Here is a 72,089-nt window from a genome sequence, read left to right on the forward strand (position 1 = left end):
TTGCAGGTCATTATTGTATCAGGTATCTTATTCTACCACCAACATATATTTTAACACGAACATCCTACATACACTACGCCCCCTATCGTATTACAATTTATTCGACTTGACTAACAACTACTTTTTAAATAGTTATTTGGATAGCCAAGCCTGCATCTCGCATCAATTGCACAGAAGGGCCACTTCAACAAGTTTCAGTTTCAAAAAAAAAAAAAAAACTCATGTGCCTTTTGCCAATAAGACACCTCTACTATCATGAATCATATGCCCCTGTCCATTATTTTTAACTCATTTGGTTGCTATATAAAAAACATTCAGCGACACTTGCATTGATGTCCACTCTTAGCTTTTATTATTGTTTAAATCATAGAATATCAGCTCACCATGTATTGACAATGTACACTCAATGACATGCAACGCGCTGTACCGACAATGAACGCTCTATGACGTGCAACGCACGGGCATTACACACTAGTATATTTATAAAATACACTTCACTTGTTAAACCATTTATAACTTTAAAATCTGAGAATTTGGGATGTTACATAATCTGATTATGATATGTACATATTTGAATTTCTCTCGAAAAATAGTAAATTTTTCATATAGATTAGGCGTGATTTCGATAAATGGATCAAAAGTTATGCATGAGTAGATTTCGGTATAACATTCGTGTTTGTTCTTGCTATTCTGAAGATGTATGATTTAGAACCAGGTCATAATATGTTTATAATGTATTCCTTTCAAAAAGAAAATAGTTTTTGATTTAGATATTGCACGATTTCGTTTTACAGATCATAAGTTATGGTTATAACATGTGATTTGAAAAACTGATTTGACCTTTGCTCATTTGTTTTGTGATTGTGGAAAGTTGATAAGTTAGAATTGTATGATCTTATGGGAATTGTTTTATAACATATTTAGGAAGGTACTCTAATTGACGGTAACATGATTTGAGTTGTTATGTGCAACGTGATTCTCCATTGTTGTCAAAACTGCTACTTTCAACTTTAACGAATAAATTGTACAAACTGTCTAAACCAATTCTTTTCAAATCTATACCAAAGGTAGCTTAACTTGTTATTAAATCCTCTAACTGAATTGGTATTGTTTTGAATTTTTATGATTCAATTATAAATATTTTTCTTTGACTATGCGTACAGAAAACAACGTCGGGAAACTTGACTATAACTTGAGTTTTGTGAATGGTTAGATACTATTATAGGACTTTTTAGAAAGCTTATTGTATGATGCTTTGATCAGGAACTTTACATGATGCCATGATTATTGTGATATGAGATATGACTAATTGTTTGTATGATCATGATATGTTTAGTGAATAATTGGTGAAACTTTGTATGATACTATGTAGCGGTTAAAATTTTGTTATTTTGCAAGTGTGTAATGTTTGACTTTATTTTAGATGTGTTGACTTTGGTCAAATATATGTATGTTGGGTAGTGGTTAGTTGTTTGAACACTAGTGATCATGATATGTATGTATGTTCTCGTTGGCAAGCGTCGATTTATTGGCGATTTGACTGACTCTTAGAGGCTAAATTAAATTTCATGCATGATTTAAAACCCATGAAAACTTGACTTTACCATTTTAATGGCGTCTCATTTTTATTTTTAATTTAATTTGTTTAAAAATATTTTCCTACTTATTGGCCGGAGGTCCACTCGGAAACAATATTTCTATCCGTCGAATAGAGAGAGGGATGACTTTCTCAACTTTTGAGAGTGTTTTCACTCTGGGTGGAGAAATGACTTTTCTTTATTCTCGAATATGGGAAGAATTGTCTACATTTTGAAAGGACTCGTTCATACTGATTATAAACGATTCACAATAGTTGATTTCATTGCGAGGTATTTGACCTCTACATGATACATTTTACAAACATTGCATTCGTTTTTAAAAGACAAACTTTCATTACATCGAAAGTTGACAGACATGCATACCATTTCATAATATCTAAACTGTAAATGACCTAATCTGCCATTTACTTAATAATAATCTTTATTGAATTCAACGACTTGAATGCAACGTCTTTTGAAATATGCCATGAATGACTCCAAGTAATATCTTTAAAATGAGCAAATGCACAGCGGAAGATTTCTTTAATACCTAAGAATAAACATGCTTTCAAGTGTCAACCAAAAGGTTGGTGAGTTCATTAGTTTATCATAAATAATCATTTCCATTAATTTAATAGACCACAAGATTTTCATTTCATTTCTCATAAACATCATGCATCTGCATAAAAATCATTCATATGGATTGAACACCTAGTAACCGACCTTAACAGGATGCATATAGAATATCCCCATCATTCCGGGACTCTCATCGGACATGATAAATCGAAGTACTAAAGCATCAGTAACTCGGATGAGGCTTGTTGGGACAAATAGATCTATCTTCGCGTCAATTGGTGGCAATTATAATAAACACCAATTCTTAGGTTACAAAGCTAAAAACGGGCATATTCGGTTCGATAATGCAACCATAGAATGTAGTTTCGATTACTTGTGTCTATTTCGTAAAACATTCGTAAAAGCGCATGTATTCTCAGTCCCAAAAATATATATTGAAAAAGCATTTAAAAATGGAGCAAATGAAACTCACAATACAATATTTTTTTAGTAAAAATATTCATACGACGATACTGAACATTGCTAGGTTGGCCTCGGATTCACGAACCTTTATAGGCTCAAAAAATATAATAAACCGTCCAAGCTGGGACTCGAACCCACGACCACTCGATAACCCGTCAACACCCTTTACCAACCATCTGTCTCAACTTTTCTATTATGACACAGTTTTAATTTCTTTTATACATTATCAATTTGCTTCCTCTTTTTCATACCATAATCGAATGGAATGTAAACCAGACATGACCATCAATTAACTAATGATTTAGGTTCGTTTATTGAAATAGGAATGACAAATACTGAGTAACATAATCTTACAGACACAAAAAAAAAAATTAAAATGACAGTTGCTGTGTTCGTAAAAAAATAAAAATATAAACTCAATTATTGATTTCAAAATTAGGACATTTTGACACCCTAATCCCTTCATGAAATATCTTTTAAAATATCATTAGAATACATTAGAATCATCAACTGATCCTGAAATATTGACTAGAACTCGAATTTCATGAAGAACAATTCGGTAGACTTTTTCAAATCAAACTTTGACTTCAAAATTGGAATTTGTTAGGAAGAATTGGAAGCTCAAACTTTCCAGATAGTTTAAGTGGACACGATTTCATTTTTAGATTTTGAAAATTTATTCAATTTCAAACTATTGTTAATCCCAGTCAAGAACAATATGAACTTCAAATCGAAATTTGAATTTAAGACTGTTTTGGGTAGTAATTCCTACATGAAATATATTCTAAATTGATTTTGGAAACTTTCTGTATCCTCAATTGCACCTGAAACATTAAATTGAGTTCAAATTTTACGATGAACACTATCTTTGACTTTTGAATTTGAAACTTTGACTCGGAAATTTGAATTCGATATCAAGATTTGGAAACAAAGATTTTGTAGATAGATTAAGTAAAGAAATTCTAACAAAACTGCATTATTAGATTTTGAAAAACAATACTAAATCGGGATTTGGAATAAATGAGCCAAGAACAGGGGACTACCTGGGTTTTCTTATAATTTCAGTTTTAATTCATCAAATAAAAAGCTAAAGGGTTTGTAATTGATTATGATGATGAAAGACTTGAATCATTTTTATCAGAAACATACTTTGATCGTTTATATAATGCCATTCTGGCTCGACATGACTCAGACAGGAAGAAAAAGAAAGAAAATTAAATCAGTAAAAGTTGATGTCGATTGCAACTGATTTTTTTACTTATATGATCGATCGTACCAATTAGTAGACAGAAACAAAAATTAAACACAGTATTGATCGAGATGGGAAATTGATTTGATTCCATTTTTGTATTAATCCGTATATATATTATAAATTAATAATTATATTATTAATCATATTAATAATAATACAAATACTAATAATAATAATAATAATAATAATAATAATAATAATAATAATAATAATAATAATAATAATAATAATAATAATAATAATAATAATATTGGAAATAATAATAATTATCACTAATACTAATAATAATTATATTAATAATAATAATAATAATAATTAATAATGATACTAATAATAACCAAATGATAATAATAATATTACTAATGTTAATGATAATAAAATGTATTATTTTCTAATAATAATAATGATCATAATTATAATTATAAATATAAAAAAATACTAATACTAATAATAATAGAATTAATTATATCATTAATAATAATAATATCAAATGATACAGTGTAAAAGAAAATATTGATATAATAATATTAATAATGAAAATTTTTAATTAAAAGATAAGTTTAATAATCTTTAATAATAATGACAAGCATAATAGAAATGATAATAATAATATTATTAATGATACTCATAATAATGCTAATTAAAATAGTATTAATGTTATTAATAATAATGATAATTTTTATATATCAAATTTCATATCTATATGTTAAATATAATAATATTATTAATATTGATTTTTCTAACAATATTTAATTTAATAAAAGTAATAACATTAATAGTATTTTAACTTGCAGTTATAATTAATATATTAACACTACATATTATTAATCATATAATATTTATACTCTTTTTATGTTTATATTCTAATATACATATCATAATAATCATATATATATATATATATATATATATATATATATATATATATATATATATATATATAGCTTTACTTTAATAACCACATTATTATTTTGTATATTATTTTACATATTTAATTCTAATAATTAATTTGTGTTTTATTATTTCAATTTATTATATATACATACATTTATATATATATTTTTATTTACTAACAAATGTTCGTGAATCGTCGAAAGTAGTCAAAGGTCAATTGGATTCATAAAATAGTTCAAAAAATTTTTGAGACTCAATATTATAGACTTTGCTTATCATGTCGAGATCATAATAAGATTAAGTTTAAATTTGATCGAAAATTTCCGGGTCGTCACAGTACCTACCCGTTAGAGAAATTTCGTCCAGAAATTTCATTGTGGTTGTCATGGTTAACAATAAGAATGTCTTCATGACGAATATGAGTTGATAAATAGAGTTTTATCATTATTGATTAATATAGATAAAACGATTCGATTATGTGATGCTTACGAGTGAAGTTGTCACAAAAGATTGAGATAGAGATCTAACTTTTGACGTAGTCACGGTGGATTTTCGGAATTCAAGAAATTTAGAGAAAATCTTTAGAAATCTATAAGATCCGATTCTTCGGGATTTAAGGAAATTAGAATCCTTTTTAATTAAATGCGATAATTTGTTTTGATTGCTCTGTCGGATATTTCGCTATAAATCAACCTCTTCCATTCCCTTCATTTTCATCACTCTTATAACTTCTTTCTTAATCTATTCTTCCAAGAATTGTGTAAATGCGTACTCCAGTTTTAATTCTGAGCATTATTCTGGTCATTTCAATAATAATTCTTCTCTTTCAATTGCCTCCAGAGGAATCTGTTTTCTTCTATTATGCCTTAGGGATTATTGTCTTTCCAATCTCTCGTGTCTTTATCTTGCTATTCACATTAATATCCATGGTTTGTAAACTTCGTGTTATTGTCGGGCTTCATACTTTCTCTTATAATTCGGAGCTCTTTGCCTTTTTATTCTCTTCTCGACTTAAAGTCAAGCGAATAATGGGCCAGAATTTATAGATATGAAATTCGGAATGAACATAGTTAATGTTCTAAGAAGGAAATTGTAATGACACGATCTTGATTTGTCAAATTACCAGAATATCCTGAAAAAATATATTTATCAAGAAGATATGATCTTAATATGTTTGGAGATTAGTTAGAATGTAAGAGTCATGTAACATGGCACATGATGACGTTATAATCTATGAATCATCACATTCCATTAGAAACTCAGCATGACTTACTGTAATATAATCACGTTGATCAAGTGTCATTATATTATACTAACTCATGCATCAATTTCCAACACTACTTCAAACACATTCATACTTTAAATTTGAATTTTTCAGAATCTAAAAACTAAAATAGTTTCCTTTCTGATGTAACACTGATATCGTGAAGAGATAAATGATTTCAGCTAAGAATAGTTATGAAAATATCTTCAGAAATATCGAGGATATTTATAACGAAAAATTCGATGATATTTTATAATTTTACAATCAAAATGTGATGAAGAATTTCATTCACAATGATTTAGAACAATTATGGAACAAGGTATTCGCTAAAGATTTCATCAGAAATAGAATCATCTGAATTCTTTATGTACAAGTTTAGTCCTTGTGATTTTTTGATAGTCTCCTTCATGGTTTGCTCAATTTATTTTTCAGTATTCCAACTTTTCTGAGCTTTACCAATATACTGTTCTTTATCATCAAACTTTGTACGATTGTCTGCAGTTTCTGCTGCTTCATTCAACTTTATCAAACTTTGAAGTATTGGTTCGTAGCCTGGGTGCTTTTCGGAATTTCAGAATGAAAGATCATAATTCTAAGAGATAAATGTTATATGTATACATATAACTGTTGATGTAGACCTGCTGCGAAATTTCTATAACGACCCTCAAATTTCCAACATTTATATATCTTTTCATCATTTATTTTGCCCAAACGAATAATTAAAACTTAATGAGTTAACTTTGATCCTTAATTATCAACTTTAAAAAAAAAAAACGCACTAAAAAACTTTGCGCAACAAATGAAAACTAATAAAAGATGTAATAAAAAAATGTTCTTACAAATATGGGGTACAAAAAGTAATAACTCAAAACCTAAGGTGTTTAAATAATTAATTTGGAACAATTAAGGAGCCATTTTAAACAATCAAAAGTACAAGGACTAAAGTGAAAAAGGTTCCACCTCTTTTCCCTAAACCCTAGCCAAAAATTGAAGGGGGTAAAATGCCCATTATACCCTTCTAAAATTAGCCCATATCACTCCTCCCTAAACCCTAACTTGTTCCCTAAGTTCCTTTAACCTAAACCCTAATTCTAGAATTTTCTAACCTCAACTATAAATAGAGGCCTAAGCTAATGCATTCTATGTACCAAAACATTCTACAAATCTCTCTCTCAAATCTCTCTCTCTCCTATTTTCGGCCAAGAAACCGAAACCCACCACCAAGATCTTCAAGTGATCTTCAAGATCTTCAAGTGATCTTCAAGATCTTCAAGTGATCTTCAAGTTGTTCATCGTGTTCTTCGCGTTCTTCAAGGATCTTCAAAGGTGTTCTTGATTTTTGGAGAGCTTTAATCTTCATCTTCAAGTTTTCTTCAACTTTTCTTGTAAATCTTCATCATTGTTCATCAAGGTAAAACCCTAGATCTAAACTTCTAAGTTTTATCTTTTTGATTCATGTTATATTCATTCATACTAGATCATGTACATTCATATTGCTCATATATAAAAAAATATAAAATATATACATATACATGCATATACACGAATAAAAAAAAGGAAGTGATTTGATCTTAAAACCCTAGAGATTTGCAAGAAGATATGTTAGTGTTTAAAAAGGAAACAAATATATACATACTATATATACATATACGGTTTACATATATATGTATGTACAAAAAAATATATTTTTTTTTACTATATATAAACATATATATACGGTATATATATATATATATAAAATAAATAAATAAAAACTATATATATATATACATATACAGCATATATATATATATATATATATATATATATATATATATATATATATATATATATATATATATATATATATATATATATATATATATATATATATATATATATTATACTTAAACCCTAATTAAACCTAACCCTAATTATTAAACCCTAATTTATTAAAACCCTAATACTACCTAAACCCTAAACATTAATTATTAAACCCTAATAATCATTACCTAATCATTTAACCTAATCATTACTTTACTAAACCCTAAACACTATTAAATAATACTAAATCCTAATCATTTATTAAACCCTAAATATATAATACTACTCTAATTAATTAAAACCCTAATACTACTTATACTACATACTACTTAACACTTATACGCTTATACTACTACTTAACACTTACACTATTACTAACACTTATAATATACTACTTATAGTATAACATACGATTACAATAGTCATTCACGATAACGTGTGATTACTCGAACGTCAACGCTACTTAAGGCCTAGGGTGATCCTTGGTACCACTATGGGACGCTTGTGGATTACGAATGCCAAACTTAGATTTTGGTCAAGAAATCCTGGGCCAACCGGTATCAACTGGTCATTCTGGTGACTCGGCGGTGGAATAGATATTTGGGTATGATGCACAATGTCAAACCCGACTATAGTAATCTTACACTTAGTTATCTTCACACTTAATAGGTGTTAGACTTATTAAGGACAACTCACTAGTGTTCGACACTAACTTACTAAAAGTGGAAACTTACTAAAAGTGGAAACATACTAAGAATGGAAACTTAGTAAAACGAATTATACTTAAAACAATTGCATACTTAAACTTAAATTTGGGCAAAACACTTAACTACTCTTAAATGTCATTAGGTTGACTTTCTGCTCATCCATCCAAACTTCCTATTCCGAGGAATAACGATCTTTCTCCTACTTACTAAGGTAAACTCATAGCCCCTCTCTTTATTGCTAGCAAACTTATTTAACTTTTTGGGGTGAGACACATGCTACTTTTACTATTTACAATTTAGACACAAGTACCAACTGCTAAACTATGCTATACCCGGCTATGTCCGGCTAAGTCCCTACAGTGATATTTTTAATTGCTCGTTGAACGCATTCTTAATTATTGGGGGTAGGCCTATCGAGAGTAACGTTCCCGATACATTTGACCAAGTCATTGTATTACTTAATAAAGAAATTAAACCGACAAGTATAGACACAACTTTTCATTGGGGCAAACTTGAACGTTTAGTCTAAATATCACGAATTGGCATAATTTTTTATCCCTGCGAGATCAACTTTTAAGATCTTTATGATCTTCTTTTACAACTAAAGATCTGTGTGATCTACTTATGAAAACAAATATTGTGGTCTAAAAACAACGACAACTACTTTTGTTAAACCAGTGATTTCACTCAACCTTTTTTATTGACACTTTAGCATGCTTTGTCTCAGGTGTCGATTGATCAAGCTTACTTATTTACTGCTTATGTGATGCTACTTGGACTTAGGATCAAGAGATATTGCATTTATTATTCTTGCATTTGAAACAATTACTTTATTGTAATTTCCATTCTTGTAACGACATTTCATTTTCCACTGCGTACTCAATAAAATCTGTTTTTATCATTTAGTATTGTTCTCGTAATTATAATATGTTGGTTTATTTGATATTAGTGATGTTTTCTTCCAGACCCTATCTGGAGGATGTCATAATTTCAAAATACTGATTGGTAATTCACGGTAATTAATGTGGTAATTCTCGTTATAAGATGTGGATGAGTATATGAATAGGTTTTAATGAACAATTATAATAGTTTTTCAGAGTGACTTACGTCCACGAGTAATGAAGTTGCTGGTAAGTTTACTGCTAATGTGATAGGATATAAACGGTTCTCCGGTAACGATGACGAAAAGGTAATCGTATATATCGAGGATATAATAGAGTTACTCTGGAGGAAAAGTCGATTTTGTCTTGTTGGATCTGTGAAAAAATTTGCTACTTTGTTATTTTCGGTAATAACAACGCCAGAGAAACTAATACAGATACGTGTTAAACGTTTACTCAAGTTCTGAGAGTTTTTCAGGTGCATGATCATTACTTAAATCTTTCTTCTTGTAGATGAAGTGCGGTTGGTTCATCCTCTCAATTGAGGTGTTTTCAAGAATCGTGAAAGGTTTGAACGCATATTGTAATCGTCAAGATACAAATGAGGTTTAAGATGAAATCAAGTGGCAAACTTGAAGAAATGTTTAGTTTCATATGTTATAATCAATATTTTAATTGTCCAATGTTAGTAGTCCACAGTTAATAGTCCACAGTTAGAAATTCAATAATTCATATGTAGTTTAATATATATATAATACTCGAATTAATTAATACGTATCGTGACCCATTGTATACATGTCTCAAACTCGATCACAACTCAAAGTATATATATTATTTTATAATCAACCTCAACCCTGTATAGCTAACTCGATCATTACCGCATATAGAGTGTCTATGGTTATTCCAAATAATATATATATAGATGACGTCGATATGATATGTCAAAACATTGTATATGTGTCCCGATATTTAAAATGCGTAAATAATAGTATTTAAATGATGATAAATAAAGTGCGTAAAATAAATAACAGAAATTAAATGACGATAAATAAAATTGCGAGAATTAAAATTGCGATAAATAAATTGCGATAAATAAATGTAATCAGGAATTAACAGTTAGCTAGGAACAGTTAGCTAAGATTTTGTTAGCATGGATTCTTAACAGAATTTCTCATAGTTAATTTATTTGTTTCTAACAAATTTTATTTTGTCCAATGTTTTCTTCATTATGCCACTTGTTGGATTCTGATAGGTCAAAATCTAATTATAAAATTGAATGAAAATGATTATTCTGTGGTGAACGGATTTGTATATCTGTGGATGTAAGTAGGATAGTAAATGACTGTTGAATCAGATTCGAAGAATGTACAGTGTAACTTATTAATGTGAAATCTAAATATTTCTCGGGTATTACCTACCCGTTAAAATATTTTCACCATTAATAGTTTGTACAAAAGAATTTTTAATTACAATCTTTATGAAAACATATATACATATATATTTTCTTCAGATGTAATCATGGATTTATGATTTAATATGATATTAGACTCATTTGATTTACCGTTAGAACAAGAATATATAATCTCTAAAATATTAGAGATTACATAATCGCTATGTCGAACGAAGATAAATGTTGTAGAACGATTCGTAGAATGATGATTATGCTCGAGGTACATAATGAGATGTTGAGGCGTGTGATGTTGAAACTTGGGTTGTTGGTGGTACTGGTATTGATGTTAGTGGTACTGTTAGTGCCGGTGATGTTGCTGAAGCTGGTACATTTTGCACCATATTTTCCAAGGCTACAACTCGGGCACGAAGCTCGTTGACTTTTGCTATTACTCCGGGATGATTGTCGGTCGGAACAAGCGGGTGAATAAGGTTTAGAATTGTAGATATGATATAGTTGTGGCGAGATACTCTGGAATGAAAGTGAAGATGGTGTTTCGAACTGGTTCGCCGGTAAGTGCTTCAGGTTCATCGCCAAGAGGGAAATTTGGTTGGTGGAAAGTATCGCCTTCTTCGCATCTCCATTGATTAAGTCGACTACGAACTCATCCCCAATTCATCCAGAATTGATGATGGCTATTTGGTTGATCTACTTCGGTTACACTACTTTCGGAGTTTGAGTGGAAATCCATATCGAAATAGTTGTCGGAATTCGAGGAGTTTGAACTAGTTGAGGGATCCATCTCGTATGATCAGATGAAAGATTTTCGATGTGAAATAGATTATAAGATGTAGATTAGTACCCTGCAATACATGATTTACATATGCATATATAATACTAAAATTCCATAAGTTACGGAGGAATCTATGGAAGCTGTCAGGAAAAGTCTACAGTAACAGATACGCTAAGATATGAATTTTGTCTATACACTATCGATGCACTGAATGCAATAAGATGTGTCTAGACTAAGAATGATAGGCAGTAATTTTTGACACGAAACGATAAGCAAAACTTTTGACATGCAGACACGGTCGAAGTCCAGACTCACTAATGCATCTAAACAACTATCAGTTAGACATACTAATGCAAGACCTGGTTCGCTAAGTCCACCGCTCTGATACCAACTGAAAGGACCTGTTCATACCGATTATAAACGATTCACAATAGTTGATCATTGCGAGGTATTTGACCTCTATATGATACATTTTACAAACATTGCATTCGTTTTTATAAGACAAACTTTCATTACATCGAAAGTTGACAGGCATGCATACTATTTCATAATATCTAAACTGTAAATGACCTAATCTGCCATTTACTTAATAATAATCTTTATTGAATTCAACGACTTGAATGCAACGTCTTTTGAAATATGTCATGAATGACTCCAAGTAATATCTTTAAAATGAGCAAATGCACAGCGGAAGATTTCTTTAATACCTGAGAATAAATATGCTTTCAAGTGTCAACCAAAAGATTGGTGAGTTCATTAGTTTATCATAAATAATCATTTCCATTAATTTAATAGACCACAAGATTTTCATTTCATTTCTCATAAACATCATGCATCTGCATAAAAATCATTCATATGGATTGAACACCTGATAACCGACCTTAACAGGATGCATATAGAATATCCCCATCATTCCGGGACTCTCATCGGACATGATAAATCGAAGTACTAAAGCATCCGTCACTCGGATGAGGCTTGTTGGGCCAAATAGATCTATATTTAGGATTCGCGTCAATTGGTGGCAATTATAATAAACACCAATTCTTAGGCTACCAAGCTAAAAAGGGGCATATTCGGTTCGATAATCCAACCATAGAATGTAATTTCGATTACTTGTGTCTATTTCGTAAAACATTCGTAAAAGCGCATGTATTCTCAGTCCCAAAAATATATATTGAAAAAGCATTTAAAAGGGAGCAAATGAAACTCACAATACAATATTTTGTAGTAAAAATATTCATACGACGATACTGAACAATGCTGGGTTGGCCTCGGATTCACGAACCTTTATAGGCTCAAAAAATATAATAAACCGTCCAAGCTGGGACTCGAACCTACGACCACTCGATAACCCGTCGACACCCTTTACCAACCATCTGTCTCAACTTTTCTGTTATGACACAGTTTTAATTTCTTTTATACATTATCAATTTCCTTCCTCTTTTTCATACCATAATCGAATGGAATGTAAACCAGACATGACCATGAATTAACTAATGATTTAGGTTCGTTTATTGAAATAGGAATGACAAATACTAAGTAACATAATCTTACAGACATGAAAAAAAAAATTAAAATGACAGTTGCTGTGTTTGTAAATAAAAAAAAATATAAACTCAATTATTGATTTCAAAATTAGGACGTTTTAAGACCCTAATCCCTTTATGAAATATCTTTTAAATCATCATTAGAATACATTAGAATCATCAACTGATCCTGAAACATTGACTAGAACTCGAATTTCATGAAGAACAATTCGGCTGACTTTTTCAAATCAAACTTTAACTTCAAAATTGGAATTTGTTAGGAAGAATTGGAAGCTCAAACTTTCCAGATAGTTAAAGTGGACACGATTGCATTTTTAGATTTTGAAAATTTATTCGATTTCAAACTATTGTTAATCCCAGTCAAGAACAATATGAACTTCAAATCGAAATTTGAATTTAAGACTGTTTTGGGTAGTAATTCCTACAAGAAATATATTCTAAATTGATTTTGGAAACTTTCTGTATCCTCAATTGCACCTAAAACATTAAATTGAGTTCAAATTTTACGATGAACACTATCTTTGACTTTTGAATTTGAAACTTTGACTCAGAAATTTGAATTCGATATCAAGAATTGGAAACAAAGATTTTGCAGATAGATTAAGTAAAGAAATTCTAACAAAACTGCATTATTAGATTTTGAAAAACAATACTAAATCGGGATTTGGAATAAATGAGCCAAGAACAGGGGACTACCTGGGTTTTCTTAATATTTGCGCGAACGAGCAATTTTGACCCCGAGAAATGATGATGCAGATGAGATTAACAAACATATGCTTAAAAGGATAAAAGGTGACGCAATGACATTTAAAAGTTCAGACGAGATTTGCAAGGGATCAACTGATGCACTAGAACAACATCAAACCTACCCAGTTGAGTTCTTGAATAAACTGAATTTCCCAGGTGTTCCTCCTCACAAGCTGAAACTCAAAATAGGACAACCCATAATGTTGTTACGAAATGTATCTCCAAGTGCGGGACTGTGTAACGGAACTCGGCTGATTATAACTGATTTCCAGAAATTTGTTATCCATGCTCGAATTATCACCGGATCACATATTGGAAATATGGTCATAATACCTAGGATAGTACTAACTTCTACACAAACAAAGTAGCCGTTTGTAATGCAAAGAATACAATTCCCTGTAAAACCATGCTATGCAATGACCATCAACAAAAGCCAAGGCCAATCTCTCCAATTCGTAGGTCTATATTTGCCTAAGCCCGTTTTCAGCCATGGGCAACTATACGTTGCCCTTTCACGAGTTACGAACCCGACTGGTCTTAAAATTGCCATCATAAATGACACTGATGATGAGTTCAAGCACCACACACGAAATGTTGTTTACAAGGAGACCTTCAGCAACCTATTTTAGCTAATATAGTGCAGGTACAAAGCTGCCCCTGTAACAAATAAGTAAACCTCTTATTTTCATCTTATATTTCACCAGATTAGTTACACTGCATTTGCTTATCCTTTGAAAACCAACAGGTTAATGATACAGGGTGCCTGGTCACTGTACATTTGTTTCGGTTCATCACTCCATTTGCAGGTCATTATTGTATCAGGTATCTTATTCTACCACCAACATATATTTTAACACGAACATCCTACATACACTACGCCCCCTATCATATTACAATTTATTCGACTTGACTAACAACTACTTTTTAAATAGTTATTTGGATAGCCAAGCCTGCATCTCGCATCAATTGCACAGAAGGGCCACTTCAACAAGTTTCAGTTTCAAAAAAAAAAAAAAACTCATGTGCCTTTTGCCAATAAGACACCTCTACTATCATGAATCATATGCCCCTGTCCATTATTTTTAACTCATTTGGTTGCTATATAAAAAACATTCAGCGACACTTGCATTGATGTCCACTCTTAGCTTTTATTATTGTTTAAATCATAGAATATCAGCTCACCATGTATTGACAATGTACACTCAATGACATGCAACGCGCTGTACCGACAATGAACGCTCTATGACGTGCAACGCACGAGCATTACACACTAGTATATTTATAAAATACACTTCACTTGTTAAACCATTTATAACTTTAAAATCTGAGAATTTGGGATGCTACATAATCTGATTATGATATGTACATATTTGAATTTCTCTCGAAAAATAGTAAATTTTTCATATAGATTAGGCGTGATTTCGATAAATGGATCAAAAGTTATGCATGAGTAGATTTCGGTATAACATTCGTGTTTGTTCTTGCTATTCTGAAGATGTATGATTTAGAACCAGGTCATAATATGTTTATAATGTATTCCTTTCAAAAAGAAAATAGTTTTTGATTTAGATATTGCACGATTTCGTTTTACAGATCATAAGTTATGGTTATAACATGTGATTTGAAAAACTGATTTGACCTTTGCTCATTTGTTTTGTGATTGTGGAAAGTTGATAAGTTAGAATTGTATGATCTTATGGGAATTGTTTTATAACATATTTAGGAAGGTACTCTAATTGACGGTAACATGATTTGAGTTGTTATGTGCAACGTGATTCTCCATTGTTGTCAAAACTGCTACTTTCAACTTTAACGAATAAATTGTACAAACTGTCTAAACCAATTCTTTTCAAATCTATACCAAAGGTAGCTTAACTTGTTATTAAATCCTCTAACTGAATTGGTATTGTTTTGAATTTTTATGATTCAATTATAAATATTTTTCTTTGACTATGCGTACAGAAAACAACGTCGGGAAACTTGACTATAACTTGAGTTTTGTGAATGGTTAGATACTATTATAGGACTTTTTAGAAAGCTTATTGTATGATGCTTTGATCAGGAACTTTACATGATGCCATGATTATTGTGATATGAGATATGACTAATTGTTTGTATGATCATGATATGTTTAGTGAATAATTGGTGAAACTTTGTATGATACTATGTAGCGGTTAAAATTTTGTTATTTTGCAAGTGTGTAATGTTTGACTTTATTTTAGATGTGTTGACTTTGGTCAAATATATGTATGTTGGGTAGTGGTTAGTTGTTTGAACACTAGTGATCATGATATGTATGTATGTTCTCGTTGGCAAGCGTCGATTTATTGGCGATTTGACTGACTCTTAGAGGCTAAATTAAATTTCATGCATGATTTAAAACCCATGAAAACTTGACTTTACCATTTTAATGGCGTCTCATTTTTATTTTTAATTTAATTTGTTTAAAAATATTTTCCTACTTATTGGCCGGAGGTCCACTCGGAAACAATATTTCTATCCGTCGAATAGAGAGAGGGATGACTTTCTCAACTTTTGAGAGTGTTTTCACTCTGGGTGGAGAAATGACTTTTCTTTATTCTCGAATATGGGAAGAATTGTCTACATTTTGAAAGGACTCGTTCATACTGATTATAAACGATTCACAATAGTTGATTTCATTGCGAGGTATTTGACCTCTACATGATACATTTTACAAACATTGCATTCGTTTTTAAAAGACAAACTTTCATTACATCGAAAGTTGACAGACATGCATACCATTTCATAATATCTAAACTGTAAATGACCTAATCTGCCATTTACTTAATAATAATCTTTATTGAATTCAACGACTTGAATGCAACGTCTTTTGAAATATGCCATGAATGACTCCAAGTAATATCTTTAAAATGAGCAAATGCACAGCGGAAGATTTCTTTAATACCTAAGAATAAACATGCTTTCAAGTGTCAACCAAAAGGTTGGTGAGTTCATTAGTTTATCATAAATAATCATTTCCATTAATTTAATAGACCACAAGATTTTCATTTCATTTCTCATAAACATCATGCATCTGCATAAAAATCATTCATATGGATTGAACACCTAGTAACCGACCTTAACAGGATGCATATAGAATATCCCCATCATTCCGGGACTCTCATCGGACATGATAAATCGAAGTACTAAAGCATCAGTAACTCGGATGAGGCTTGTTGGGCCAAATAGATCTATCTTCGCGTCAATTGGTGGCAATTATAATAAACACCAATTCTTAGGTTACAAAGCTAAAAACGGGCATATTCGGTTCGATAATGCAACCATAGAATGTAGTTTCGATTACTTGTGTCTATTTCGTAAAACATTCGTAAAAGCGCATGTATTCTCAGTCCCAAAAATATATATTGAAAAAGCATTTAAAAATGGAGCAAATGAAACTCACAATACAATATTTTTTTAGTAAAAATATTCATACGACGATACTGAACATTGCTAGGTTGGCCTCGGATTCACGAACCTTTATAGGCTCAAAAAATATAATAAACCGTCCAAGCTGGGACTCGAACCCACGACCACTCGATAACCCGTCAACACCCTTTACCAACCATCTGTCTCAACTTTTCTATTATGACACAGTTTTAATTTCTTTTATACATTATCAATTTGCTTCCTCTTTTTCATACCATAATCGAATGGAATGTAAACCAGACATGACCATCAATTAACTAATGATTTAGGTTCGTTTATTGAAATAGGAATGACAAATACTGAGTAACATAATCTTACAGACACAAAAAAAAAATTAAAATGACAGTTGCTGTGTTCGTAAAAAAATAAAAATATAAACTCAATTATTGATTTCAAAATTAGGACATTTTGACACCCTAATCCCTTCATGAAATATCTTTTAAAATATCATTAGAATACATTAGAATCATCAACTGATCCTGAAATATTGACTAGAACTCGAATTTCATGAAGAACAATTCGGTAGACTTTTTCAAATCAAACTTTGACTTCAAAATTGGAATTTGTTAGGAAGAATTGGAAGCTCAAACTTTCCAGATAGTTTAAGTGGACACGATTTCATTTTTAGATTTTGAAAATTTATTCAATTTCAAACTATTGTTAATCCCAGTCAAGAACAATATGAACTTCAAATCGAAATTTGAATTTAAGACTGTTTTGGGTAGTAATTCCTACATGAAATATATTCTAAATTGATTTTGGAAACTTTCTGTATCCTCAATTGCACCTGAAACATTAAATTGAGTTCAAATTTTACGATGAACACTATCTTTGACTTTTGAATTTGAAACTTTGACTCGGAAATTTGAATTCGATATCAAGATTTGGAAACAAAGATTTTGTAGATAGATTAAGTAAAGAAATTCTAACAAAACTGCATTATTAGATTTTGAAAAACAATACTAAATCGGGATTTGGAATAAATGAGCCAAGAACAGGGGACTACCTGGGTTTTCTTATAATTTCAGTTTTAATTCATCAAATAAAAAGCTAAAGGGTTTGTAATTGATTATGATGATGAAAGACTTGAATCATTTTTATTAGAAACATACTTTGATCGTTTATATAATGCCATTCTGGCTCGACATGACTCAGACAGGAAGAAAAAGAAAGAAAATTAAATCAGTAAAAGTTGATGTCGATTGCAACTGATTTTTTTACTTATATGATCGATCGTACCAATTAGTAGACAGAAACAAAAATTAAACACAGTATTGATCGAGATGGGAAATTGATTTGATTCCATTTTTGTATTAATCCGTATATATATTATAAATTAATAATTATATTATTAATAATATTAATAATAATACAAATACTAATAATAATAATAATAATAATAATAATAATAATAATAATAGAAATAATAATAATTATCACTAATACTAATAATAATTATATTAATAATAATAATATAATTAATAATGATACTAATAATAACAAATGATAATAATAATGTTACTAATGTTAATGATAATAAAATGTATTATTTTCTAATAATAATAATGATCATAATTATAATTATAAATATATAAAAATACTAATACTAATAATAATAGAATTAATTATATCATTAATAATAATAATATCAAATGATACAGTGTAATAGAAAATATTGATATAATAATATTAATAATGAAAATTTTAAATTAAAAGATAAGTTTAATAATCTTTAATAATAATGACAAGCATAATAGAAATGATAATAATAATATTATTAATGATACTCATAATAATGCTAATTAAAATAGTATTAATGTTATTAATAATAATGATAATTTTTACATATCAAATTTCATATCTATATGTTAAATATAATAATATTATTAATATTTATTTTTCTAACAATATTTAATTTAATAAAAGTAATAACATTAATAGTATTTAACTTGCCGTTATAATTAATATATTAACACTACATATTATTAATCATATAATATTTATACTCTTTTTATGTTTATATTCTAATATATATATATATATATATATAGCTTTACTTTAATAACCACATTATTATTTTGTATAATATTTTATATATTTAATTCTAATGATTAATTTATGTTTTATTATTTCAATTTATTATATATACATACATTTATATATATATATATATATATATATATATATATATATATATATATATATATATATATATATATATATATATATATATATTTACTAACAAATGTTCGTGAATCGTCGGAAGTAGTCAAAGGTCAATTGGATTCATAAAATAGTTCAAAAAATTTTTGAGACTCAATATTATAGACTTTGCTTATCATGTCGAGATCATAATAAGATTAAGTTTAAATTTGGTCAAAAATTTCTGGGTCGTCACAGTACCTACCCGTTAGAGAAATTTCGTCCCGAAATTTGTTTGTGGTTGTCATGGTTAACAATAAGAATGTCTTCATGACGAATATGAGTTGATAAATAGAGTTTAATCATTATTGATTAATATAGATAAAACGATTCGATTATGTGATGCTTACGAGTGAAGTTGTCACAAAAGATTGAGATAGAGATCTAACTTTTTGACGTAGTCACAGTGGATTTCCGGAATTCAAGGAATTTAGAAAAATCTTTGGAAATCTATAAGATCTGATTCTTCGGGATTTAAGAAAATTAGAATCCTTTTTAATTAAATGCGATAATTTTTTTTGATTGCTCTGTCGGATATTTCGCTATAAATAAACCTCTTCCATTTCCTTCATTTTCATCACCCTTATAACTTCTTTCTTAATCTATTCTTCCAAGAATTGTGTAAATGCGTACTCCAGTTTTAATTCTGAGCATTATTCTGGTCATGTCAATAATAATCCTTCTCTTTCAATTGCCTCCAGAGGAATCTGTTTTCTTCTATTATGCCTTAGGGATTATTGTCTTTCCAATCTCTCATATCTTTATCTTGCTTTTCTCATTAATATCCATGGTTTGTAAACTTCGTGTTATTGTCGGGCTTTATACTTTCTCTTATAATTCGGAGCTCTTTGCCTTTTTATTTTCTTCTCGACTCAAAGTCAAGCGAATAATGGGCCAGAATTTGTAGATATGAAATTCAGAATGAACATAGTTAATGTTCTAAGAAGGAAATTGTAATGACACGATCTTGATTTGTCAAATTACCAGAATATCCCAAAAAATAGATTTATCAAGAAGATATGATCTTAATATGTTTGGAGATTATTTAGAATGTAAGAGTCATGTAACGTGGCACATGATGACGTTATAATCTGTAAATCATCACATTCCATTAGAAACTCAGCATGACTTACTGTAATATAATCACGGTGATCAAGTGTCATTATATTATACTAACTCATGCATCAATTTCCAACACTACTTCAAACACATTCATACTTTAAATTTGAATTTTTCAGAATCTAAAAACTAAAATAGTTTCCTTTCTGATGTAACACTGATATCGCGAAAAGATAAATGATTTCAACTAAGAATAGTTATGAAAATATCTTCAAAAATATCGAGGATATTTATAACGAAAGATTCGCTGATATTTTATAATTCTACAATCAAAATGTGATGAAGAATTTCATTCACAATGATTTAGAACAATTATGGAACAAGGTATTCGCTAAAGATTTCATCAGAAATAGAATCATCTGAATTCTTTATGTACAAGTTTAGTCCTTATGATTTGTTAATAGTCTCCTTCATGGTTTGCTCAATTCATTTTTCAGTATTCCAACTTTTCTGAGCTTTACCAACATACTGTTCTTTATCATCAAACTTTGTACGATTGTCTGCAGTTTCTGCTGCTTCATTCAGCTTTATCAAACTTTGAAGTATTGGTTCATAGCCTGGGTGCTTTTCGGAATTTCAGAATGAAAGATCATAATTCTAAGAGATAAAGGTTATATGTATACATATAACTGTTGATGTAGACCTGCTGCGAGATTTCTATAACGACCCTCAAATTTTCAACATTTATATATCCTTTCATCATTTATTTTTGAAGCGACCCGTCCTAATCCATCCGGACGAAGTCCATATCGATTATAAACGATTCACAACAGTTGATTATTTTGCGAGGTATTTGACCTCTATATGATACATTTTACAAACATTGCATTCGTTTTTGAAAAGACAATCTTTCATTACATCGAAAGTTGACAACATTTATACCATTTCGTAATATATCTTACTATAATAGACTTAATAATAATCTTGATGAACTCAACGACTCGAATGCAACGTTTTTTGAAATATGTCATGAATGACCCCAAGTAATATCTCTAAGATGAGCAAATACACAGCGGAAGATTTCTTTCGTACCTGAGAATAAACATGCTTTAAAGTGTCAACCAAAAGATTGGTGAGTTCATTAGTTTAACATAAATAATTATTTCATAATTTTAATAGACCACAAGATTTCATACTTCCATTTCTCATAATCATACGTCCCATGCATAGAGACAAAAATAATCATTCATATGGATTGAACACCTGGTAACCGACATTAACAAAATGCATATATGAATATCCCCATCATTCCGGGATCCTCCTTCGGACATGATATAAATTTCGAAGTACTAAAGCATCTGGTACTTTGGATGGGGTTCGTTAGGCCCAATAGATCTATCTTTAGAGTTCGCGTCAATTAGGGTGTCTGTTCCCTAATTCTTAGATTACCAGACTTAATAAAAAGGGGCATATTCGATTTCGATAATTCAACCATAGAATGTAGTTTCACGTACTTGTGTCTATTTCGTAAAACATTTATAAAGCAGCGCATGTATTCTCAGTCTCAAAAATATATATAGCAAAAGCATTTAAAAAGGGAGCAAATGAAACTCACGCATATAATTATTGTAAAACAGTTAATAAAATATTTGCATGTATTCTCAGCCCCAAAAATGTAAAGAGTAAAAGGGGAGCAAATGAAACTCACGCATATAATTATTGTAAAACAGTTAATAAAACATTTGCATGTATTCTCAGCCCCAAAAATGTAAAGAGTAAAAGGGGAGCAAATGAAACTCACCATACTGTATTTTGTAGTAAAAATAAATATGAATATATTGAACAACTGAACAATGCAGGGTTGGCCTCGGATTCACGAACCTAAATCATTTGGATATTTGTTAATACACATCATCGTAATCGAATAGATTTATATATATTTATTAGTGATATCATTCTTATATTAATAACTTATATGTTTCCTAGATATATTCATTTTATGTATTATATAGTTATGTTATATGTATTAAGTATAGTTTTATATAACTAGTAGTTATTTGATAAAATAATAATAAATAAGAAGTTGTATCTTTTGGTAATAATGATAATATTATTAATAATAATAATAATAATAATAATAATAATAATAATAATAATAATAATAATAATAATAATAATAATAATAATAATAATAATAATAATAATAATAATGATATTAATAATTTAATTAAATCATAAATAAGTTTTAAGGTTAATCATTTTCATAGTACATATAATACTAATAATAATAATTCTTATACTTAATGATAATAATAATAATAATGATATCCTAATCATAGTAATACCTATATCAATATTACTAATAATAATAATAATAACCCTAATAATATTTAGCGATGTTACTTGGTAACAAAATGGTAATGATATTAATATTATTTATAATTGGAATTGTAGTCATAATAATAATAACTAATAATAACAATACCACTACTTAATAATAATAATAATAATAATAATTTTGATACAAGTACTAATAATAATAATTAATAATAATAACACTAATAATAATCGTAGCTGTAACTAAGGTTATAATAATAATAATAATAATAATCTTAAATACTAATACTTTGTAATAATAATATTAGTAATAATAACATTGGTAACAATTTACTTACCATAATCATAATAATAATGATAAGTGTTAATTAATAATACTAATAATTATAACAATAATAATAATAACAATAAATGAAATGATAAATAAAAAAAATGAACTACCTTAAATGAAAAGGCTGTAAAAAAAATATGCTCCATTAGGGACTCGAACCCCCGACCTCTCGCACACACACAAACACCATTAACCACTAATCCGTCTGTTTTCTTTCTGTTTTAAAACACAAACTTAAATTTATAACCCATAATTTCTGTATTTCTTCACATAGACCCCAATCGATGGACTATAAACCGAGGCCCAAGTTTCTAAGCCCAAACGTATCATTCAGTTGCATAGTCCAATAATATGTATCAAAAGGTTTCGGTATTTATAAAAAAAATAGCTGGAACGACTTTATCAATCATGTAGCAGACATAACTTTCCAGCTCATACACCATTATCATATCATTATCAATATCGTGCATCATCTTCATTGCACAACACACTTTTTAAATCGAACCGCAACAGAGACACCTCATCATCACCATACATTAAACTCGTAATTATCATCATCATCCTTCGCGTTTTAACTTCCAACAGAACCCGTTAATAGCAACTGCAGCTACAGTATCTACCGGTTTAGATGGTGTTGGTGATGTTTGCATAATATAACAGAACCAAATAGTAGAAGCTGTTATACAGTAGCGATAGAAATAGAAATCGAATACATAAGTGGTGTTGGAAGATGGTTGTCGTGATGGTAGTCGATAGAGGGGGTGGTAATGGTGATTCATTGGTGTGGTTATAATCAGAAAAAGAAACAAGAAAAAAATATGAGAGATGGAGAGGATGAGAGAATAAAGGGTAAGAGATGTTGGTGATTGCAGTTTGATGATGATGCAGGTGGGTCGTGGTGATCTGCAAAACAGAAATAAAATACGGTGGTGTAAGGGGTTAGGGGTTGGTTCAAGGTTGGGTGACGTTGTTCATGCCATAAAATGAATAAATGATAGTCGTTGGTGTTTTATCAATGGTGTGGGTCTTCAACGGTGGTAATCATTCTAGAAATAGAAACACAAGGGCGAAGGAGGTGATTAGAGTGGTAGTTTTAGGTCTCGTTTCTGTTGCTGGCCGAACAGGTACAGTAGCGACCCAGTTGCAGCACTCTTCGAGGGTTCTTGTGATGGGTTTTATCGGGCAGGATTAACAAGGAGTGAGCTAGTTTGGTAGCATTTATGGTGGTGGTTTATGATCATGTTGTGGTGGAAAGGTGGCAATGTAGTGATGTAGATTGAGTAGAAAAATAGTTAATCGAATACTGCAGTGGGTTTGTTAGTGTATGAGGATATATGCCTATGTATATGTTTAGGGTAAAGCAAGGGTGATTGTTTTTGTGTTTTTACTATGTAATCGATATGTACATGTTGATATCGATAATATAGATAGGTACAATTAGTTAAAGATAGATAGGGACAGGTAGTATAACAACATGTACCAAAAGCAGAAAGGGAGTGATGGTTTGTTCTAATCGAATAAGTCTCCAAAGATAGCTGTTACATATTGTTTAGTGGAAGACAACAAAGATTTAATCAGGAGATACAAACAAAATAAAAAAAAACGGATTGAGATTGGTAACCAACTTGTACGATTCCTATGACTTTTATGTCTCACTTTTAATTAATATTATTAACTAATATATATATATATATATATATATATATATATATATATATATATATATATATATATATATATATATATATATATATATATATATATATATATATATATATATATATATATATATATATATATATATATATATATATATGTCGATAATTTTATTAATACTACTAAAAATATACTAATATTATTAATAATAAAAATAACCATAATATTAATGATAATGACAATAATATTAATAATTATAACAAATTAAATGTATCAACTTATTTTAAGATACTTAATATTAATAATACTGATATTTATTTTAGTAACAAAGAAAGTGATAATAACAAATTTAATATGATAACTAATAATTACATATTTTATTATTACAATTTATAGTCATGCATTATTTAATAATTATATAATGTATATACATATATATAATAACATAAATACATTTTAATATATTACACTATACATATAATCATCAATTAAGAATAGTGTTTATTACATCGTATATTATATTTCGATTATTATTTTTTTTTATTATATATATATATATATATATATATATATATATATATATATATATATATATATATATATATATATATATATAATAACTATATACATATTTATTTACAAGTAATTGTTCGTGAATCGTCAAGAACAGTCGAAGGGTAAATTAAATATATGAACATAGTTCCAAAATTTTCAAGACTCAATAACACAAGCTTTCCTTATCATGTCGGATACATATAAAGATTAAAGTTTAAATTTGATCGGAAATTTCCGGGTCATTACAATTTTGCCCAAAAGAATAATTAAAACTTAATGAGTTAACTTTGATCCTTAATTATCAACTTTAAAAAAAATATATATAAAACGCACTAAAAAACTTTGTGCAACAAATGACAACTAATAAAAGATGTAATAAAAAATGTTCTTACAAATTTGGGGTACAAAAAGTAATAACTCAAAACCTAAGGTGTTTAAATAATTAATTTGGAACAATTAAGGAGCCATTTTAAACAACCAAAAGTACAAGGACTAAAGTGAAAAAGGTTCCACCTCCTTTCCCTAAACCCTAGCCGAAAATTGAAGGGGGTAAAATGCCCATTATACCCTCCTAAAATCGGCCCATATCACTCCTCCCTAAACCCTAACTTGTTCCCTAAGTTCCTTTAACCTAAACCCTAATTCTAGAATTTTCTAACCTCAACTATAAATAGAGGCCTAAGCTAATGCATTCTATGTACCAAAACATTCTACAAATCTCTCTCTCTTTCCTATTTTCGGCCAAGAAACCGAAACCCACCACCAAGATCTTCAAGTGATCTTCAAGATCTTCACGTGATCTTCAAGTTGTTCATCGTGTTCTTCACGTTCTTCAAGGATCTTCAAAGGTGTTCTTGATTTTTGGAGAGCTTTGATCTTCATCTTCAAGTTTTCTTCAACTTTTCTAGTAAATCTTCATCATTGTTCATCAAGGTAAAACCCTGGATCCAAACTTTTAAGTTTTATCTTTTCGATTCATGTTATATTCATTCATACTAGATCATGTACATTCATATTGCTCATATATAAAAAAAAATATAAAATATATACATATACATGCATAAACACGAATAAAAAAAAAGGAAGTGATTTGATCTTAAAACCCTAGAGATTTGCTAGAAGATATGTTAGTGTTTAAAAAGGAAACAAATATATACATACTATATATACATATACGGTTTACATATATATGTATGTACAAAAAAATATATATATTTTTACTATATATAAACATATATATACGGTATATATATATAAAAAATAAATAAATAAAAACTATATATATACATATACATATATATATACGGTATATATATATACGGTATATATATATACGATATATATATATATATATATATATATATATATATATATATATATATATATATATATATATATATATATATATATATATATATATATTACTTAAACCCTAATTAAACCTAACCCTAATTATTAAACCCTAATTTATTAAAACCTTAATATTACCTAAACCCTAAACATTAATTATTAAACCCTAATAATCATTAACTAATCATTTAACCTAATCATTACTTTACTAAACCCTAAACACTATTAAATAATACTAAACCCTAATCATTTATTAAACCCTAAATATTTAATACTACTTATACTACTCTAATCATTTATCAGAAACATACTTTGATCGTTTATATAATGCCATTCTGGCTCGACATGACTCAGACAGGAAGAAAAAGAAAGAAAATTAAATCAATAAAAGTTGATGTCGATTGCAACTGATTTTGTTTACTTATATGATCGATCGTACTAATTAGTAGACAGAAACAAAAATTAAACACAGTATTGATCGAGATGGGAAACTGATTTGATTTCATTTTTGTATTAATCCGTATATATATTATAAATTAATAATTATCTTATTAATAATATTAATAATAATACAAATACTAATAATAATAATATTAGAAATAATAATAATTATCACTAATACTAATAATAATTATATTAATAATAATAATAATTAATAATGATACTAATAATAATAAAATGATAATAATAATATTACTAATGTTAATGATAATAAAATGTATTATTTTCTAATAATAATAATGATCATAATTATAATTATAAATATAAAAAAATACTAATACTAATAATAATAGAATTAATTATATCATTAATAATAATAATATCAAATGATACAGTGTAATAGAAAATATTGATATAATAATATTAATAATGAAAATTTTAAATTAAAAGATAAGTTTAATAATCTTTAATAATAATGACAAGCATAATAGAAATGATAATAATAATATTATTAATGATACTCATAATAATGCTAATTAAAATAGTATTAATGTTATTAATAATAATGATAATTTTTACATTTCAAATTTCATATCTATATGTTAAATATAATAATATTATTAATATTGATTTTTTTAACAATATTTAATTTAATAAAAGTAATAACATTAATAGTATTTTAACTTGCAGTTATAATTAATATATTAACACTACATATTATTAATCATATAATATTTATACTCTTTTTATGTTTATATTCTAATATACATATCATAATAATCATATACATATATATAGCTTTACTTTAATAACCACATTATTATTTTGTATATTATTTTACATATTTAATTCTAATGATTAATTTGTGTTTTATTATTTCAATTTATTATATATACATACATTTATATATATATTTTTATTTACTAACAAATGTTCGTGAATCGTCGGAAGTAGTCAAAGGTCAATTGGATTCATAAAATAGTTCAAAAAAATTTTGAGACTCAATATTACAGACTTTGCTTATCATGTCGAGATTATAATAAGATTAAGTTTAAATTTGGTCGGAAATTTTCGGGTCGTCACACATTTCACCTCCCTCATACACCACTTATGTCGTATTGGGTTTTGTTGTTGTTCTCGTTGGCGTGTTTCTCGTTTTCTTTTCGTTTTTATTGTGCTTTGTTCGGTTTCATTTTTGTTTGGGAGCCTAGTTTGAGAGTATGTGGTTCTTTCTTGTTCTAGTGGGTTGACTCGTTTCGTATTCGTTTTAGGCTTTGTTTGTTCGTGTTGATGTGGTGTGGTCGTCGACGTTTCGTTGAAGTGCTTTCTTTATGTAAACAGATATTACTATATTATCTAATACACAAAAGTGGTGAATAGTAATAAGTGGTATCTTCGTCATTTCACCTTTTTTGTTTTAGTTTTAACTAACTTTTATTACACCGATAAAGCCCCCTACACTTTTTTCATAAATTCAAAACGACCCCCCAATGGGGAGGGGTAAACTGTCAAATAACCATTTTCATAAAAAAATCTTAAATAAACTCCACCCAAATATTCAACGGGTCATATCTTCTCGCTCGCAACGAGTTAAAATTTTCTGACACCATCGTTAAACTCGAAATAATTTTAGGAACACATTGTCACTAGCTATACGCAAAACGGACGTTTTTTAAAAACCGCTAAATATTTGAGGTACTTTTCATACATGTTGATTCTGCGTTAAATTTTTAAAAGTCGAAAATTCCATAGGGAAACGCGGAGATCCACATATATTATTAATTTAAAATAACATAAAAATCTCTAATGGGTTATACCTTTTAGTTCAACTCGAGTTGTATTTCAATGACATCATCGTTAGCCACGAAACAATTTTATAAACTAAACGCAATAAAATATATTTAAAACCGAACTCCTTGCGCGAAGTGAAGGTTCGAATACTAGTTTGTATGAAAAAAGAAAAAATATATTATAATACCTCTGGGTTGTACCAAATCAGGTTGTAACCTGAAAAATGGCGGAATATGAACTCTGTGAGGCGGCTGGTAAAGGTGAGATTGATAGAGTAAAATCCCTAATCGATGCCGGAGCTGACGTAACATACTTCAATGAAGACGGTTTCACACCTCTAATGCTCGCCGCTAAAATTGGCCACGCCGATATCGTCAAAACCCTAATCGACGCCGGCGCTCCATGGAACGCTCTCTCTCCTTCCAATCTCTCCGCTGGAGACTTCGCCATGCATTCCGGTCACCAAGCCGCCTTCGACATCCTTCTTAATACTGGTAAATTATCAACACTTTTCTAATCATCATCCAAACACTTTTTTTTTTTTTTTTTTTAATACTTCTGCAACTCATTACTTAGTTTTCCATGACTATCAATTCGGATGCAAATCAGGTTATACGAACATATTAGCATTGGTAACGAGCTTAATTCAGATTCCAAGCAGAAATACAATAACATTTCTCAAAAAGGAAGAATTTTTTTTGCGAATTTTTTTTTTTTTTTTTGTTTCTGCAAACCCTTCGATTAATAGATTCGTTGACATGCAATTAAACCATTTTGTTGATTCAGAACTGTAATTTACCTGATGATTTTGTTCATATTTAATGCTTGCTTTAGTTGTTCTAACTTTAAAAACCACCATGAGAAATGCTAATGTCCCCTTGATTTTTATCAGTTAATGTAAAGTTAAATTCATTGTTTTAATTGAAGTTTTATATTATATACATGCTATTTTGTTAGTTAAACGAGCAAATTTTCCATCCTTAATATGTTAAAAGAGCAAGTAATCCCCAAAAAAAGGGAGCAAATATACATATTGTTTGTCATACATAATATAATTTATAATTTACAATTATAATTATAATTATTTATATTTATAATCATTCTTACTGTATAATAATATGTAATGTGTATGTATTTTTGTTTCTAGATGTTCAAGTCTAAGGTTTGGGAGTACCTAATTATTTAGTGAAATATGTTTATAGTTGTTTGTGAGATTTTGTTTAGTTTCGTAAAAAAATTGATGCTCATCCCGGGTTTAACAGAAAATTGGCCTGATTAAGATTAAATATCTTAATCAATATGTTTTGGATGATATGTTTTTTTCCCTTTTAATAATATTCTTTCATGGCAAATAATAGTCTTCTAAAGATTAATAGCATAATCACCCATTTCATACATTTTGAGTAGAAAATAACCCGTGTAAGCTTATGTGTATTGATAGGAATACAAGCTGAATTAATACTTGGTACAATAGCAAGAAAAGAAACTAAAGTTGGTGATTTGGATAAGGATTATTTAAACGATAGGGTTAGTTTTAGTGAAGATAAGATAATGGATGCTGATAGTAAGGTGGTTATGATGGCGTGGGAGAAACCATTAATGGAAGCTCATGCGAAAGCAGTTTGTTCAAGAGGTGGGAGTATTTTAAATATTGGATTTGGAATGGGTCTCGTGGATACTGCTATACAACAATATGGGGTCGATTCACATACAATTGTTGAGGCTCATCCTGAAGTTTATAAACGGATGCTTGATTCGGGCTGGGGTGACAAGACAAATGTCAAGATTGTATTTGGTCGATGGCAGGATGTTCTTAATCAACTTGATTCTTATGATGGTATATTATTACTCTTTTTTCCATTTTATTTAGTTACATATATACATTTCACTATACTTGTAAACTTTGTTCCAAGGTTGTAAAAGTCGTGATTTGGGGGCGAGTCAGTCGAGACCGTTGAGGGACGAGTTGGTCAAGTCGGGGACGAATTGGTTGTTGACCAACGTTGACTTTAGTAGTAAATAATTGAAACATATATATTACAAATAAATATAAGTACATAAATATTTCAAACATAGATATATGGCAAAAGTGTAACTTTAAAATTATAAAATTTTTTGACCTAACTTTGACTTTGGCCGACTTTGACCAACTCAGCCCGACTTTTAGCGTTGACTGAGTTTTAAGGCGTTTTTGGGCGACTTGGGACAGGTTAGTCCCCACATGTCGGCCGACTTTGACAACATTGCTTCCTTTCATAAAAATAGTTTCTGAAACTTATAACATATGTATTGCATGAAAAGGTAAGCAAGTTTTTTCTAATTTCTGTTTTCGGGTACCATCTCTGTTTTTGACTTTACACCAATATAAAGTAAGCTGATTTTCAAAAGAAATTGATTTGGAGTAATTTTTAACCTTGTTGGCAAGTACTCTGGTCAAACTTAATTAAACTTGGACAAAACTTGGGACACTTGGTACGGGGCCAAAACTTGGGATTACTAGGAAAGTTGGTCAAAGTCAAACTTGGTCAACATCCGAGTACTCCCTAAAACGTCCCGACCGAGTACTCCACGAGTTACCAATTTTGTAACCTTGGATTTTGCTAGTATATAACTCAATATGTCACTATGGGACAAATCAGCATCATAATTATTGAATATTTGGTTTGAAATTTGTAGGTATTTTCTTTGATACTTATGGGGAATACTACGAGGATTTAAGAGAATTCCACCAGCACCTTCCTCTTTTATTGAAGCCCGAAGGGATTTATTCGTTCTTTAATGGGCTTTGTGGAGGCAACGCCTTTTTTCACGTTGTTTATTGTCAGTTAGTATCGTTAGAACTTGAGAGTTTGGGGTATTCAACGCAACTCATACCGTTACCTGTTAAGGACTGTTTGGGAGAACAGGTATGGGAAGGTGTGAAACACAAATATTGGCAGTTGGATACTTACTATCTTCCTGTTTGTCAGTCTTTGGATGAATCTGATTGATACTACTTGTTTTTGTTAAATTAGTAGCACTTGAATTGTTGTATTTTAAGTGTTTTGGTCAGCAATATTTCTTTGACCAACGATACATGAGAAGAGCTTTTAGTTTTAATTTGTACTGAAATGGAAATGAATTACTAGTATTTTATTTTGTAGTATTGTGCTGCCTCTTGCGTGTACAAGCGTGAGTTTAAGTCTATTTAGCTGGTGAACATTTATACTTGTAACAAATTATAACGATGCAAAAGTATTAAAGTAATGATAAAACCATCTTAATGTATTCTGAGAATCCCTTATGGACAAAGTTAGATTAGCCATTTTCCATAATACGACAATTTTAAAGTTTGTGGTGCAAGTCTGATTAACGTAAAACTATTATACGTGAGTATTGGTTCACTTAATATGTTACTTTTGATATGGCTGAAAATTTATTTATTCTAAAGGAATAGGACTGAACAGGGGTTGAAGGATGATGGTATCTACACAACCCGTTTTTGTTATGTACACAATCATCATGATTTATAGTGTTGTATTGTACAACACTATAAAGCATGATGGTTATGTATATTTGGTTTTTGGATTTTACCATTTTAATGTCTTTGTATATACACCTTCGATTAATGATTGTATAGTATCTCAAAACACACAGTGGAAAATAAGAGTACAAGACTTCTATTGAAAAATTAACTAATCAAGTGTAGATTTTCACTCAACAAAGTCAAAATTTATGACAAAAGGAACCATTGTGACTGACAATTCGTGAATGTTTCTTTGGGATTTTAATATAAAATCAGTTTGCCTAATGACATAAGAAATACAAACTGATACATACTTAACTGATCAATAATTTTGAATTAATTTTTTTTCCATTTTCCATTATATCATAAATTACAAGCATAGTCAAACTCCAGAACAAACATGTACTCATGCGGTCATAACAGACTATTCAATATACAAAGAAAGCTTTTTGGTGTAGTGATCAAGCTGCGCTTGCAAAAAGTTTTTAGTTTTAGTTGATTTTTAAAATGTTATACATTAAGACCATTTTGTAATGGTGTAAAGTGACACCGTCACTTTGCACATGTGTCAAAAGTGACACCACCCTCCTCCCGTAATGGTGTGTCACTTGGTGTGTCACTTTGGCGTTTGTCACAAATAGACGGGGTAAGTGACACCCGTTTCTTATTTTTTATTTTTTTATTGAAGTAAAAATATTATTTATATCCTCATTTAATACTTAACCCAATTATATTTTAACACATCATCACAATACTCCTAACTAATACCAAAAAGTAACACCAACAATACTCCACTCAACAAAGAAACACGTCATACTCATCCAAAAAGTGCAAAAAGGCAAGTGACACCATAAGTGACACCGCTAACCGTTACAAATGGTCTAATAGTATCTATCTTTTACCTTGTGTTGTGTGAGTGCTTTTGTTCTTAAGACCATTTTTAATGGTTAGCGGTGTCACTTGTGGTGTCACTTGCCTTTTTGCACTTTTTGGATGAGTAGGACGTGTTTCTTTGTTGAGTGGAGTATTGTTGGTGTTAATTTTTTGTGTTAGTTAAGAGTATTGTGATGATGTGTTAAAATATAATTGGGTTAAGTATTAAATGGGGATATAGATAATATTTTTAAATCAATTAAAAAAAAAGAGAGAGAGAGAGAGACGCGGGTTACTTCACCCGTTTCATTCTAACGGACACCCCAAAAGCGACCAAGTGACTGCCCGATACCAGAGTAGGCGGCGTCTCTTCCTTGCCACCTTACCAAGTGACGACGTCACTTGGTGCCGATACAAATCGTCTAATTAAAAGTAAAAAACAAGCCGTTGCAAATCCAAACATAAACATCATCTCTTTTTATACTTTTGATAGACAAACCAACACCAAATTTAAATTACACATCATAATTAACTTCAATAATCACTTAAGGTAATTACATAAATCCAAGATACCCATAATCATAACCAATTAATTCAATTAAAAACTTCACATTATCGTCATTTCTATATAACCAACCACAAATCCTATCCAATTCAAATTCCTTCCAACAAATTAAACCACTTTCTTCCGTTCAAAAAAAAAATAATAATAATAATAAAAATATAATAAAAAAAAAATTGAAACCACTTTCTTACATCATGTATTCAAAATTGTTACTTTTCATTTCCCTCCTTTTCGCCACCACCACTCTTCACCACATCTCCGCCACAAACCACCCTTCCCCAACCCAACCTCCGACCATTCCACCACCGCAATCCACTGTCATTCAACAACAACAACTCAAAGACATTCTCGACGCCTTAATGGGTTCCGGTGACTTCACTTCTTGGCTCAACACACTCTTCAACCAAACAAATTCATCATCCCCACTTTATTTAATTCCGACAACCTCAATCATCCCAACTTCCGCCACCATTTTTGTCCCTAGAAACACCACTTTAACTGCCACCGCAACCGGGTCCCTCAACTTTGACCCGTTGACTATAATGACTATAATCCCTTACCATATTCTCCCACAGCGTTTCACATTTTCGGAGCTCCAATTATTTCAAACCCATACCCAGATTCCAACACTCTTACCATTCAAAACAATTGTGATTACGAATAATGAAATTGGGAATTTTACAATTGATGATTCCTTAATCACATCACCTGATTTTTATACTAATGACGTCGTTTGTGTTCATGGTGTTGAAAGGATTTTCGATTACGTGGTGTACGGTGATGCTGGCGATAAGATTCCGTCCAGTTTTGTTACTCCGCCGCCGCAGAAGTTGTTGCCGCTGGCGGAAGATGGTGGTACTCAAGTGTCAGAAGCTGTAAGTTCGATTAGTGGTGCTGCTGAGGGTGACTTTTTGTTACATTTTGTTGTTATTCTGTTTTGGTTTGTTATGGATTTAATTCAGTTGAGTTTTTGTAAGTTCGAATTTTGTTTGTTAATGAAGTGAAAGATGCAGTTCGTTTGCCGTTTGTTTGAAGAAGTTACATAATTAGTCCCTCAAATAACTTGAAGTTTACATGTATTTTGCTGAAACAGTGAAACTACGGTGTTGTTGAAATTTCATTTATCTCCTCAGGGTGTTGTTGATTTTTTGGCTAGTAAAGAAATGTTTTTTGCTTAGTCTCACATCGGTGGATGGAAAGAGTGGAAGTAATCTCTTTGGTTATAAAAGGAGCTTATGGAATTACTTCCAAATTGCACCAATCAATAATTTGATTATTTCTTTCTTTCTTACCCTTGTTTGAGAGTTGTATTAGTTAAATATTTTGAAGAGTGTAGTTGGCTTAAGAGAGTCGTCTATATCATTGTAACAATTTGTGATATAGTGTATTTCTCTCTTTGGGGGCCGGTGGTTTTTCTCCTGTTTTGGAGTTTCCACGTTAAATCATGTGTTGTGTATTGTTCTTATTTATTTACTGTTATCATTAGGCTGGGTGTTGGGAATTAGTGAGGCCGTAATTTCCCAACAAAATTATGATACGTAAATGGCTAAATGCTACGAGTATTTATTTTGGCTTACTTATCTTGAGGCTACTTTAGATATTTGCTTAATAACTAGTGAAGGGACCCGTGGTTTCACGGGATTGTATAGGAAAAATTGTTGAATGATATTTTATAGATGATAAATGTTATTTAACATAAAATTGGATGTTATATAATGAGAATGTAGATAACATAGCATAATTGATCAAGTTGAAAAAATAGAAAACATGAATATTTTAGCGAATAGTTATAATAACCAAATTAAAAAAGTACAATTCAAACCCACAGTCTCAAAATAAAAAACTTAACAAAGCAAAGAAAAACATTCTTAACAATTCATCCATTCTCAAGATCAACACTTCTTCTTCCTTGTAGTTGCACGGTCATTACTTGTCAAGTTCAGCCATTTCAAAGTTACACGTAGATTTCAAAAAGATACAAATGTGTGCATGTGGAAAGCCACGTTTTTGATATTCCATCGTGTAAACAACTACAAATGAATTTGTACAAACTAATTAGAATACAGATGTTAAAAACTTTGAAAGTTGTAGGTAATATAATAGTACAATAAAAGTGACAACTATGAATTTGTTGTACTTGAATGTTTAAAGTACATGTAGTTTCTTTAATGACTTTTACCTAGTTGAGTGTTGTTTAAAGGATGGAGAAAACTAATAGGAGGAACACACCTTTTCAACTTTCAAGAAGGTAAGCATGCTTCTTAAGTCTCAAAAATTGTAGCATGCTTCTAAATCTAATGATGATAACTCAAATATTAATTATTTTTGATTTTTTTTAAAGAAGGTTAATGGTTACTTAATGATGTCATTAAGTTAGCCTTTGATAAGAATATAATAGATTACTTGATATGTAATTTATAAGAATTGAAATCTAATATGTACTATGTAATTTGAAATCTAATATGTACTATGTAAGTTATATGTATTAACAAATCATTACACATATGACGTATTACTCCGTAACTTATATTACACTATCCGCATACTAAAGTACATCTATGGTCATAAATATAGTTCCTTTGTCACAATACGAAGCTCCATCTATATCTATATATGTGCTAATAATAAAATGATACTATTTTTCATTTAAGATTTTTCATTTTGTGTGAAACTAAAGATATTGCCTAAACATATTCGAACGTCAATAACAACTATGAGTGAATAGCGTCTCAAAGAGGATTGCCCATCATACACCTACAACATTCCTCTTGTGATTCCAGATAATATAGTCAACAGAGTGTAGCCAAAGTGCATGTTGTGAATCGATTTACGCTAACAAAAACACTTTCAACAATATGTATAAAATTTACCTTCGAAACACATACAAATACGGATGGCCAAAAATGATGCTAGCCAATCAATACAATTACAATCACTTTTTTATAGTAGCAGTAGCCTCATTCAGCAAGGCCACCTAATTTGTTCATGAATGGGTATTTACTCCAGTTCTCCACATAATATAAGTAAAGAATCCTCCTTTTGCTGTAAAACTATTTTCATTATCCTCCAACACAAGCTTTCATTCTTCTCTTCAATTCTTTCCTAAAAAAGACAACATCAAAATAACAGTCAAGAAGCTGAAGCATTAAACAACAATAGCCTCCTATTCTCTTCTGCTCGCCATAGAAAAATAAGGCGTGACCTTAAAAATATAATCAAACAAAACCGCAACCAACCTTCTAAAACCTTTGAGCTTCAAGGTAGCATTTGTACCATAGCACCAGCAGAAGCTGTGAAAGTACTACAATAAGCATACTACAACAGCAGCATAAAGTACCTAAGTATGACCTTGTAAAAGTCAAAATCAAACACATTTGATTGCAGGAATCCACACACCTTCAATTGTATTTCATCTCGGAAAGGAAAAATGTCGCATCAAAAAAGTATCGTCAATCTGGGAAAACAAACATTCAGTGAAATCATACTAATTAAAAAAAAAAAAGTGTTAATTCCCAACTCAGAATCCATTTCAATTAACACTTACTTTTATCAAATACTGCTAATAAACTGGACATCTGAATTGTGTAGTATTCTACTCTTGGTTCATCCTATATCATTGTTAAACATGTAATAAAGCACATAAATTGTACTTTTAGGGACTACAATCAAGTTTTAAAAGTTCTGGGCATCATCAACATCATAAAAACTATTTAGCATAGAAAACACTTGTATCAATAATCAAGATACAATGCCCAAATAGTTGTAAGGTTTTCCCTGTTCGGGTTACCCGGGAAAGGCGAGTAATCCGACCCCATACTCTAGTGTACGCAGCCCATCAGGAATACTCCCTGGCTGTTTCCAACCCTTCCCTGGCCACCCCAAGAATTGAACCTGAGACCTCTTGCAAGGATCTCAGGCCCCAAATAAGTTCAATAAAAACTCTAAGGGTCCGTTTGGTATGAGGGATTTGGAGGGATTTAGGGGGATTTGCATTTCAAAAACCTCCAAATCCCATGTTTGGTTAGAGTTTTTCTAAAGAAAAAGAATTTTTAAAACCATCATTTAAGGTATTTACAAATCCTTGATAAACATGAAGGATTTAAAATCCCAAGTTACACGGAAGTTTCACAGGTCATAAATGGACAAAAATACCCTTTTCTTTTACCAACACCATATCTTCTTTTTTCTTCTTCATAACTTTTCCCCAATTATTTCCCTCGTTTCACAGACACAAAAGCTAAACTCGTATCTATCAAATGTGAGAAATGGTCCACTGAACATTTACTACCTAAGGTAATGCATATTATATACTTTCAACATACTTTATATAAATACAATTTTTAATCGTATGAACTTTTTGTAGAAGGTTATGACATCAGATTTGTAGGTTTATCAATTTACTTCTTGATTGATTGTATTTAATGTAGTTTAATGTATATACGCATTTGTATTTATAGTCTATTACATGCGTGTATGATGTACATCATTCCTAATTTTTATTTTAGGGTTTTGATGTCATATACCACTGTAGGAGTAATTTTGTAAGATAAGAACATATTTATCTGTATTTTTAAAATAGCTAATATCACGATTTTTGTTGGTTTATTAATTCACAGACTATGGCGCGAATTATAAAATGTAAAGTACGAAAAAAGGCATTTTGGCACATAGTGATGACATCCGTTGCATTCTTTGTTATTTCTCTTTGGGTTGTCATAGCTAAACGCATACGAGATAAACGACGTATCCAATACTCATCATCAAATATAGATCGCGACTCGATAATGTACAATAACGTTTATGTAAGTGACATTAGATCCATAGCACAAATTAGAATGACTCGTGTTTGCTTCAAAAAGTTATGTTACATGCTTGAAACATTTGGTGGGTTAAAACCAAGTAAAAATATGAATGTTGATGAACAAGTTGCCATGTTTCTTCACATGATGGCTCATAATGAAAAGAATCGGTGCATAATTAGTCTCTTTCGTCGATCGGGAGAAACAATTAGTAGATATTTTGCTCAAGTTTGCAATGCGGTGATAAGATTGCATCCATGTTTACTTAAGAAACCCGAACCCGTTCCCGATAACTCGACCGACGAAAAGTGGAAATGGTTCAAGGTATAACTCTTCTTTTATGGAGTTTATTTGTTTGTTGGAAGTATATAATATACATGACTAAGTGACATGGTGACATTGTAATTTTATTTTCAGGATTGCTTAGGAGCTTTAGATGGAACATATGTAGATTGTTTAGTGTCAAGTAAAGACAAACCTCGATATAGAACAAGAAAGAATACTATAGCCACTAATGTTTTAGGTGTGTGCTCACAAGATATGCAATTTATTTATGTCTTAGCAGGATGGGAAGGGTCATCAGCTGATGGTAGAGTCCTTCGAGATGCACTTCTTCGGCCAAATGGATTGAAAGTCCCAAGACCTTGTATGTATATATACTTTAAAATAATGCAACTGATTTAGAATACTTTTACATTGTATTAACTTTACCAAGTGGCATTTAGGTTATTATTTAGTTGATGCGGGATATACAAATGCAGAGGGTTTTCTTGCACCTTATAGAGGACAAAGGTATCATCTAAATGAGTGGCGCGAGGGCTACCAACCAACTACTGCAAAAGAATTTTACAACATGAAACATTCACAAGCAAGAAATATTATAGAGAGGTGTTTTGGTATCTTAAAAGGAAGATGGAAAATCTTAAAAGACACGTCTTACTATCCCATTGAATTAAAAGTTAAAATTATTATGGCATGTTGTCTCCTACACAACTACATAAGACAAGAAATGGCTTGGGATCCATTTGAAGACTTACCTCTTACGGATCCAGGTACCGGAGACTCTGGAGTTGGCCAAGAAAATAATATAACTTCTGTTGGCACTTCTAACGAGTGGACTTCATTCAGAGATAATTTAGCAGTATCTATGTTTGAAATGTAAGTTGTAAAAATGTTCAGCTAGTCTTTTGGTTGTAATCCTTAGCTAATTCAATATTAAGGAAGTTGTTTTGCGTAAAGATGTTAATATTATGAAAGATGCAGTTCTATTTTGATGTCATGATAATAATTTTTTTGTTTTTCACGTAAGATATTGTTTGAGAATTGAGATATGTGGTTACAGTAGCTTTGTGTTGAGTGTTTGATTTGTGCATTAATCAATTTCACCGTATATAAAATTTTATTCATTGCAATTAATGTAAATGTGGTTGCCTCTTAAGTAATTATATTTGGAGTTATGGTACAAAATCCTTGCAAGTTTTAATTTCATTAACGTTGCAATAGATTTTATTAGTGAAGGGTAATTTTGTCATTGATTCTGAAATCCTTTGTACAAAAACTGTCAACCAAACATGTAAACAGGATTTTAAATCCCAGGATTTTAAATCCCTCAGGATTTCAAATCCCTCGGATTTCAAATCCCAGGATTTAAAAAACTTGAACCAAACGCCACCTAAAGGACAATATAATACAAAGTTAGTAACAAAATAACACATCATATATCAAACTGGGAAAATATATGAATCTTATCATTATAACACACAAATAAAAACAACGGACGATGAAAACAAATACTAATATTACTAAAAGTCTCTGTCTCCATTATCTTATATCACATGGTTAATTTGCGTCTAAATGCGTACTAAGTGTTAAAATTGAGTTCAAAAATCAGTACAATATGAATCAAAACATAAACAATCCTAAATGACATACTTTTTCCATTCACATATTTCATCAAGCAGTTGGCGTGCATAGAACATCGATGAAATTTTATATTAATGGATTAAGGTTAAACATTGTAGAAACAAATAATATATTTTATTACCTTACTGTTTTATACACTAAGAAGTCAATGCCTACATTAAGAAGAAACAAAGAACCTGAATCAACCTTTAGTGGATTCATTAATCATAATAGTAGAAGTTATAAACGAAATGTATTCAACCTTTTGTGTGAACTGAACTGCTTAAACCATGATTAATCATAATAAGAAAACGAAATTAATAATACATACCGGACATTTTCAAATCAATTTGTGTTTTCATCAATCTTTTTTGAGTATCCATATCCATATGAGTAATGTCATTATAACATCCTGAACTTACAGTCACCTACAAAATACAACATTATGAATCAATTTAATGTTATAAATCTATAAATTAAATCAATTTACAAAACTCGTAAATATTAACAAACCTACAATGAATTGCTGATTGATAGTGTGATAGTAATTGTAAACAAATTCAACGAAAAATCCAAATATTCGATACCTGTTGTGATAACCTTGATCAAACGACGGTCCGACCATTAAACCAACATTTTTCGTGATGAAAAATCAAATAAAAACACGCAAAAATATTCTAGGATTATAATAAATACCAAAAACATGTAATATAGTCTCAACCTTATAAACTAAATTATGTTAGACATTTCATCAAACACCTTTTGTGCGTTCCCATAATCACTATATCTCTTAAACTACCAATCTGATGCCAAACCCTTCACATTTTAGTGCAAGAAACAAAAAATAATTGTCATTCGTGTAGTTGATCAAACAACGATACTTATTAGAGTCACACTACGTTTCTTAAAAGAGAATGGGATACCTTATTAAAAGAGAAAGAGGAGAATGAAAACAGTTTAATACGGAATCAACGAAATTATATACCTGTAAGCAAAATATGAAAAACAGTTTATTACGGAATCAACGAAATTAATCATTGAGAAAACATGAAAAACCCCTAGAAATGGCGATATGAAAAAATTATAAAATTGGCGAGATGAGAAAGGTGAGGATGAAGTGCAGATGCAAAATAGGGTTTTAAAGGAAAGGAAGTAGGTGCAATTTGAGTTTTAAAATGGTTTGTCAAATTTCAAATTCAATTGAAGCAGATAGAGATACCATATTTTGTGGGAAGTTGAAGTTGGGTGCACGCGTGTGTTTTTTCAGTTGCTTTTGTCAGTTGCTTTAGCTTTTGAATGGAAGATGAAAAAGGTTAAAATGCAAATTTTAAGGCTTTGTTCCGGAGTTTGATTTTGGATGGAAAGGAAATGAAGTGAAAAGAAAATTTAAACATTTGGTGTTCCTGAGTTTTGGTTTGAAGAGAAAGGAAAGGAAGTGAAGTTTTAATTCAGTGCAATTTTTCTTCATATGCTTCCTTTCAAATTGGAAGGATTCAACTTCTTTACCCTTTATTCCCTTTCATCTCATTTCATTTCCTCTCTTAAATAACTCTGTTCCGAGCCTAAAAGTCATACACCCTTGGAAAAAAAACTACACTCAAATAATATTTGGCTAGTGGTCTTGAATGTATCTGCCTTTGAATTTGAACTCCCCATTGTTTTATTTTATTTAATATTTAATATATTATTAAGATTAATTAATTATTTTAATAGATTAGTATTATGACATAAGCAAGAGTGAGCATAGAGTGACATGTGTCCCACTTCTTTTTTTTAAGCTAAGATAAAAATTATGAAATGATGTCATCTTTATGCCATTTTCATAGCATTTAATAGACTTGTTCCATTCATATTGGTGTAACTTTTTAATACCCGTCCTAAACTCTCACATAGAATATCCAACCAAGTAAAAAACACACATGAAACAAAAGGTGACTTAGTAAAATTAATACAAGCAAATACGAGAAATTAAATGGTAGTAGTTGTTAGTTTATGTGTTATTTATATTTAAATGTATATTTAAATAATTAATTAAATAAATGTTTCATCATTTAGTGTTTCGAAAGTTCTAGATAACGTTAATGTCGAAATAAAACAAGCTTAATGGCAACGTAAGTGCTGAAATAGTACAAAACTAGAAAAAAAAAATCGACCGCGCGTTGTTGCAGTAGTATTCGACGCGCGGTCGAATTTGGATATACGTTGTTTGGTACCTAATATATCTAGTAGGTTGGGTTGTTTGTTGGACGTGTATGTATATGTATATAATATAGCCCGAAGTATTTAGCGTTTTTTAACGATGTCCGTTTCGCGTATAGTTAGTCGCGTTGTGTTCGTAAAATTATTTCGAGTTAAACGGCGGTCTCGAAAAATTTAACTCGCACCGAGCGAGAATATAGAACCCGTTATCTAATGTTTTTTTAACGATGTCCGTTTCGCGTATAGTTAGTCCCGTTGGGTTCGTCTGATTTTTTCAAGTTGAACGGTGGTCTCGGAAAAATTTAACTCGCACCGAGGGAGAAGATAGGGCCCGTTAAAAATTTCGGTGAAATTAGTTTTTTTATTTTAATAAAGTTATATATTTATGATTTCTACCCCTGAAAAAATGTAAATTTGAGGGGCCATTGTGTAAATCGAGTGGAAGTTGGGGGACCATTTGTATTGTGAACGCAAACTCAAAACGACAATCCAATAGAACTGAAACGACAAAATCTTCCATGACTTTTAGTATATAGGTATAATATAATATAATAATATAATATACTGTGAACGCAATCCGATAGAACTGAAACGACAAAATCTTCCATGACTTTTAGTATATAGGTATTATATAGGTATAATATAATGTATTATGTAAATTGAGTGGAAGTTGGGGGACCATTTGTATTGTGAACGCAAACTCAAAACGACAATCCGATAGAACTGAAGCGACAAAATCTTCCATGACTTTTAGTATATAGGTATAATATAATATAATATAATATAATATAATATAATATAATATAATATAATATAATATAATATAATATAATATAATAATAATATAATAAATGTTAGCTAACAGCAAATAAAAAGCAGATTCATATTTTTTGTTGATGCTTAGGTGGCGTTTGGTTGGAGAATTTGAAATCCCGGGATTTAGAATCCTTTGGGATTTCAAATCCCGAAATTTTAAATCCTATGGTGTGTTTGGTTTGATTTTTAGTTTTTAACGATTTCAACGCACTGCACTTAACAAGACTTGATTACAAAGAACTGCACTAAAAACTGCACTAAACAAAACTTGATTGCAAAGGAATTTGACACCAAAAAAAACTGAATATTCAGTTATTCAAATAAAATCACATTATTATATATATAAATAAATGACTAATTAGTACTTTGTAATATTCAACCAGCAAATAAATAACCTTAATAAGATAAACAGATGCCATAAGCATAAACAAAAGGGGTAATAGGTATGAATGTATGATCTTTTAGGAGTAACACAAAATGACGCACATATTGAAATGTCCCGTTCTTATTGATTAAAAACGTTCCATATTAATTGATTTCGTTGCGAGGTTTTGACCTCTATATGAGACGTTTTTCAAAGACTGCATTCATTTTTAAAACAAACCATAACCTTTATTTCATAAATAAAGGTTTAAAAAGCTTTACGTAGATTATCAAATAATGATAATCTAAAATATCCTGTTTACACACGACCATTACATAATGGTTTACAATACAAATATGTTACATCGAAATCAGTTTCTTGAATGCAGTTTTTACACAATATCATACAAACATGGACTCCAAATCTTGTCCTTATTTTAGTATGCAACAGCGGAAGCTCTTAGTATTCACCTGAGAATAAACATGCTTTAAACGTCAACAAAAATGTTGGTGAGTTATAGGTTTAACCGATATATATCAAATCGTAACAATAGACCACAAGATTTCATATTTCAATACACATCCCATACACAGAGATAAAAATCATTCATATGGTGAACACCTGGTAACCGACATTAACAAGATGCATATATATAAGAATATCCCCATCATTCCGGGACACCCTTCGGATATGATATAAATTTCGAAGCACTAAAGCATCCGGTACTTTGGATGGGGTTTGTTAGGCCCAATAGATCTATCTTTAGGATTCGCGTCAATTAGGGTGTCTGTTCCCTAATTCTTAGATTACCAGACTTAATAAAAAGGGGCATATTCGATTTCGATAATTCAACCATAGAATGTAGTTTCACGTACTTGTGTCTATTTTGTAAATCATTTATAAAACCTGCATGTATTCTCATCCCAAAAATATTAGATTTTAAAAGTTGGACTATAACTCACTTTCACAGATTTTTACTTCGTCGGGAAGTAAGACTTGGCCACTAGTTGATTCACGAACCTATAACAATATATACATATATATATCAAAGTATGTTCAAAATATATTTACAACACTTTTAATATATTTTGATGTTTTAAGTTTATTAAGTCAGCTGTCCTCGTTAGTAACCTACAACTAGTTGTCCACAGTTAGATGTACAGAAATAAATCGATAAATATTATCTTGAATCAATCCACGACCCAGTGTATATGTACCTCAGTATTGATCACAACTCAAACTATATATATTTTGGAATCAACCTCAACCCTGTATAGCTAACTCCAACATTCACATATAGAGTGTCTATGGTTGTTCCGAAATATATATAGATGTGTCGACATGATAGGTCGAAACATTGTATACGTGTATATGGTATCTCAAGATTACATAATATACAATACAAGTTGATTAAGTTATGGTTGGAATAGATTTGTTACCAATTTTCACGTAGCTAAAATGAGAAAAATTATCCAATCTTGTTTTACCCATAACTTCTTCATTTTAAATCCGTTTTGAGTGAATCAAATTGCTATGGTTTCATATTGAACTCTATTTTATGAATCTAAACAGAAAAAGTATAGGTTTATAGTCGGAAAAATAAGTTACAAGTCATTTTTGTAAAGGTAGTCATTTCAGTCGAAAGAACGACGTCTAGATGACCATTTTAGAAAACATATTTCCACTTTGAGTTTAACCATAATTTTTGGATATAGTTTCATGTTCATAATAAAAATCATTTTCTCAGAATAACATCTTTTAAATCAAAGTTTATCATAGTTTTTAATTAACTAACCCAAAACAACCCGCGGTGTTACTATGACGGCGTAAATCCGATTTTAGTGTTTTTCGTGTTTCCAGGTTTTAAATCATTAAGTTAGCATATCATATAGATATAGAACATGTGTTTAGTTGATTTTAAAAGTCAAGTTAGAAGGATTAACTTTTATTTGCGAACAAGTTTAGAATTAACTAAACTATGTTCTAGTGATTACAAGTTTAAACCTTCGAATAAGATAGCTTTATATGTATGAATCGAATGATGTTATGAACATCATTACTACCTCAAGTTCCTTGGATAAACCTACTAGAAATGAGAAAAATAGATCTAGCTTCAAAGGATCCTTGGATGGCTTGAAAGTTCTTGAAGCAGAATCATGACACGAAAACAATTTCAAGTAAGATTTCCACTCGAAATAAGATTGTTATAGTTATAGAAACTGAATTAAAGTTTGAATATGATTATTAACTTGTATTAGAAATATAACCTACTGTAAGTAACAAAGGTTTCTTGATCTTGGATGATTACTTGGAATGGATTTAGAAAACTTGGAAGTAAACTTGCAATCTTGGAAGTATTCTTGATTTTATGAAACTAGAACTTTTGAAATTTATGAAGAACACTTAGAACTTGAAGATAGAACTTGAGAGAGATCAATTAGATGAATAAAATTGAAGAATGAAAGTGTTTGTAGGTGTTTTTGGTCGTTGGTGTATGGATTAGATATAAAGGATATGTAATTTTGTTTTCATGTAAATAAGTCATGAATGATTACTCATATTTTTGTAATTTTATGAGATATTTCATGCTAGTTGCCAAATGATGGTTCCCACATGTGTTAGGTGACTCACATGGGCTGCTAAGAGCTGATCATTGGAGTGTATATACCAATAGTACATACATCTAAAAGCTGTGTATTGTACGAGTACGAATACGGGTGCATACGAGTAGAATTGTTGATGAAACTGAACGAGGATGTAATTGTAAGCATTTTTGTTAAGTATAAGTATTTTGATAAGTGTATTGAAGTCTTTCAAAAGTGTATAAATACATATTAAAACACTACATGTATATACATTTTAACTGAGGCGTTAAGTCATCGTTAGTCGTTACATGTAAGTGTTGTTTTGAAACCTTTAGGTTAACGATCTTGTTAAATGTTGTTAACCCAATGTTTATAATATCAAATGAGATTTTAAATTATTATATTATCATGATATTATCATGTATGAATATCTCTTAATATGATATATATCCATTAAATGTCTTTACAACGATAATCGTTACATATATGTCTCGTTTAAAAATCATTAAGTTAGTAGTCTTGTTTTTACATATGTAGTTCATTGTTAATATACTTAATGATATGTTTACTTATCATAGTATCATGTTAACTATATATATATCCATATATATGTCATCATATAGTTTTTACAAGTTTTAACGTTCGTGAATCACCGGTCAACTTGGGTGGTCAATTGTCTATATGAAACATATTTCAATTAATCAAGTCTTAACAAGTTTGATTGCTTAACATGTTGGAAGCATTTAATCATGTAAATATCAATCTCAATTAATATATATAAACATGGAAAAGTTCGGGTCACTACAGTACCTACCCGTTAAATAAATTTCGTCCCGAAATTTTAAGCTGTTGAAGGTGTTGACGAATCTTCTGGAAATAGATGCGGGTATTTCTTCTTCATCTGATCTTCACGCTTCCAGGTGAACTCGGGTCCTCTACGAGCATTCCATCGAACCTTAACAATTAGTATCTTGTTTTGCTTAAGTCTTTTAACCTCACGATCCATTATTTCAACGGGTTCTTCGATGAATTGAAGTTTTTTGTTGATTTGGATTTCATCTAACGGAATAGTGAGATCTTCTTTAGCAAAACATTTCTTCAAATTCGAGACATGGAAAGTGTTATGTACAGCCGCGAGTTGTTGAGGTAACTCAAGTCGGTAAGCTACTGGTCCGACACGATCAATAATCTTGAATGGTCCAATATACCTTGGATTTAATTTCCCTCGTTTACCAAATCGAACAACGCCTTTCCAAGGTGAAACCTTAAGCATGACCATTTCTCCAATTTCAAACTCTATATCTTTTCTTTTACTGTCCGCGTAGCTCTTTTGTCGACTCTGGGCGGTTTTCAATCTTTGTTGAATTTGGATGATTTTCTCGGTAGTTTCTTGTATTATCTCCGGACCCGTAATCTGTCTATCCCCCACTTCACTCCAACAAATCGGAGACCTGTACTTTCTACCATAAAGTGCTTCAAACGGCGCCATCTCAATGCTTGAATGGTAGCTGTTGTTGTAGGAAAATTCTGCTAACGGTAGATGTCGATCCCAACTGTTTCCGAAATCAATAACACAAGCTCGTAGCATGTCTTCAAGCGTTTGTATCGTCCTTTCACTCTGCCCATCAGTTTGTGGATGATAGGCAGTACTCATGTCTAGACGAGTTCCCAATGCTTGCTGTAATGTCTGCCAGAATCTTGAAATAAATCTGCCATCCCTATCAGAGATAATAGAGATTGGTGTTCCATGTCTGGAGATGACTTCCTTCAAATACAGTCGTGCTAACTTCTCCATCTTGTCATCTTCTCTTATTGGCAGGAAGTGTGCTGATTTGGTGAGACGATCAACTATTACCCAAATAGTATCAAAACCACTTGCAGTCCTTGGCAATTTAGTGATGAAATCCATGGTAATGTTTTCCCATTTTCATTTCGGGATTTCGGGTTGTTGAAGTAGACCTGATGCTTTCTGATGCTCAGCTTTGACCTTAGAGCACGTCAAACATTCTCCTACGTATTTAGCAACATCGGCTTTCATACCCGGCCATCAAAAATGTTTCTTGAGATCCTTGTACATCTTCCCCGTTCCAGGATGTATTGAGTATCTGGTTTTATGAGCTTCTCTAAGTACCATTTCTCTCATATCTTCAAATTTTGGTACCCAAATTCTTTCAGCCCTATACCGGGTTCCGTCTTCCCGAATATTAAGATGCTTCTCCGATCCTTTGGGTATTTCATCCTTTAAATTTCCCTCTTTTAAAACTCCTTGTTGCGCCTCCTTTATTTGAGTAGTAAGGTTAGTGTGAATCATTATATTCATAGATTTTACTCGAATGGGTTCTCTGTCCTTTCTGCTCAAGGCGTCGGCTACCACATTTGCCTTCCCCGGGTGGTAACGAATCTCAAAGTCGTAATCATTCAACAATTCAATACACCTACGCTGCCTCATATTCAGTTGTTTCTGATTAAATATGTGTTGAAGACTTTTGTGGTCGGTATATATAATACTTTTGACCCCATATAAGTAGTGCCTCCAAGTCTTTAATGCAAAAACAACCGCGCCTAATTCCAAATCATGCGTCGTATAATTTTGCTCGTGAATCTTCAATTGTCTAGACGCATAAGCAATCACCTTCGTCCGTTGCATTAATACACAATCGAGACCTTGCTTTGATGCGTCACAATAAATCACAAAATCATCATTCCCTTCAGGCAATGACAATATAGGTGCCGTAGTTAGCTTTTTCTTCAATAATTGAAACGCCTTTTCTTGTTCATCCCTCCATTCAAATTTCTTCCCTTTATGCGTTAATGCAGTCAAGGGTTTTGCTATTTTGGAGAAATCTTGGATGAATCTTCTGTAGTAACCAGCCAATCCTAAAAATTGACGTATATGCTTCGGAGTTTTTGGGGTTTCCCACTTTTCAACGGTTTCGATCTTTGCCGGGTCTACCTGGATACCTTCTTTGTTCACTTTGTGATCGAGGAATTGAACTTCTTCCAACCAAAATGCACACTTTGAAAACTTAGCGTACAGGTTTTCTTTCCTCAATACTTCTAGCACTTTACTCAAATGTTCTTCGTGCTCTTGATCATTCTTTGAGTAAATAAGTATGTCATCGATGAAAACAATGACAAACTTGTCAAGATATGGCCCACACACTCGGTTCATAAGGTCCATGAACACAGCTGGTGCGTTAGTCAATCCAAACGGTATAACCATAAACTCGTAATGACCATAACGCGGCCCAAAATCAGTTTTTGGAATATCATCCTCCTTTACTCGCATTTGATGATATCCAGAACGTAAATCGATCTTCGAATAAACCGACGAGCCTTGTAGTTGATCAAATAAGTCGTCAATTCTCGGCAGTGGATAACGGTTTTTGATGGTAAGTTTGTTCAACTCTCTGTAGTCAATACACAACCTAAATGTACCATCCTTCTTCTTGACAAACAAAACAGGAGCTCCCCATGGTGATGTGCTTGGTTGAATGAAACCACGTTCTAATAGTTCTTGCAGTTGGCTTTGCAGTTCTTTCATCTCGCTGGGTGCGAGTCTATAAGGAGCACGAGCTATTGGTGCAGCTCCTGGTACAAGATCTATTTGAAATTCAACAGATCGATGTGGAGGTAGTCCCGGTAATTCTTTCAGAAATACATCGGGAAATTCTTTTGCGACGGGAACATCATTGATGCTCTTTTCTTCAGTTTGTACTTTCTCGACGTGTGCTAGAACAGCATAGCAACCTTTTCTTATTAGTTTTTGTGCCTTCAAATTACTAATAAGATGTAGCTTCATGTTGCCCTTTTCTCCGTACACCATTAAGGGTTCTCCTTCTTCTCGTACAATGCGAATTGCATTTTTATAATATACGATCTCTGCTTTCACCTTCTTCAGCCAGTCCATGCCAACTATTACATCAAAACTCCCTAACTCTACTGGTATCAAATCAATCTTAAATATTTCGCTACCCAGTTTAATTTCTCGATTCCAGCATATATTATCTGCTGAAATTAATTTACCGTTTGCTAATTCGAGTAAAAATTTACTATCCAACGGCGTCAATGGACAACTTAATTTAGCACAAAAATCTCTACTCATATAGCTTCTATTCGCACCCGAATCAAATAAAATGTAAGCAGATTTATTGTCAATAAGAAACGTACCCGTAACAAGCTCCGGGTCTTTCTGTGCCTCTGCCGCATTAATATTGAAAACTCTTCCGCGGCCTTGTCCATTCGTGTTCTCCTGGTTCGGGCAATTTCTAATAATGTGGCCCGGTTTTCCACATTTATAACAAACTACATTGGCATAACTTGCTCCGACACTACTTGCTCCACCATTACTCGTTCCGACACCATTTGTTCCTTTCATTCTGTTAACCCCTGGTCTGTAGACCTCACACTTCGCTGCGCTATGACCATTTCTTTTACACTTGTTGCAAAATTTGGTGCAGAACCCCGAGTGATACTTTTCACACCTTTGGCATAGCTGCTTCTGATTGTTGTTGTTGTTGTTGTTGTTGTTGCGGTTGTTATTGTTGTTGGGATGATTGTTGTAGTTGTTGTTGTTGTTGTTGTTGTTGTTGTTGTTGTTGTTGTTGTTGTTGTTGTTGTTGTTGTTGTTGTTGTTGTTGTTGTTGGGCCGTTAGTTGTAGTTGCGATTGATGTTGCGATTGTGGGGATAATTGTTGCGATTATTATTGTAATTGCTGTTGTTGTTGTATTGGTGATTCTTATCACCGTTTTCCTCCCACTTTCTTTTGACTTGCTTCACATTGGCCTCTTCAGCCGTCTGTTCTTTAATTCTTTCCTCAATCTGGTTCACTAGTTTGTGAGCCATTCTACATGCCTGTTGTATGGAGGCGGGCTCGTGTGAACTTATATCTTATTGGATTCTTTCCGGTAATCCTTTCACAAACGCGTCGATCTTCTCTTCCTCATCTTCGAACGCTCCCGGACACAATAGGCACAATTCTGTGAATCGTCTTTCATACGTGGAAATATCAAATCCTTGGGTTCGTAACCCTCTAAGTTCTGTCTTGAGCTTATTGACCTCGGTTCTGGGACGGTACTTCTCGTTCATCAAGTGCTTGAATGCTGACCACGGTAGTGCGTACACATCATCTTGTCCCACTTGCTCTAGATAGGTATTCCACCATGTTAACGCAGAACCTGTGAAGGTATGCGTAGCGTACTTCACTTTGTCCTCTTCAGTACACTTACTTATGGCAAACACCGATTCGACCTTCTCGGTCCACCATTTCAATCCGATCGGCCCTTCAGTTCCATCAAATTCCAAAGGTTTGCAGGCAGTGAATTCTTTATAGGTGCATCCTACACGATTTCCTGTACTGCTAGATCCAAAGTTATTGTTGGTATGTAGCGCATCCTGTACTGCGGCTATGTTTGAAGCTAGAAAAGTACGGAATTCCTCTTCATTCATATTCACGGTGTGTCGAGTAGTCGGTGCCATTTCCTTCAAAATAGTCAAATGGAACAAGTTAATCATACAGAATATTAAGAGTAGTTAATAGTATTTCGTAGCATAATATGAACTCATTTATAAAAGCTTTTTCTTCATATTAGCGTTTTATAAGTTTAAATTCGGGTAGTACCTACCCGTTAAGTTCATACTTAGTAGCTAATATACAATTCAACTACTACAATTCTATATGAAAAACTGATTATAATAATATTTCGCGTTTAAACTTTTACACAATATTTTACAAACTTACAATACTGCTTATTTTACATATAGCATGAAATATAGCACACAATAAATTTGATACAAGATGGTTGTGAAGATAATTCTAGCTAGTACACAAGTCGTTCAGCAAAGGCAATAAAGACACGTAATTCATACTTCCAGAAACAAGTCATGCATTCTGGTTTTACTAGGATTACTTCCCATCCTTGGTCTTGTGGAACATAACCGTTATGGCCGTTGATAAGACAGCGTGTTGTAACGTGTCAAAGGGACGAGGGTTACGTAATGTCCAACAGTCCCGTAACAATCTAAAAACCTCATTTCTTACTCCAATTACCGACTCCGTCACTTGTGGGAACGTTTTGTTTAATAGTTGTAGCCCGATGTTCTTGTTCTCACTTTGGTGAGAAGCGAACATTACTAATCCGTAAGCATAACATGCTTCTTTATGTTGCATGTTAGCCGCTTTTTCTAAATCACGAAGTCCAATATTCGGATATATTGAGTCAAAATAATTTCTTAACCCATTGCGTAAAATAGCATTTGGGTTCCCCGCAATATATGCGTCAAAGTGAACACATCGTAACTTATGGATTTCCCAATGTGATATCCCCCATCTTTCGAACGAAAGCCTTTTATAAACCAAGGCATTTCTTGGAACGTTCTTCGAATGTCTTACAAACTGATCTCGCCTTAAATAGTTGTGCCGAAGAATTCTGACCGACTCTAGACAAGATTTCATCAATCATGTCTCCGGGTAGGTCTCTTAAAATATTGGGTTGTCTATCCATTTTGTGTTTTTATACTGTAAAATAGACAAGAGTTAGATTCATAAAAAAAATACTTATTAATACAAGCAATTTTTTACATATATCATAAAGCATAAGCACACTATATTACATATATTACACCACACGAATACAACTATCTTATTCCGACTCGCTTGTTTCTTCTTCTTCGGTTTTGGTTCGTTTTGCCAAGTTTCTAGGGATATATGATGTTCCCCTAATACGAGCTGTCGTTTTCCACAACGGTTTAGAAAAACCTGGTGGTTTAGAGGTTCCCGGGTCATTGTTACAACTTAAGGGCTTCGGGGGTTGACGATACATATAAAGTTCATCGGGGTTGGAATTAGATTTCTCTATTTTTATGCCCTTTCCCTTATTATTTTCTTTTGCCTTTTTAAATTCAGTTGGGGTAATTTCTATAACATCATCGGAATTCTCGTCGGAATCCGATTCATCGGAGAATTGGTAATCCTCCCAATATTTTGCTTCCTTGGCGGAAACACCATTGACCATAATTAACCTTGGTCGGTTGGTTGAGGATTTTCTTTTACTTAACCGTTTTATTATTTCCCCCACCGGTTCTATTTCCTCCTCCGGTTCCTCCTCTTCCGGTTCTGATTCTTCTTCCGGTTCCGACTCTTCTTCCGGTTCCTCTTCGGGAACTTGTGAATCAGTCCACGAATCATTCCAATTTACATTTGACTCTTCATTATTATTAGGTGAGTCAATGGGACTTGTTCTAGAGGTAGACATCTATCACATAATATCAAACGCGTTAAGAGATTAATATATCACATAATATTCACATGTTAAAAATATATAGTTTCCAACAAAATTTGTTAAGCAATCATTTTTCAATTAAACACGGTCGAAGTCCAGACTCACTAATGCATCCTAACAAACTCGATAAGACACACTAATGCAAAATTCTGGTTCTCTAAGACCAACGCTCGGATACCAACTGAAATGTCCCGTTCTTGTTGATTAAAAACGTTCCATATTAATTGATTTCGTTGCGAGGTTTTGACCTCTATATGAGACGTTTTTCAAAGACTGCATTCATTTTTAAAACAAACCATAACCTTTATTTCATAAATAAAGGTTTAAAAAGCTTTACATAGATTATCAAATAATGATAATCTAAAATATCCTGTTTACACACGACCATTACATAATGGTTTACAATACAAATATGTTACATCGAAATCAGTTTCTTGAATGCAGTTTTTATACAATATCATACAAACATGGACTCCAAATCTTGTCCTTATTTTAGTATGCAACAGCGGAAGCTCTTAGTATTCACCTGAGAATAAACATGCTTTAAACGTCAACAAAAATGTTGGTGAGTTATAGGTTTAACCTATATATATCAAATCGTAACAATAGACCACAAGATTTCATATTTCAATACACATCCCATACATAGAGATAAAAATCATTCATATGGTGAACACCTGGTAACCGACATTAACAAGATGCATATATATAAGAATATCCCCATCATTCCGGGACACCCTTCGGATATGATATAAATTTCGAAGTACTAAAGCATCCGGTACTTTGGATGGGGTTTGTTAGGCCCAATAGATCTATCTTTAGGATTCGCGTCAATTAGGGTGTCTGTTCCCTAATTCTTAGATTACCAGACTTAATAAAAAGGGGCATATTCGATTTCGATAATTCAACCATAGAATGTAGTTTCACGTACTTGTGTCTATTTTGTAAATCATTTATAAAACCTGCATGTATTCTCATCCCAAAAATATTAGATTTTAAAAGTGGGACTATAACTCACTTTCACAGATTTTTACTTCGTCGGAAAGTAAGACTTGGCCACTAGTTGATTCACGAACCTATAACAATATATACATATATATCAAAGTATGTTCAAAATATATTTACAACACTTTTAATATATTTTGATGTTTTAAGTTTATTAAGTCAGCTGTCCTCGTTAGTAACCTACAACTAGTTGTCCACAGTTAGATGTACAGAAATAAATCGATAAATATTATCTTGAATCAATCCACGACCCAGTGTATATGTACCTCAGTATTGATCACAACTCAAACTATATATATTTTGGAATCAACCTCAACCCTGTATAGCTAACTCCAACATTCACATATAGAGTGTCTATGGTTGTTCCGAAATATATATAGATGTGTCGACATGATAGGTCAAAACATTGTATACGTGTCTATGGTATCTCAAGATTACATAATATACAATACAAGTTGATTAAGTTATGGTTGGAATAAATTTGTTACCAATTTTCACGTAGCTAAAATGAGAAAAATTATCCAATCTTGTTTTACCCATAACTTCTTCATTTTAAATCCGTTTTGAGTGAATCAAATTGCTATGGTTTCATATTGAACTCTATTTTATGAATCTAAACAGAAAAAGTATAGGTTTATAGTCGGAAAAATAAGTTACAAGTCGTTTTTGTAAAGGTAGTCATTTCAGTCGAAAGAATGACGTCTAGATGACCATTTTAGAAAACATACTTCCACTTTGAGTTTAACCATAATTTTTGGATATAGTTTCATGTTCATAATAAAAATCATTTTCTCAGAATAACATCTTTTAAATCAAAGTTTATCATAGTTTTTAATTAACTAACCCAAAACAGCCCGCGGTGTTACTATGACGGCGTAAATCCGATTTTACGGTGTTTTTCGTGTTTCCAGGTTTTAAATCATTAAGTTAGCATATCATATAGATATAGAACATGTGTTTAGTTGATTTTAAAAGTCAAGTTAGAAGGATTAACTTTTATTTGTGAACAAGTTTAGAATTAACTAAACTATGTTCTAGTGATTACAAGTTTAAACCTTCGAATAAGATAGCTTTATATGTATGAATCGAATGATGTTATGAACATCATTACTACCTCAAGTTCCTTGGATAAACCTACTAGAAATGATAAAAATAGATCTAGCTTCAAAGGATCCTTGGATGGCTTGAAAGTTCTTGAAGCAGAATCATGACACGAAAACAATTTCAAGTAAGATTTCCACTCGAAATAAGATTGTTATAGTTATAGAAACTGAATTAAAGTTTGAATATGATTATTACCTTGTATTATAAAGATAACCTACTATAAGTAACAAAGGTTTCTTGATCTTGGATGATTACTTGGAATGGATTTAGAAAACTTGGAAGTAAACTTGCAATCTTGGAAGTATTCTTGATTTTATGAAACTAGAACTTTTGAAATTTATGAAGAACACTTAGAACTTGAAGATAGAACTTGAGAGAGATCAATTAGATGAATAAAATTGAAGAATGAAAGTGTTTGTAGGTGTTTTTGGTCGTTGGTGTATGGATTAGATATAAAGGATATGTAATTTTGTTTTCATGTAAATAAGTCATGAATGATTACTCATATTTTTGTAATTTTATGAGATATTTCATGCTAGTTGCCAAATGATGGTTCCCACATGTGTTAGGTGACTCACATGGGCTGCTAAGAGCTGATCATTGGAGTGTATATACCGACAGTACATACATCTAAAAGCTGTGTATTGTACGAGTACGAATACGGGTGCATACGAGTAGAATTGTTGATGAAACTGAACGAGGATGTAATTGTAAGCATTTTTGTTAAGTAGAAGTATTTTGATAAGTGTATTGAAGTCTTTCAAAAGTGTAAAAATACATATTAAAACACTACATGTATATACATTTTAACTGAGGCGTTAAGTCATCGTTAGTCGTTACATGTAAGTGTTGTTTTGAAACCTTTAGGTTAACGATCTTGTTAAATGTTGTTAACCCAATGTTTATTGATGTCAAAGCAGAGGGGTATAAAATACTATTAAATTTTAGCAGGAAAAACTATTAAATACGATACAATTTTACACAAGATATTTATTTATTTATAGAATGGATATACTTAAACCTTGCTACAACACTTATAGGCAGTGTACCTAATCGTAAAGTAGTGTAGTTTTTAGTAAGTCCGGTTCGTTCCACAGGGAAATCTTTAAACAAAGCTCAACGCTATATTAGTTTACTTTTATTAAAAATACAAATATATATATAAGTAATATTATTTATTATAAAGGGGGTTTTTACCGTTTAATGACCGGTTTGTCGATTTTAAGACTTTAGTCGCAGTTAAAACCTAATGTAAAATATAAAATAAATACAAGACTTAAATTAAAGCGTAAAGTAAATAACGATAATGAAATTGCGAATAATAAAAGTGCGATAAAATAAAATTGCGATAATTAAAAAGGACGATAATTAAAAGTGCAATTAAATAACAATAAATAAAAGTGCGATAATTAGAAGTGCAATTAAATATAAAATAAAGGAAATTAAATATGAAATAAAAGAATTATGCTTATTTAAACTTCCGTAATCATGATGTTTGACGTGTTGATTTTAGTTTTATGCCCATGGGTTAATTGTCCTTTGTCCTGGATTATTTAATATGTCCGTCTGGTTTTTGTCCATAACAGTCCATCAGTCATAAATATAAAGTGCGAGTGTCCTCATCAAATTATTCTTATACCCGAAGTTAAATATTCCAACTAATTGGGGATTCGAATTGTAACAAGGTTTTAATACTTTGTTTAATGAATACACCAGGTTATCGACTGTGTGTAAACCAAGGTTTTACTACTTTGTTAACAATTACACCAATTACCCTTGAATGTAATTTTACCCCTGTTTTAATTATTCTAGTGGCTATTAATCCATTCCCGTGTCCGGTTAAATGAACGATTATTCGTACATATAAATACCCCGCCCATCGTGTCCGATCGAGTGTATATGGTACTTTATAGGGACGCCCAATTGTAAATCTTTATATTAACATTAACAAACTTTCATTTAGTTAAATAAATATAAAGCCCATTAATAGCCCATAGTCTAATTTCCACAAGTGTCGTTCTTTTGTCCAAACCCCAATTATGGTACAAAGCCCAATTACCCAATTTTAGTAATTAGCCCAACATCATGATTACTTCGTTTTAAATAAGCATAATAATAACTTAGCTACGAGACATTAATATAAAAAGGTTGAACATAACTTACAATGATTAAAAATAGCGTAGCGTTACACGGACAGAATTTCGACTTACACCCTTACAATATTCGCTAACATACCCTTATTATTAGAATTAAAATTAAAATTAAAATTAAAATATAAATTATATATATATATTTTACGTATATATGAGAGAAGAGAGAAATAGATTATGAAAAATGATCAGAATTCGGTTTGCTTTATAGGCAGAGTCGTTTTTTGGGGCTCCGCGACTCGCGACAAAATCCTCTTCAAACTCCGCGAGTCGCGGAGAATGAATTTACAGCTCACACCCTTGGAGTCTTTCTCTGCCGACGGTTTTATAATATATATATAATATATATATAATTAATATAATTAATTATATATTATATTATATTTATATACATAGTTAACTTGTAATTTTTAGTCCGTTGCGTCGAGCGTTAAGAGTTGACTCTGGTCTCGGTTCCGGATTTTCGAACGTCCTTGCGTACAATTTTATATTTTGTACTTTGCGTTTTGAATCTTGTACTCTTGTAATTTCGAGACGTTTCTTATCAATAATTGGAACCTTTTTGATTGTCTTTTGTACTTTTGAGCTTTTTGGTCGTTTGCGTCTTCAATTCGTCGAATCTGTCTTTTGTCTTCACCTTTTATTATTTAAACGAATATCACTTGTAAATAGAACAATTGCAACTAAAAGCTTGTCTTTCTTGAGGAATAATGCTATGAAATATATGTTCGTTTTTAGCATTATCAAATATTCCCACACTTGAGCGTTGCTTGTCCTCAAGCAATATTGTCTTGAAATACTAGAATCACTTCTTTATTCTTCACACTTTGTACATCAGTGATTTCTATACGACGGTATAAACAATGGTAGTAACGATATGGTTTACAGTCCCACATGACTATAAAAATTTAGATCCATTAAGGAAATTGGATCTTTATGAAAACATTTGATCTTTTGAAAATTAAATCTAGTTTTTACCCTAGATAAGTTTTCCGGAATAACCCTTTACCGGTGTTTGCAAAATATTTTTGTGGGTTTGGTGGGTTTTAGATTTGAAAATTTTAGCTCAAAACTTGCGGTTTTGTGTCACCCACTTGCTAACCTTGTATTAGGAAAGCAACACGTCCAGTTTACTTGTTCCGTATATTACCTTTCGGTAAACTACCGTCCGGTTGAAAGGAAAGCGTTGAACAAGCAATTGTTAAGGCAATGTCCCCTGACATGCTTTTAATTATGGTCTATAACGTGTCGGACGCAATTACTATCCTTGGTAGGAGCAATAGTAAAGCTCACCCTTATAATTTTTCGGTCTGGCACAAGGTCCTGTCTTTGACCACTATGCAACCACCGTTCTTACGGTTGACACCCGATTTAGTTCAGGTGACCTAATGAATTCCAGGTGAATTCCTAGGATTTTACGTTCAATGGTAATGAACGCATTGAAAATAGGGTTTTCAGAAAACAAATCGGTTTGTAATTTTGATCAAACTATTTTCTCGTTCAAGCTCGAGTTTAGATATCATTGAATTCCATGAGTTTGTAATTCTCAATCTTTAAGGTCAATCTCTAGGATTGAGTAATATCAGTCTTAAAAGCTGATTTTTAATCTTTAAGGAGATTATCCTTTCTGGGGATCTGATTCATTAGTCTTATTAAGCTAATTTGCACGGTGCCCCCCCATTGTACGAGATAAATCCTTCTCATGGTTAGGATAAATCTGACCACTTGGCGACCCTGTTTAATGCTGAGGTCCGTGGATTTCCTGCTGATTTTAGTGATGACTTTTCTAGATTTTTCGTCAACCTACAGCTGGTCTGGACGACAACTTCTTGACCTAAATCAAGAAGCGCGTGTCTTTTTCGGAAGACTTTACTTCCTTTTAATGATGGAATTGATTCATCGTGTAGATCCATCTCTTCTTTTCTTTCATCGGGTAAAACAGTTTAGTTTAGTCCAAAGCAAAAGTATTTTCAGTTATTTGTTACAGATATATGTGACATATGTTTAAGATAACTTGGTAAATTTTCCCACACTTGGCTTTTATTTTCCTTTTTATCGTCCTCTATTCCATTTTAAATGAATTTTAACATTTTAGTTTGTTTCTCAATTTATGTCCTTTCCGAGGTAACAATAATTTCGGTGTTAAAACCTAGTTTTATCGTTCATAAATATGTATAAACATGATTTTGAATTCATTTAATTGAAAATTTTGAAAAATTTACTAGAATTGGGTAGTTAGTATATAAGACTAGGGCTGTTCTTTATTATCAGAGAGCACTAGATTCTAATACAACTACTGCTTTACTAGTATTTTTAATGGTAACCAAGTGTTTAAGATAAAAATTTTAAAATCCGAAAGAATTTAACCCCTTCCCACACTTAAGATCTTGCAATGCCCTCATTTGCAAGAAATCAGTAACAATTTAAATTATTGAGGGTGATTTGTGTGAAAATGATTAAATTTTTACCAAAGTTTCCAAATATATTGGCGTTTGTTTGCTGAATGATAAATGGTGCACATCATTTGTTCATTCAGTCTTGTTGTTATTTCACATATATTTTGCATCTTGTCGTCAAAATTAGTTGCTTTTGCTGAACTTAATGCCAGTCTTTGAAAATGCGTTGTTTTACCCTGTTGTGTACATAAGATAAACTGCAAACATATATACATATTTTTGAAGTTTGGTATATTACCCCACATTCAAAAATTATTAAAATCTAAGAATAAAAGTTAGATAATTATAAAAATGATTACAATATTAAAAAAGTATTAAACGTATCAATAATTACAAATTACAAAATAAAAAAAAAATAATAAGTAAACTAAGGATGATATTGGTACCAATAGGGGTTCCAGGCATAACCATAGGTGCTATAGAATGCTTCGACAGGGTCATACGTAGGATATGGTGGCTGCATCTCTATAGACCAAGGAGGGAAGATGGGTTTCGGTGTAGGAATATAGTTTCTACCTATATGTTGGCAATGAGCTATGATTTGGTTCTGATGAACTTGCCAATCTTCAAATGCTCTCTGTCTAGCATTTTCGTATTCCTGAGAAGCTATAAACCTATGCATTTCTTGCATCTCATTCCCCCCTCCTACATTACCTTGCTGCTGGTTTCTCTCCACCTATGGATGTCTACCATGGTATCGTACTGCGGCGTTATTTCGCCTCTTCAAAACTTTCGCACCATGGTATACATTTAAACCTATAGTATCGCGGGGTTCTGGTTCTTCTACTAATAATCCCCCCCGACTTATATCCACACCGAGATATTCACCAATCAAAGTAATAAAAATACCACCTCCTATTATGCTATGCGGTCGCATCCCCCGAACCATAGCTGATAAATAATAACCCACACAATATGGTATACTTACAGCGCATTGTGGGTCTCGAATACACATATGGTAAAACAAATCTTGTTCATTTACTTTTTCCTTGTTCTTACCCCTTTGTGTAATCGAATTAGCTAAAAACCTATGTATCACTCTTAATTCGGCTCTATCTATATCCAAATAAGAGTAATTTCCCCCTTTGAAACGGTGATGGCTTGTCATTTGACTCCACACACCGTGTGTATCAAAATTTTCATCTATCTTTCTACCGTTTAGTATCAATCCTCTACAATCGGCAGACGCTAACTCCTCAGGCGTATATATACGTAAAGCCTGAGCCATGTCCAGTAAAGACATGTGGCGCATCGAACCGCCTAACAAAAATCTAATAAAAGAACGATCGGTTAAACTAGCTACCCGATCATTCAACTCTATACTACATAACAATTCTTCACACCATACTTTATATACAGGTCTACGTATGGTGAATAAATGTACCCAGTCATTAAAAGAAGAATTACCATACCTCTGTACAAGTAATTCCCTAAATTGCCCGGCCAATTCTACAGCTTCTAAGGGTCCCCATTCTATGACCCTCGGTACCTCAACAACCTTGGAATGAAGAGTATGCAAACCCCGTTGATATTTTGGATAATCTATCCAAAGTCTGTCAAATCTCAGGTTCGGGTGCAACTCTTCCAAGTGCATATCGGAAAAGGTCATGACTGGATGAGGTATATTCTGCTTGTAGTAGTTATCCACCTCCTGTTGTTCCAAATTCTCAGCAGGAGCATTGCGGGCTTGGGATGAAGATTCACCCCTTTCATTCTGCAAAACACATCAAACACAATTTTTGTGCATCCAAATATGCATTAGTGTCAGCAAAATCATCAATTACAATGACATTATCAATTTATATCAAACTTAAGCTCATTTTCATATTTTCATCAAATTTACACTTTTTCAAATAAGCATATACGAAAATGTTCGCCAAGTTCATAAGCATTCAACTCAAATAACATGTCAAAATAATCATTACGAGCAATCAAACAAGTCTCAAATGGCATTATCTTTCAAAAATCAAGTTCATGAATTTTAGACTTGAAAAAGTCCACTTTAATTCTCAAAATCATGTTTAGGCTCAAAGTTTAGATCATTTAACTACCTAAACATGTTACACTACTTAATTTAGCAACAATTCATGACAAAAATTGGCCATAACTTGTTTATATCAAAAAGCCCCAAATTTGCTCAAGAACACAAACCCTAGATTACTCAAAATTTGAAGTTTAAGGCTTCTAATCATGTTAAACAGCATCAATCTAGGTTATACAAGCATAATACATAAACAATTTAAGCCTAATTACACTTAAAAAGCATCAAAATCAAATTGGGGAAAAAATAGCTCAAGAACACCAAATTTCGGATTAAATGGTGTTTAGGTGTAGAAATTTACCGTTTTTCTTGAGTAATTCTTAGATAGCATCCTTCTCAACATGATTTTAGCAAAAAATTTGGTGATTAACGGTTAAAAATTGGGATTTTTGGGGTGTTTTTGGGTGGTTTTTCGGCAGTATTTCGCAGCTGTTTTTGAGTTTGTGGAGTGTGAAACTGAGCTGTTGCAGCTCTTATTTTTTTTTCTGTAATCCGGTCTCTCCGCGAGTCGCGGGGATTAACCCTCCAAACTCCGCGACTCGCGGAGTTTGGTATATTTTTTTATTTTATTTTTATTTTATAATCATTAACTTATTAAAACAATTAAGTAATTAATTTTAAAATTTTGTTTCCCTTGTTATTTAGGACGAGGTCGTTTCGGATCGATGTCCTAGTCCGTCCTTCGACAAAATTTTAAAATTTGTCTTTTTGTAGCGATTGTTTTAAAAGCTAAGATTTTTGGGTTTTTTCAATGTTTTTGGCATACTCTAATTCAATAAGATTAAAAATAATGATAATAAAAGTTCTCGTCCCTCCCTCGGGTAAAGCAATTTCGGTTCAAAGACCTAGTCTTCAACTTACGACAAATTTTAAAAATCATATTCTTAACTTAATGAGATAAAGTAAATTTTTGTTTTTAAATTCACATAACTTAAATATAAAATTCAAAATTATTATTAAAAATTCACACCAAACTTAAAATTTGAAATGCATAAAATTAAAAATTTATATTTTAAAAATTCACACCAAACTTAAAATTTGAAATGCATAAAATTAAAAATTTATATTTTAAAAATTCACACCAAACTTAATTTAAAAATTCATAAATTCATATCAAACTTATATTAATTTTTCAAATATTTACAATTTTAAATATATTGTTTTTACAAAATTTACAATATTAATTTAAGATTTAAATATTAATTTTAAAAATATGGTAAAAATAAAATTAAAAATCTTTTTGTCTTTTTATCCCACTTTAATCAATCAAATATTATCAAAAATATGCGCCCCTCTTTTCGGTAAAGTAATTTCGGTTCCAAGACCTAATTTAACTCATGACGAATTTTTGAAATATTTTGGGTTGATTGATTAAAGATATTTATACCTTAAGAATAAACGTTAAATTTCGCAGTGATGTAATAATTTTTTTTAATGATATCAATAATTTCGGTCGCCAAACCTAATTTTATTCAATACCAATTTAATACTTTTTAGCGAACAAATTAGCGTTTATTATCAAAAGGTTAAAAATAAAAATAAAAATAAAAACTGTACAGACATACCTGTGAAATAGATTTCTTAGTTATATGATCTATCTCATTCATAAGATACTCGGTTTAATTGATTTTCCATGGCTACATAGGCGTAACCTCGAGCATTCAGTATCTTTTCTTCTAAACATATGAACGGTCCGTCTCTGCATAAAGTAACAAATTCGGTATTTGAATAGGTTTGATTATTTGAACATTTACCTCCATGTGACCATTTTCCGCATTTGTGACATCGTTCTAGGTGTCGTGCTCTTCTTTTCGCTGCGGATTTTGATTTTCCTTTACCAAATTGTAACTTATTATCTTCGCATCTGGATTCTTTTCTAACTCCGTCCATTCTTTCTCTGATTACTGATACTATTTCACTCGGTAGTATGTCATTATTACGTTTAGTGATCAAAGCGTGTAGCATTAGACCATGGTTTAGTTCACAGGCAGTCTTCATTTCGTAAAAACCTAAAAAAAAATAAAAATTCAGAATGGGGGGAGAAGACTAGTTCTTTAGGGTCTGCTAGGGAAAGACCATTCGGGTTCCATTTTCGAGAACTACACGAAAACAGACAATCTAACTCTAACAGAAATACATATTATCCTTTAAAGACTTGATTCTCCCCACACTTAGTTAGCTGTGGTGTCGAAATTGTGATTAACTTCGTTGTCGACTTCCATCGGACCATGTATGTAATGTTTAACTCTGTGACCATTAATTTTAAATTCAATCCCATTTGAATTTATCAATTCTATCGTTCCGTATGGGAAAACTCTTTTGACTATGAATGGTCCAGACCATCTTGATTTTAATTTTCCAGGAAATAGCTTGAATCGTGAATTGAAAAGAAGAACTCTGTCTCCTTCTTTAAATTCTTTTGAACTTCTGATTCTTTTATCATGCCATTTCTTCGTTCTTTCTTTATAGATTAACGAATTTTCGTATGCTTCATGTCTTAATTCTTCTAATTCGTTTAGTTGACTTAATCGTAGACGTCCGGCTTCATGTAAATCAAGATTACATGTCTTCAAAGCCCAAAATGCTTTGTGTTCAATTTCTACTGGAAGATGACATGCTTTTCCATAAACAAGTCTAAAAGGTGTGGTTCCAATTGGAGTTTTGTAGGCTGTTCTAAAAGCCCAGAGTACATCCTCCAATTTAATGGACCATTCCTTCGGATTTGATCCTACGGTTTTCTCTAGAATACGTTTTAAAGCTCGGTTGGTATTTTCAACTTGTCCACTTGTTTGTGGATGATATGCGGTGGAGATTTTATGAGTTACTCCATATCTTTTAAGAACTTTTTCAAGTTGATTATTACAGAAATGAGTACCCCGATCACTTATTAAAGCTTTCGGTGTTCCAAACCTTGCAAAAAGACGTTTTAAAAAGTTGACTACAACTCGTGCATCATTAGTTGGGAGAGCTTGTGCTTCCGCCCATTTAGATACATAATCAATGGCTACGAGTATATATAGATTATTATGAGATTTTGGAAATGGACCCATAAAGTCAATACCCCAAATGTCAAATACTTCACATACTTGGATGACATTTTGTGGCATTTCATCACGTTGACTTATTTTTCCGGCCCTTTGACATGCATCACAGGATTTGCAAAGAAGGTGTGCGTCTTTGTAAATTGTAGGCCAATAGAATCCAGCTTCATAAACTTTTCTTGCTGTTAGTTGAGGCCCATAATGCCCTCCTGTTGGTCCTGTGTGACAATGGTTTAATATTTTACTAGCTTATCTCCAAATACACATCGGCGTATTATTCCATTAGGACAACTTTTAAACAGATGTGGATCTTCCCAGAAATAGTGTTTTATATCACTGAAGAATTTCTTTCGTCTTTGGTACGATAATCCTTTTTCAAGGAATCCACAAACTAAGTAGTTTGCATAGTCTGCAAACCATGGGATTTCATTATAATTTATCTTCAATAGATATTCATTAGGAAAGTTGTCTTGTATGGCCGATTCATTTAGAACTTCTAATTCGGGATTTTCAAGACGAGAAAGATGATCAGCGGCGAGATTTTCTGCTCCTCTTTTATCTCGGATTTCAATATCAAACTCTTGTAAGAGTAAGATCTAACGGATTAATCTTGGTTTAGCATCTTGTTTTGAAAATAGGTATCTAAGAGCAGAATGGTCGGTATAGACCACCGTTTTTGCTAGAACGAGATATGATCGAAATTTGTCAAAAGCAAAGACAATAGCAAGGAGTTCTTTTTCAGTAGTTGTATAGTTCGTTTGTGCTCCTTGTAACGTCTTACTAGCATAATATATAGGTTGAAATCGTTTTTCAATCCTTTGTCCTAAAACGGCTCCCATTGCAAAATCACTTGCATCGCACATTAGTTCAAATGGTAGATTCCAATTTGGTGTTATCATGATCGGCGCATTAGTGAGTTTCTCTTTAAGAATATTAAAAGATTTGATACACTCATCTGAAAAGATGAATGGCGCATCCTTTTCTAGGAGTTTATTCATAGGAGTGGCAATTTTTGAAAAATCTTTTATGAAACGTCGGTAAAAACCGGCATGCCCTAGAAAACTCCTAACTCCTCTAACATTGGTGGGATGTGGAAGTTTAGCAATTACATCTACTTTAGCTCTATCCACTTCAATTCCTTCTTTTGAAATTTTATGTCCAAGAACGATGCCTTCTTTAACCATGAAATGACATTTCTCCCAATTAAGTACTAGATTTGATTTTTCGCATCTAATTAGCATTCGTTCCAGATTAACTAGACATGATTTAAATGTATCACCGAAGACTGAAAAGTCATCCATGAATACTTCCATGCATTCTTCTATCATGTCGTGAAAAATCGCCATCATACACCTTTGAAAGGTTGCAGGGGCGTTACAAAGTCCAAATGGCATGCGTTTGTAAGCAAAAGTACCATAAGGGCACGTGAATGTGGTTTTCTCTTGGTCTTCGGGTGCTATTGGAATTTGAAAATATCCGGAAAATCCATCTAGAAAACAATAGTAACTATTTCCGGCTAATCTTTCCAACATTTGATCTATGAAAGGTAAGGGAAAGTGATCTTTTCTGGTGGCGTCATTTAATTTTCTATAATCAATACATACACGCCATCCTGTTACAGTCCTAGTAGGAATAAGCTCATTTTTCTCATTTGTAATGACAGTCATGCCACCCTTCTTAGGTACGCATTGAACTGGGCTTACCCATGGACTATCAGAAATTGGATATATCAAACCTGCATCTAGCAGTTTAATAATCTCTCTCTTAACTACATCTTGCATATTAGGATTTAGTCTTCGTTGGCGTTGCACATACGTTTTATGACCTTCTTCCATAAGGATTTTATGTGTGCAATACGAAGGACTTATTCCTTTAATATCATGAATCTTCCATGCAATGGCTGGTTTATGAGCTTTCAACACAGAAATGAGTTGTGATTTCTCATTTTCAGTAAGAGAAGACGATATTATTACAGGTAATTCAGATTCACCATGTAAATAAGCGTATTCCAAATGGTTTGGAAGTGGCTTTAACTCTAATTTCGGAGGTTCTTCTATCGATGATTTATATCGATATCTGTCTTCTTCTTTTAGCATTTGAATTTCTTCTGTTGTTGGTTCATATCCATTAGCTATAAGTGTAGCTAACATTTCAGCTTCATCAATTGGTTCATTACCTTCTCCTAAAGAACATTCTCCTGTTCCTTGTAATTCTGGAAATTCTTCTAATAATTCTGCATGTGCATCTATAGTTTGAATATAATAACATGTATCATCTGCAGATTGTGGTTGTTGCATTGCTCTATCAACTGAAAAGGTAACACTCTCATCCTCTATACTTAGGGTCAATTTCTTACCGAACACGTCTATCATTGCTTTAGCCGTGTTTAAGAATGGTCTTCCTAATATGAGAGGAACTTGAGAATCTTCTTCCATGTCCAAAACAACAAAATCTACTGGAAATACTAAAGTACCAACTTTAACTAGCATGTTCTCCATTATCCCTCTAGGATATTTTATTGATCTATCGGCTAGTTGTATGCTTATTCTGGTTGGTTTTAATTCTCCAAGGTCTAGTTTAGCGTATAGTGAATACGGCATTAGATTTATACTAGCACCTAAGTCTGCCAATGCTTCTATTGAACTAAGACTACCCAGAAAACATGGAATTGTGAAACTTCCTGGATCAGATAGTTTTTCTGGTATCTTATTCAACAGCACTGCTGAACAATTAGCATTCATAGTAACAGCCGAGAGTTCTTCCATTTTCTTTCTATTTGAGATTAGATCTTTCAAGAATTTAGCATATCTTGGCATTCCTGAAATCACATCAATGAAAGGAAGATTTACATTTATCTGTTTAAACATATCCAAGAATTTGGATTGCTCGGCTTCAAGTTTTTCTTTCTTCATTTTACTCGGGTAAGGAAGTGGTGGTTGGTATGGTTTAACATAAGGTTTATCCTTAACTGTGTTATCTTCATTAACTTTTTCAACTACCGGTTCTTTTTCCTTATCTTGATCAAGTTGTGGTTCTTGTGGAGTAGGAATAGTTTCATCAGAAGTTACAGGTATTTCAGGTGGTTTAAGTGTTGTACCACTTCTTGTGGTAATGGCTTTAGCTGTTTCATTCCGGGGGTTATCATTTGTATCACTAGGTAGACTTCCCGGTTTTCTTTCACCTATTAACCTTGCTAGGTTACTTACTTCTTGTTCCAGATTTTGAATAGAAGCTTGTTGATTTCTAAATGCTTGAGCATTTTGTTCATTGGTTTGTTTCTGAGATGTGAAAAACTGCGTTTGAGTTTCAACTAGCTTCGTCATCATATCTTCTAAATTCGGCTTTTTATCATCGGTTTGTTGTGGTGGTTTGTTTTGAAAATTTGGTCTTTGCTGATTGTAAGTATTATTGGATACTTGTTGATTGCTAGGACCTTGTTGGTTGTTGTATGGAATATTTCGGTTATAATTCTGGTTCTGATTGTAAATCGGTCTTGGCGGTTGATAATTATTCTGATAATTATTTCCAGGCCTTTGGTTTATGTATGAAATATTCTCTCTTTGTTCCATTGTTAATTCAATACTGAGACAATCTTTTGTCAAATGTGGTCCTCCACACTGCTCACAACTAATTCGTATTGAGTGAATATCCTTAGTCATCTTTTCCATTCGTCTCTCCACAGCATCTATCTTTGCGGAAATGGAATCTAAGTCATGGCTAGAATCGGCTCTAGCTGCTTTAGATGATCTAACGATATCTTTTTCTTGGTGCCACTCATGTGAGTGGGAAGCAGTGTTATCAATAATTTTGTAAGCATCAGTTTCGGTTTTCTTCATAATAGAACCACCAGCTGCTATATCTATGTCTTTCCTTGTAGTGATGTCGCATCCTTGGTAGAATATTTGTACTATTTGACAGGTGTCTAAACCATGTTGCGGACATCCTCTTAATAACTTTCCATATCTTGTCCATGCCTCATATAGAGTTTCATTTGGTTTCTGTGTAAACGTAACAATTTCTGCTTGAAGTCTTACGGCTTTAGATGCAGGAAAGAATTGTTTAAGAAATTTGTCAACTAAAACATCCCATGTATCGATCGCCCCTTCAGGTAATGATTCCAACCAATCTTTGGCTTCTCCCTTTAAAGTCCAGGGAAATAACATGAGATATATCTGTTCATCCTCCACTTCTCGGATTTTAAATAGTGTGCAGATCCTATTAAAGGTACGTAGATGTTCATTTGGATCTTCCTTCGGCGCACCACTAAATTGGCATTGATTAGTCACCATGTGTAGAATTTGTCCTTTGATTTCATAATCTGGCGCATTAATGTCTGGATGAGTAATTGCGTGACCTTGGCCAGTGCGTTTAGCTCTCATTCGGTCTTCCATACTTAAAGGTTCCAGATTCTCCATAATTGAATTTGTTGAATCGGTATCACTAGATGATTCTGATTTAATGGTTCGTTCCTCAACAATCTCTGTTTGAATGATTGGTGGTTCCGGAGGAAAGTTTAATGGTTCAGGATCTACGAACCGTTCCTGAATATTCTCCGGATTCTCAATTGTGAGGTCGGGTACAAAAAATGGATTATCGGAAATTTGAACTGAAGTACTTGGTCTACTGGATGACGATTCTAAAGAAAAATCAACGGCGGTTATATTTGCTAAATGTCTTGATCTAGTTACAGGTGGTGAACGTACAAAAGGTGATGAACGTCTTGCTCGGTGCATTCACTGAATATCCTATTAGTTTTTAAAAGGAAAGAAAAATTATAATAAGTTATCCAATCAATAGACTTTTCTGATTTTGCCCACGTTTCGAATAGCCAAAAGATGCAGCAGAGGGGCAGGATTCGTTTGGTCTCAATATAATTGAGGACTGTTTGGCTCCAATAACCCGGTCCACGTACAAATCCAACTATTACTACGAACCAGAAAATTTTGATGTCTATCAATTTAACCACTTAAAATAAATTTTCGTAATTTTAAGAAATTTAGATAAGAAGTAGAATAAAAATCTATGTCCTAAAAACTAGAATAGCGAGAAATAAGAGAGAAAAAGAGTTCGTCGAAAAAGGTCGAAAAACGAAAAATGGTTGAAAAATAAAAGGTGACGGAAAAATAAAAGAAACTTATAAAAACTTAAAAATACTTGACTAACCTAACCTTATTACTACAACTAACTTAAAATTATAATCGCAAATTGAAATTACTAATTGGAATGATAATTGATACATAGTAAAAGGTGTCTAAAAATATTAAAGCTTACAGGAAAAACTAAATCCCAAATGGAAATAACTTAAAAAGAAACTAAAACTTAAAATGGCGTCGCAAAATTCTAAAGCACCTAAATCTTAGTCTAAAGAAAAAGCACTTAAGGAATTCTACGGCAAAGCCTAAAAATCTAGGAGTAAAAATAACTATAGCAAAAACTAAGTTTAAAATTAAATATGAGAGAAAAATACAAATATTACGCTAAAACGATTAAAAAGGGACAAAATATAAAAATATATAAAAAGTTGTAAAAAGTACAATTTTTATAAAAATATTATTTTTATATTATTTTTTTTAATAAAACTACTAATTTTACAATTTAATAAAACTTATTAATACTAAATACATAAATTAAATAAAAAGTAAATCTTAAAATAAAACTAATAATAATAATAATAATAATTAGGGTTAAATAATAATAATAATTAATTAAAACCCGTAATTAATGCTGAATTAGGGCTTCTGTCGCCTGTCAGAGAAGCTCCGCGACTTGCGGTAATTTAAACTTCAAACCCCGCGACTCGCGGGGTTCCAAAATTCAGATGACAGCTTATTTCTTCAACGCGTTCTTCTTTATTTATTTATTTATTTTATTTTCTGTTTTTAATTTTTTCTGTTTATAAAAAAATAATAATATGTGTATAAATAAAACTTATATTTAAAACTTAAATAAAAATAGAATCACTTTATAATTTTATAAATAAAAATCTTAAAACTAGATTTATATATATATTTTTTATATATTATTTTTTTTTTATGTTTTTAAATAAAAACAAAATACTTAAATAAAACTTATGTTTTTATAAACTAAAAATAAAGAAACTTTATAAAACTTAAATATTTAACAAAATCTTAAAAATACTTATATTTTTGTTTTTGTTTTTATATTTTTTTAATAATTAAAACGTATTTTTACAAAAACGAATTTTTAATAAAAGTAAACTAAAAATCTTTTTTTTTTTTATTAGCGTTGCGCTTCCGGCTTTTAAGATAAGTCCCCGGCAGCGGCGCCAAAAATACTTGATGTCAAAGCAGAGGGGTATAAAATACTATTAAATTTTT

General features: G+C 31.5%; 3 protein-coding genes and 1 long non-coding RNA gene across 6 annotated transcripts; 3 read left to right on the forward strand and 1 right to left on the reverse strand.

Annotated features, from left to right (window-relative positions):
* The first annotated feature begins 29,272 nt into the window (after positions 1 to 29,272).
* Positions 29,273 to 32,203, forward strand: LOC139872896 (protein arginine N-methyltransferase 2-like). The gene is made up of 3 exons (XM_071860832.1): positions 29,273 to 29,559; positions 30,507 to 30,902; positions 31,742 to 32,203. The coding sequence occupies exons 1-3, from the start codon at positions 29,289 to 29,291 to the stop codon at positions 32,053 to 32,055; spliced, it is 981 nt and encodes a 326-aa protein (XP_071716933.1). The 5' UTR covers positions 29,273 to 29,288; the 3' UTR covers positions 32,056 to 32,203.
* A 1,999-nt stretch (positions 32,204 to 34,202) lies between these two features.
* LOC139870660 (FAS1 domain-containing protein SELMODRAFT_448915-like) lies at positions 34,203 to 35,186 on the forward strand. Its single transcript, XM_071858441.1, has 2 exons — positions 34,203 to 34,948; positions 35,102 to 35,186. Exons 1-2 carry the CDS (start codon positions 34,203 to 34,205, stop codon positions 35,184 to 35,186), a joined length of 831 nt encoding a protein of 276 aa, XP_071714542.1.
* Positions 35,187 to 36,846: 1,660 nt separating this feature from the next.
* Positions 36,847 to 41,677, reverse strand: LOC139871911 (uncharacterized). Its single transcript, XR_011766803.1, has 4 exons — positions 41,041 to 41,677; positions 37,405 to 37,462; positions 37,245 to 37,298; positions 36,847 to 37,110 (listed from the first exon to the last, which is right to left on the reverse strand). It is a non-coding gene; the product is annotated as an uncharacterized lncRNA (long non-coding RNA).
* LOC139871909 (protein ALP1-like) lies at positions 37,953 to 40,115 on the forward strand. Of its 3 annotated transcripts, none has more exons than XM_071859663.1 (5): positions 37,953 to 38,301; positions 38,625 to 39,131; positions 39,225 to 39,273; positions 39,373 to 39,453; positions 39,533 to 40,115. In XM_071859663.1, exons 2-5 carry the CDS (start codon positions 38,628 to 38,630, stop codon positions 39,967 to 39,969), a joined length of 1,071 nt encoding a protein of 356 aa, XP_071715764.1. In that variant the 5' UTR covers positions 37,953 to 38,301; positions 38,625 to 38,627; the 3' UTR covers positions 39,970 to 40,115. The 3 variants fall into 3 exon arrangements, with proteins under 3 accessions (XP_071715764.1, XP_071715765.1, XP_071715763.1); XM_071859664.1 differs by having other exon boundaries at positions 38,625 to 38,810; positions 38,973 to 39,131; positions 39,225 to 39,453; XM_071859662.1 differs by having other exon boundaries at positions 37,953 to 38,139; positions 38,237 to 38,301; positions 39,225 to 39,453.
* Positions 41,678 to 72,089: the final 30,412 nt, after the last annotated feature.

This window comes from Rutidosis leptorrhynchoides, chromosome 10 (genome assembly GCF_046630445.1).
Source record: "Rutidosis leptorrhynchoides isolate AG116_Rl617_1_P2 chromosome 10, CSIRO_AGI_Rlap_v1, whole genome shotgun sequence".
NCBI lineage: Eukaryota > Viridiplantae > Streptophyta > Magnoliopsida > Asterales > Asteraceae > Rutidosis > Rutidosis leptorrhynchoides.

Excerpts from the sequence above, each read along its gene's own strand:
- LOC139870660 (XM_071858441.1), top strand. The coding sequence starts at position 34,203 with ATGTATTCAAAATTGTTACTTTTCATTTCCCTCCTTTTCGCCACCACC. Across the intron at positions 34,949-35,101 it reads TTTGTTGTTATTCTGTTTTG|TGAAACTACGGTGTTGTTGA; the intron begins GTTTGTTATGGA and ends TTGCTGAAACAG.
- LOC139872896 (XM_071860832.1), top strand. The coding sequence starts at position 29,289 with ATGGCGGAATATGAACTCTGTGAGGCGGCTGGTAAAGGTGAGATTGAT. Across the intron at positions 29,560-30,506 it reads CGACATCCTTCTTAATACTG|GAATACAAGCTGAATTAATA; the intron begins GTAAATTATCAA and ends GTGTATTGATAG. Across the intron at positions 30,903-31,741 it reads TCAACTTGATTCTTATGATG|GTATTTTCTTTGATACTTAT; the intron begins GTATATTATTAC and ends TGAAATTTGTAG.
- LOC139871909 (XM_071859662.1), top strand. The coding sequence starts at position 38,628 with ATGGCGCGAATTATAAAATGTAAAGTACGAAAAAAGGCATTTTGGCAC. Across the intron at positions 39,132-39,224 it reads AAAAGTGGAAATGGTTCAAG|GATTGCTTAGGAGCTTTAGA; the intron begins GTATAACTCTTC and ends TTTTATTTTCAG. Across the intron at positions 39,454-39,532 it reads ATTGAAAGTCCCAAGACCTT|GTTATTATTTAGTTGATGCG; the intron begins GTATGTATATAT and ends AGTGGCATTTAG.